Source organism: Mobula hypostoma, chromosome 10, assembly GCF_963921235.1.
Source record: "Mobula hypostoma chromosome 10, sMobHyp1.1, whole genome shotgun sequence".
Lineage (NCBI taxonomy): Eukaryota > Metazoa > Chordata > Chondrichthyes > Myliobatiformes > Myliobatidae > Mobula > Mobula hypostoma.
The window spans coordinates 117,115,530-117,174,581 of NC_086106.1; the positions used below are offsets into that span (position 1 = coordinate 117,115,530).

Genomic DNA, 59,052 nt, shown 5'->3' on the forward strand with positions numbered 1-59,052 from the left:
AAGTACTGATCATGCACAACAGTCTCTTCAGCGTGCAAAGAATGGTGTGAAAAACAAATAAAAACATCCAGTGAGCGGCAGTTCTGTATGCAAAAAAAACCCAGCTTGTTGTTGAGAGAGATTAAAGGAGAATGACCAGACTGGTTCAAACTGACAGGAAGACAACAGTAAGTCAAATAACCATGCGTTTAACAGTGGTATGCAGAAAAGCATCTCTGAATGCACAACACATTGAACCTTGAAGTGGATGGGCTACAGCAGCAGAAGACTGTGAACATTAACTTAGTGGCCTCTTTATTAGGAAGAACATGGGCACTGTGTGTACGTTGCAACCGTTTCAAATCAGATAGAGAATGGAAATAGTTTTTCTTTGATTCCCAATCAAACGAAAGGAACCATGTGCTTTATAATACCACCAATTAGACACAATGGCATCTGTTAACCAATAGAGACTTTACAAAGAGGTGAAACTATATAAAATCAAACAGGAGGCAATATACTGCATATGGAAGAAAGTTAAGACAAAGGTGACAAATTGGTAAAGTTTTATGATATAACCTTTCAGAATAATAAATTTAAAACATGATCAATGACATGCTTATGTTTTTTGCTGTTATTGCATTACGGTACCTTCCTTGAAAGTTGGTCAAAATTTGGCAGTACCTTTAGGTTTAGTGTTGTATAACTGATTAAATACTTGGTGTCAGCGGAAATACTATAACTCCTGATCTTACTGTACACCACTGCCTTTTCCATGCATATTTACCTACCAATCATCTTCCTCCTTCTGCAAAAGAATGGGGATTTATATTGGTGCTCATGGATGGCAGCATCTCTTTAATCCTTCTGCAATGTTTAATCCTAATAAGTTCAAACACTATAGCATTAGATTCTCTGACAAAATAAAGCATTATGGTTGAGGCAAAAACTCTTCTTCCCTGTTGCCTCTGGGACAGTTAGCGTGATGTGACTGACTCGTTGCTGGTCAACTGTGGTTTCCTAGGAGATGAATATAGAGCACATGTATCATTAGTGACCTCACCTTACTAAAACCAAAATAAATTTGGTGCATGTTTTGCTACAGTAGATGCCATCGCATTTTTGCTTGGGCAAAATGATCTATAATTCAGCCTGTACATGAATAAGAACAGTTGAGAGGAAAAGCCCTTTTCACATTCTGCACAGTAAGAACACAAGAAACTGAGGGGGGAGTGGGCCATTTATTGCTCAAGTTGCTCTGCTGTTCAGATAAATAGTAAGCTCTGTAGTGAGGGTTTTGCCTCAATATAGTTGGGCAGCATGGTAGTGTAGTGATATTACGATGCCAGTGACCAGGTTCAATACCGCCAGTGCACAAGGAGTTTGTACAATCTCTCCATGACCGTGTAGGTTCCCTCCCATGTTCCAAAGACATGTGGGTTAATTGGGCTGTGCAGGCGTGGCCAAGTGGTTAAGGCATTCGTCCAGTGATCTGAAGGTCGTGAGTTCGAGCCTTGGCTGAGGCAGTGTGTTGTGTCCTTGAGCGAGGCACTTACCACACATTGCTCTGCGACGACACTGGTGCCAAGCTGTATGGGTCCTAATGCCCTTCCCTTGGACAACATCAGTGGCGTGGAGAGGGGAGACTTGCAGCATGGGCGACTGCCAGTCTTCCATACAACCTTGCCCAGGCCCGCGCCCTGGAAACCTTCCAAGGCACAAATCCATGGTCTCACAAGACTAACAGATGCCTATATAAAAAATAAGGCATATTTGGCTATAAATTAAAAAAAATTCTCTTTCATTGTGAAACTTTATACTGATAGAATATTCCTTGCTGATCTTAATGCCTCAACTTCCTTAATATTTGAGCCTTGGTCATTCCCCAATCTAGAATAAACAAGAAAAATGAAGCATGCACAGCGGTCTGGGTTTAGATTTCCAAAGATTTACAATGCTCAGAATAAACGTGCTTCTTCTCATTTCAGTCTTAGGTGGGCTAACCACCCCCCAACCCCCACCCTTAGATTTTGCTCCTATAGATGGCAATCATTCACAATTGAGTAGCTTGGGTTTGAAACAGAAAATCCTTAAAATAGTAGTGGATACAGCCCAGTCAATCATGGTAAAGTCCTCCCCACCATTGAGCACATCCACGTGGAGCAATGTCACAGGGAAGTAGCATCCATCCTCACCACCCAGGCTATGCTCTCTTTTCTCAGCTGCCATCAGGAAGAAGGTACGGGAGCCTCAGGACACACAGCACTATGTTCAGGATCAGTTATTACCCCCACAGCCATCAGACTCTTGAACCGGAGGGGCTAACTTCACTCAATTCCACTTACCCCATCACTGAACTGTTCCACAACCTATGGACACTTCATCACATGTTCTCAGTATGTATTGCTCACTTATTATTATTTTCTTTCTTAGTTTCGGTTTGTTGTTCTTTGCGCATAGATTGTTTGTCTGTCCTGTTGGGTGCGGTCTTTCATTGATTCTGTTGTGTTTCTTGGATTTATTGTGTATGCCCACAAGAAAACTAATCTCAGGGTTGTATAGAGTGAGGCATATGTACTTTGATAATGAATTTACTTTGAACTTTGAGCTGGCCTTTAGTTTCCCCTCATCAGGCCAGGTAAAGCAATGGAAGGAGGACAAGTCTAGTGGGAATCGATGGCTGCTGATAGTAAAGTGATACATTCTACCTCCCTCTGCAGAGCAACTGGAGAACTATCATGCAAAATCTATTGGTTTAATGTACAATCACCAAAGCTGAGCAACAATGTGAGTTTCAATGTTTTTTTTTAAATAAAGTGTTATTGGAAATATTTGGGACAGAGTGTTTATATTCATTTCTAATAAAGAAATTAAAAATGCATTTTCACCTCAGCCACATGATCATAAGGTCTGGTGTCCAACATATTTGTCATAGTTCCCTTTTTGGAAATAAAAAGAACATTTTGAGGATTATAACACTCTTAACTTGAACTAATTTTGTTCCTAACCTCACTGGTGGAATTAAGACCAACACTCAGTGAGCCAGGATTTCCCTTCCGATGCAAAGATGCACGCCTGCTTCCATCAAATTTTACTACTCTAAGCATCCCTCTTTGGCCATACCCCAGTCTCTGTCTGGAACAAGGCCAAAAACTGAAGGGGCAATGTCGTACCAATCTCTTATTTCTTATTAAAGACCATAGACCTTTTTAGTGTAATATTGTTTCATTCAGTCATAGAGCACTGCTGCATAGAAGTAGACCCCCCCCCCACCCCCCCTTGGCTTATCTAGTCATGCTGACCTGTAGTCCCATCCACCCTTACCCGGACCACAGCCCTTCATATCCCTCTCATACCTGTCCAAGCTTCTCAAGTATTGCAATCAAACCCACATCCACCACTTCTACCGGCAGCTCATTCCACACTCACCACCCTGTGTGAAGAAAAGGAAGGAAATTGCCTTTTAAGCTCACGAGAGAGCATAGGCCATCAACATTTTGCTGTTGATGTTTCTGTAGCAGGCAATTTCTTTTTTACGAGGTCGAGTTGCTCGCTCAACGCTCAACCCAGCACGGATGGAAAGTGTTCCTGGGGAGCCAGCTGGGTTCGAACTCGGGAGCCTTTGCTACCAGCCAGCTACCCTGAGTGAAGAGGTTTCCCTTAAACATTTCACTTCTCACCCTTAACCCATGACCTCTAGTTCTAGTCTCACCTAACCTCGGGCCTGCTTGTATTTACCTTATCTACCGTACACTCTTCATAATTTTGTATACCTCCATAAGAGCTCCCTTTATTCTCCTACGTTACAGGGAATAAAGTCTTAAGCTATTCAATTTTGATTTAAGAGTTAAAAAAATTAAACTACATTTGACAAAACAAGACAGCAGAGACAATTGAGGATGGTGTTCCTTGCATGTTCTCCATTCCTTTCAACTATCTGCCCACTAATGAACACTTCCTGAATTGCACAATGTATATACCTGATGATTCATAAGACATGAGCAGAATTAGTCCATTAGACCATTTCATTATACATCAATCATGATATTCCATTTCATCATGGCAGGTATATTATCCATTAATGGACACAAGATATTTTCTAATCAACTTAATGTATGAAAAATTAATTATTATATAATTCTTGGAATATTGTGTAGTTTTGGTCTCCAAATTTGAAGAAGGACATTCTAGCTATTGAGGGAGTGCAGCGTAGGTTCATGAGGTTAATTCCCAGGATGGAGGGACTGTCATATGTTGAAAGATTGGAGTGACTGGGGTTGTATACACTGGAATTTAGAAGGATGAGAGGGGATCTAATTGAAATATATAAGATTATTAAGGGACTGGACACACTAGAGGCAGGAAACATGCTCCCGATGTTGGGGGAGTCCAGAACCAAAGGCCACAGCTTAAGAATAAGGGGTAGACCATTTAGAACGGAGTTGAGGAAAAACTTTTTCACACAGAGGGTTGTGGTTCTGTGGAATGCTCTGCATCAGAAGGCAGTGGAGGCCAATTCTCAGGATTCTTTCAAAAAAGGGTTAGATAGAACTCTTAAAGATAGTGGAGTGAAGAGATATGGGGAGAAGGCAGGAAAAGGATACTGATTGTGGATGATCAGCCATGATCACAGTGAATGGTGGTGCTGGCTCGAAGGGCTGTATGGCCTACTCCTACACCTATTGTCTATTGTCTTCTCCAGCTCCGGAAATTGTGCTGTGGGGTGGTGTTCACCTATGTAATTAGCATCATCACTGCACTGTTCTAGTTCCTCCCTAATCGCTGTACCCAACATTTAATAATAATATACAGCAAGCAGATAAATGCAACCTGAGGATTCATGAGCACAAGTGCCCTTAACAGGTTACTTCAGATCTGTGAGTTGTCTGAAAAGTGATTGTTTAAGAAATTTATTAAAATGTTTTTAAAAATCCCTTCCTGGCTTGACCTGTATGTTCTTTTTTTCACTTCATGTGCATTTTACTAGTGTACTTTCCTCAAACCATCAAGCTGTGCTGGCTTAAGACTCTGCACATTGTGCTTTAACCATTTTCCTGTGTAACCTGGGCTAAAATTAATCACTTATCTTTGGCATGCTTGATCTTCTTAAAAATCCACACTTGCAGTTGGATGTAGGAATCACAGTTAAAATGCACCTACAGTCAGCAAGTGCATTACTCTGAGGCCCAGGACAAGCTAAGCTGACGCCACCATTATCTGTGGAATTCATTGCCACAGATGGCTGTGGAGGTCAAGTCATTAGATGTATTTGTGGAGGTTAATAGGTTCTTGATTAGTAAGGGCATCAAAGGTTATGAGGAGAAGGCAGGAGAATGGGGTGGAAAGCAAAAATAAATCAGCTAAGATTGAACGGTGGAGCAGACTTGATGGGCCAAACGGCCTGATTCTGCTCCTCTGTCTAATGGTCAAACGGCAAAGCAAGCTTAATGCACAAAATGGCTTAATTCTGATCTAAATAAAAGATGAATGCCTGTGTCTCTCATTGGTAACCCAACCAATTCTGTCCAGTTCATTTCTCTCTGGGCATGTAGAAGTGGGGAAAAAACACAAGATCAAAGGATAGAAGACATCCTGCTTTTAGCTGTACAAGTATAACACTGGAAAAGTCTTGCACCTGATTTTAAGCGGCGCTTCCAGCTTTCCGCTTCGTTCTTAAAAACTAGAGCTTGTGGAGTGGAAATGCTGTACTTGAATCCTGTACTAAGATGCATCATCTCAACCTGCTGCTGTTTGGTAGAAGGTACAAGAACTTCAGGACTCACAACACCAACTTCAAGAACAGTTACTACCCCTCAACGGTCAGGCTCTTGAACGAGAGGGGATAACTACACTCATATGTCAAGGTGTTCCCACAACCAATGATCACACTGTAAGGACTCTATGTTGTTATCCAATGTTCTCATTATCTATTACCATTAATATAGATTTGCATTTGCAGTTTGTTGTCTTCTACACTCTAGTTGAGCTTTCATTGATCCTGTTATAGTCACTATTCTATAGATTTGCTGAGTATGCCTGCAGGAAAGTGAATCTCAGGATTGTATACGGTGGCATATATGTACTTTGATAATAAATTTACATTGAACTTTGAACTGTATTATGAAGTTCCCTCCATCCCTTTTCAAAGGGTCACTTGCTTTCACCGTTTCCTCCAGAATATAGATATATATCAGTATGATAGACACACTGATTTTAACATTTTACTTCTGTATCTAGGTGGCGGGGTGGAGATACATCTCTACCAAAGGAGGTGTAAAGTGCTCCTTCCCTCCGCTAACCTACAGGTCACCCTTGAACAAGGTGTAGCATCTACTTAGACCCCTGATCAGGGTCACGGGAGCATATCACAAGTCCTGGTTATGCAACCACTGACGCCAAGCAGACAATCCCTGAGGATAATGAGAGGGACAATACCCAGAAGGCAATGGCAAACCACTTCTGAGAAAAGTTTGCCAAAAGTAATCATGGTCATGAAAACTATGATCACCCATGTCAAACAACACGGCACACAATGATGATGATGACTGCTTTATCGGGTTCAAAACAAGCATCCATGCAGAATTTCGTCTGCAATGTCTTCAACAGAGCTTTTTTTTTTACATTCTGAAGACATCAATATAGATATTTTCAACAATTTCCATAAGTCTATTAAACCATGATCATTTTACTTTGCCAGTGTGATAGATATAGAAATATAAAATATGGTTTTAAGATGTTTTCTGTAATTTCTGTACTACATAATTATACAAGAGTTCACCATCAGTCCTGATGGGTCTCAGCTTGAAACATCAACTCTTTTATTTCTTTGATACTGTCTGACCTGAATTCCTCCAGTATGTTGTGTTTGTTACTCAAGAGTTCACTATTTTGCCTCAACTCTAATTAAGCTTAATTTTTCTCTTCATGATATGCCAATAGAATTTGCAACTTTTCAGTGTTTCAAATAAAGAATTCAAACTGCAACTATGTAGAAACCTTTGGTATGTTTTTGAACCATCTGTATAAACTGTAGTTTTTTGTGGCGTCCTGAAGGATGCGGCGAACTGTACTCTTGAGAATGCAGCTATGGCCACAATGGTCATTACTGGGTGGACTTGGGACTGGAGTGAAGTGGCAAGGCCCAGGCCGAGAGCAAAAAACAAGCCAATGTTTAGTTGATTGAAGCACCGAGCCAGATTAAAAAGGTTAAAGCATCGAGGGCAAGGGCAAAGAACAAACTGGTGATCAGCTCACTACTCTGTGAGGCTTTACTTGCCTCAGTGCTGGGCTGACTTTGCAGCTGTGGCCAGCAGCAAGTGGGCTCCTGGACCCGCAGCAGCAGTGAACTGGCTCTGTGGTTATGGACTCACTTTCCGGGACTCTGCGGTTCATGTCTGGCTATTTGTTTACTTTAAAAAAATAGTTTGCACAACTTGTTCTTTTCTTACACATTGGTTGTTTGATGATCTTTGTTATATGGAATTTTTTTGTGGACTCTAGTGTGTTCCTTTGTTTTTGGCTGCTTGCAAGAAGACGAATCTCAAAGCTGTATATGGCACATTGATAACAAATGTACTTTGAAAAGCAAGTTCAAACTGACAAAAATGGAGAAACATTTAAAATAGATCAATACCCCATAGCAACATTTTCAATGTTCTAACTCATTCATTTCCATCTCCACACTTGCTACTTTCTACACTTCCCAAAGCTATCTGCAATAGAAAACTCAAACTACATATCCAGTTCATGTTTATACCTTCCATTTTATGGTAAAATATTTAGTTTACATTATGAAACAAAGATTAAAGTTAACACTTCAATAATGCTTCTCCTCCAGATTCACGAGTATGGTGTTCAAGATGAAGACCCCATCAGTCAATGTTTTCTAATCCCTGTTAAAACAGAAGAATTAATTAGGACATTTATTTTACATAAACAAAATCAAAGTAATATATTATTGTTTAGATCTACCATACATATAATTTGCCACTTTTATAACCGGCATTGTAAGATGAACTTTTAAGTGGATTCAATTTGAGGTCAATGCATTTCAGCATTCATATTCCCCGAGAATTTACCTTTGAGTTGAAATGGATCTTGCCACCAGACACTCTTCTGTCCCTTTCTAACAGAATCCATTGATATGGTAACCGGGCAGTTCTTTTTTCCTGAGCATAAAAAAATCATTGAAATGTTAATAGAATTTGATTTTGATTAAAAGGTCATTAATTGTCATTGGATGCTATATTGCAATTTGATTTTAAGGTAACAACTAGCGACTTTTTAGTCATCAGGACTTGAACTTTCACAACACATTCTTCCACTGAGATTGCAAAAAATTCACGTACTCCCCAATTAGATCAGAATGCTGCACATTAGTGGAAACTGCAAGCATATTCAAACTCCTGGGAGTGCACATCAAACACAACCTCTCATGGTCCCAGAACATATCCTACACAGTCAAGAAAGGTCACCAACACCTCTACTTTCTGAGGAGGCTGAAGAGAGCTGGACTTTGCACATCCATACTCACATCATCCTATAGACGTGTATCAGAGAACATCCTGACAAGCTACATCACTGCTTGCAACGGAAGCTCCACCGCGGTAGACAGCAAGACTCTACAATGGGTAGTCAAAACTGCCGGACACATCATCGGCACCACCTACCCACCTTTAAGGACATAAAAACAGAACGATACAGGAAAAGGATCCCACCCACCCTGCTAATGGACTGTTCGTCCCACTCCCATCAGGGAGGAGGCTACATAGCATCTATGCCAGGACCACCAGACTCAAAAACAGTTACCTTCCTCAAGCAGTAAGGCTGATTAACACCGCCACCCACTAACTCTGCCACTACTTTATTATTTCTTATTATTTCCTGTTAGTCATCTTACGTGTTTATATTTATTGTGTTTTTATTATTGTGTTCTTTACCTTTTGTGTTTATTTTGCGCTGCATGGGATCCAGAGCAGCAGCCATTTTGTTCTCCTTTACACTTGTGCATGGGAAATAACATCAGACAATCTTGAATTCATTGAACAAAATTATGTACAGCAATTGAAATAAAGGAACTTTACTGTTTTGGGAGGAGGGAGGGGTTAAGAGGGGAATGGAGAGGACGGGGATCCAGTAAGGGACCAGCCAATTAGAACTTAAACAAGAAGTAATTTTCCCATTGAAGAGCACTGTGTATAATCACAATGAAGACCTGCAGTTTTTCAGTGAAGTATTGGGGATTAAGCAGGAAAGTGCATGAAAGAGAGTTAGAGAAGTCAACCATGGCAACTCTGAATATAAAGCTTAAGGGGTCATGTGACTTAAATCTCAAATTTTATTTTTGAAGATAGAGATTGCATTTCACATACTACTCACTGTAGGGATTCAATCCAAGACTAGCCATGTAGGACATTCTCAATCCCAGTTAATCTAAGGAAATATTATGCTTAAAATCTTTTAGCATAGGGACTGCACTTTACAGTGCCTCTTACCACTGGTTTAACTCTCACCTGTCTGCAAGGACATGTCCCTCTGTGATGGCGCAGTTTTCCTCCCACATTCCAAAAGATGTTTGGTTAGGGTTAGTGTGCTGTGGGACACCATGCTGGTGCCAGAAGCACAGCGACACTTGCAGCCAGCTTCAGCACAACCCTCAGACTATTTTACACTTTGATGCAACGATGCATTTTGCTGTGTTTCAATGTCCCTATGTGTGGTAAATTTGTGGAATTTATTACCACAGGCAGGTCTTTGGGTGCACTTAATGCAAAATTGATAGGTTTTTGATGAGACACGGTATCAAAGTTTATGGGGAGAAGGCTACAGAGTGGGGCTGAGGAGGGGAAAAATGATTCAATGGCAGAGCAGACACAATGGGCCAAATGGCCTAATTCTGCTCCTAAGTCTTACATACATATGACAGATAAAGCTAATCTTTAAAAATTTAAATCATTCCACAGAGAAGAAAGGAATAAGTCTGTTATGTATGGAACTAATGTAAACTAAGTTTCAATGTCATGCTAGTTTAACTGTTTAAGTGTAACAGATGCCAATGTAGAAGAACTCAGCTCTATCAGCAGAAAATAATTAAAGCTCAAAATTCAAAGTAAACTTTAAACTTTAAGTATATTCAGCTGAAAGAGCTGAGTTATACAGCAGCATCTGTTAAATAAATAAATTACTTTGTACTACCATTTTCCTTAAATATTTATGTAATTCTCTTTAGATTCTGCATAAAGAACACCTCCATTTTGACCACCTTCTCCAGACAGGAGGTAAAGAAGAGGTTTGATAAAGGTAGTGAATCTTGAAATACTTTATCAAGAAAAACAAGGTTAAGCTGGCAAGTTGAGAGTGAGAGGGGAGATTTTTAAGATCACCCATTAAAATTCTAACAGATGTTTCGAATGTTCAAATGCAAAGGATGAATAAAGTATCTTGTCATATTTAAGAAAGGAAAACTAATGTCAACTTCAAGGCAGGGGATTGAGCCCAGCTGATGACTCTTTCAGAAAACTAATATGGGATAGATGGATGGCCAGATAAAATACAGTCTCTGCATCCATCAGTGTGCTTTGTGACCTGTCACTCCATTGCCCACTGCAGTTTTATCCTGACTACCCCCTAAATACAATGTATGAAATACACATAGTCTGATTAGACTGGTTTAACCTGGCCCTTTCCAAATTCAAGTCATTATTTTTTGATCCTTTTATTCTTTCTATTTTATTAATTTCTCTTTGCTTTAATGGTACAACTTTGAATATTTTTGTACTTTCATGTCAGTAATGACACACTTTAACAAATACACCATCTCTGAGATGTTGTTCATTCTTGACGGTCTTTTCCTTGTACTCTTTAGGATAGCTACATCAAAGAAATGTGCAACAAATAACTCTAATCCATCAACAGGGAAGTATTATAGAGTCAGATAATATCCCAGCTGTAGCACTGAGGATTCTTCATTGCTGTTTCTGTAACAGTTTTGTTAGCCTTGAACCCGGAGGACCGGTGAATCACTGAGTCTGCCCTCTACCCTCTGAACTGCTTGGCATGGGCGACCCGACCAAGAGCCAAAGGATAAGGCCCTGACTCCAGCCAATGTGGCTCACTGGGGCATTGAGGCACACGAGCCTCCAAACCACCACAAGCTTGTGGTGCTCTTGGACATGATGAAGGAAATCCTGAGCACAACCAGAGATGGAGGACCCTCATTGCTGCCCTAACCGCCAGCAGCATAACAGGCAATAAGCACCGAGGATGCAAGCTCCAGAACTAGCTGTTCCAGCGAGATATTCCAGTCCAGATACAACACTAGCATCCTCCAGACAGCATGACAAATTGCCCAGGTATACTATAACAGGATTCTAAGTTACTCCTAATATTGGTGGGGGGAGGGAGGGAATAGAATCAGAAGGAAGCTAATGGGTCTGTGAGAAAGAATAGCTTTAAGAGCATACTGGGTACTCTGAAAACAAAGGATGGCCTCTAGCGAACTAACGGAGCCAGTGTAGCACAAACAACTTTCAAAAAAACTCAGGATCATCTGCACTATCGCTATTTGATTGGACGACATCAACCATTCAAAAACACCATCTACCACCAACACACAGCAGCTGCAGCGTACACCATCAGCAAAATGTACTGCAGGCTAACCCCATGACCTCTCCACCCACCAAGTTCAAGGGCACCATCACCTGCAGATTCCACTCCCAGTCCCCAACATTATTACTTGTTATTGTGTCCAATCTCTGCGATTTAAGTTTGCTGACAATACCGCTGTCAGAGGCCGAATCGAAGGTGGTGGTAAATCAGCATACAGGAGAGAGATTGAAAATCTGGCTGATAAAACGAGTCCTTAAATGAGTGTATTTTATTCGAGTGCCTGATGGCTGAGGGGTAGTAACAGTTCTTGAACCTGGTGGTGCGAGTCCTTCTACCTTAGCAGCAGGAGAAAAGAACATGGCCTGGTCGGTGAGGATCTTTGATAATAGGTGCTGCTTTCCTATGGCAACGTTTCATGTAGACATGTTTAATAGTTGGGAGGGTTTTACCCATGATGTATTGGGCTGAATCCACTAGCTTTTGAGGGATTTTCTGCTCAAAGGCATTGGTGTTCCCATACCAGGCTGTAATGCAGCCAGTCAGCACACTTTCCACCACACATCTATAGGAATTTGATGACATGCCAAATCTCCAGACTCCCAAGTAAGCAGAGGCACTATCATGTTTTCTTCACAATTATATTTCTATGACAGGTCCTCTGAGATAGTGACACCCAGGAATTTGAAGTTGCTGACCCTCTCCACCTCTAATGATTACTCACTCATGGACCTTTGGTTTCCGTTGCCTGAAATCTACAACCAGTTTTTTGGTCTTATTGACATTGAGTCAGCAATCTAAAATTTGTCAGTGTTATCATTTCAGAGGACCTGTCCTGTGCCCAGCACACAAGTGCAATTATGAAGAAAGCACAGCAGCATCTCTACTTCCTTAGAAGTCTGCAAAGACTCGGCATGATATCTAAACCTTTGACAAACATCTATATGAAGGGTCTCAGCCCGAAACGTTGACCGTTTACTCTTTTCCAGATGCTGCCTGGCCTGCTGAGTTCCTCCAGCATTTTGAGTGTGTTGCTACAAACTTCTATAGATGTGAGGTGGAGAGCTCCATTAACTGGTTACATCACAGCCTGGTATGGAAACTCCAATGCCCTTGAATGGAATTTCTCCAAAAAGTGGAGCCCAATCCATTAAGTGTAAAGGCCTCCCTACCACTGAGCACATCTACATGGAGCACTGTCACAGGAAAGCAGCGTCCATCATCAGCTCTCTTCTCACTGCTGCCATCAGGAATAAGGTACAGGGGCCTCAGGACCTACACCACCAGGTTCAGGAACAGTTATTATCCCTCAACTATTAGGCTCTTGAATCAGTAGGGTTAACTTCATTCAATTCCACTCGCCCTAACACTGAACTGGTCCCACAACCTATGGACTCACTTTCAAAGACCCTTCAGCCCACGTTCTCAATATTTAGTGTTTATTCATTACTTCCTCGGCAGTTGCACATCATGTTGTCTTTTTGCATATTGTTTGCCCGTTATGTTAAGAGCGGCTTTCATTTATTCTTTTATGTTGCTTGGATTTTCTAAGTACACCCTCAAGAAAACGTATCGCATGGTTACATATGGTGACATATACAGTATGTACTTTGATAATAAATTTACTTGGAACTTTGAAACCCAGGGACCCACTACCCGAATCACCATCTGCATACACCTCCCTGTACAGCGACCCTCCAAATCTCTTCACAAGGATGGTTGGATATAGGCAATTAATGTTAAATAAATTAAAGGAGTTATAAATGCCGGAACAGTAACCGTAGGTCAAAAGCTATAGGGTGCCCCGCAGTACTATTTAAATGTACTACGTTATCTTTATCCCTAATGAGTTGACACCGTCTTGCAGTAACGATTACCTTGCCACCGTTGGTAAACCTGTGAATATAGATGGTGGAGAGGCCAGGAATAGTCAAGCAAACAGCCATGAGGCCGAGGCCAGGAAGGATTTCGTACCACATCCCTGCCGACAGCAACCACCGACCTCCAGCGCCTCCGACCTCTACACACACTGAGCATGCGCAGAAGGCGGAATCATGCGCTTCAAGGAAAACCGGATGAGCATGCGCAGAATTGGTTCCTTGTGAGGAGTATTGCGCATGCGTACCAAGGACATTTCCCCTCGGTAAAAATAATGAGCATGCGCATTGATGAGACTTCGCGACGGGCTTTCGATGAGATTATTTAATCCAAACTGACGTTTGCCGTGTGCGCGTTTCCTTACAAACTGGTGCTTTTTCCCCTAACTTCTAACGTCCGTATGGCAAACACAAACCCCTCTCACTAACCAGCGGGGCAGCCCATCGACGCCCCAGTTCAAATCTCGCGGCAATTTGCCGAGACTATTCCCACCTCCCGTCCTCACACCCGCCAATCAGAAAAGGAGGTTGCGTTGAGTGACGTGACGGCGAGCCGGGGCCCCAGTTGAGTTAAGTTGAATTCGGGGTCGAGGCCTGCGTGAGGTGGCGTTCATCGTGATGAAAGAGGATAAGGAGAATACCAAGCCGAGGGACAAGAAAACGGAGGTTAAATATGAAGAGCGGGTGGAGAGAGTTGAGAAGAAGGAGAAGAAAGAGGCGCTGACTAAGGTTTGTGCAACAGTGGGCCTCAATGGGACATAGTTGGGATTAGGCTGCAAGGTCCTCTCAGTGGCTCGGTGTTTGCTGACACACAGTCACAGCGCGCTGCCCGTGATATGACTGGGTACTTTTTCACACCGTGCTGGATTTCAGTGTTCACTTACGCTGTTGTGTGTGGTCTGGCTAGGTGTCTGATCGCAGACACACTCCTTCTGTTGTGAGTTGTGTTTAAACACACACCCCTTTCACAGCCACTGTCTCTACGCACAATCTGTGCTGCGGCTGAGCGGAAAATAGGGGTAGGAGAAGGCTCTTCAGTTGTTTAGGCCTTCGTATACAACACGATAATGATGCTTAATCATCTACTTCAGTATTCTGCTTTCTGCCTGTATTCCTTATTTTTGCATATGTTTGAGAAATGTATTTATCTCCATCTAGATTATATCTAACGACTCGGACTCCACTGCTTTCGGTGGTACTGAATTCTAGAGATTTGCCTACCTCTGGATGAAGACAATTCTCCTAATCTTGGTTCTGTTGGCATACTCTGTATTCTGAAGTTTTGATCCCTTCTCTGGACTCTCCCGGCATTAGGAGCACTCTCCCTGTATCTACTCCAATTAGAGCTTTATACGTTTATAGAGATTTATATTCTATGCTACGGTGAATGTACGCCTAACTTATCCAATTAACTTACCCAGTTTTCTCAATATATGTTATTTTTGCATTGGAGGGATCAATGTAGTATATCTTTTTATCCTAGAAAAGAACAGAGACTCCAGAGGGCATCTCAGAAAAGCAACCCTCTCTCCTCCCCCATCCCAAATCTTATAATGAAGTTCAATATCTATTTGCCTTCCCAATTGTTTGCTGCATATGAATGGATACCCTGGTCTCATTACACTTTTTCTCTTCCCAAACTATTAATACTTGCATCTTTTTAGGAAAATAGATATCCTTCATGTTTTGACAGACTTCTGACATGCATTTGCCTGTCTGCCAGAGTTGTTCCCTCTGCCTATATCCCACCAGAGTTGCTTTCTCTGTCTACATCCCACCTTTGTGTCATTTTTAAACAAGAATCATTGACATATGTTGTGAAAAGCTGGGGGTCAAGCACCGAACACTAGGCATCCACAGCCATTTATTGCCCACAGTAACACTGATTTGTACCACGGGTGTGGCAGGCATTTATCCCACATATTATAATGGAAATGTCCTGTGTTGCTGCTCTGTATTTATCTCTCAGTATTTCAATCACATGTTGACCTTTGTAAATTAAGCCCATGTTGTCAAGACGAAAGCTGTGGAGCTGTTATTGTATAATTTTTTTCTCAGAGGCCTGAATTTCCTGAATATGGGTGGCAGAGTGGGGATACGTCTCTACCGAAGGAGGTGTAAGGCGCTCCTTCCCTCCGCTCACACACAGGCCACCCTTGTGCAAGGTGCAGCACCTGCTTAGCCCCTTGATCAGGGTCACGTGAAGCCGTGGGAGCAGGAGGTGCATGTCTCAAGTCCTGTCCATGTAATCATTGACACCAGGCTGGGCTGGAGTCGGTCACCTGTTTTGTAAGGACACTCTCCAGAAGAAGGCAGAAAAATTTGCCAAGAGCAATCACGGTCGCGGAAAGACAACGGTCGCCCATGTCATACAACACGGCACATCACGAATGACAAGTTTCCTCATTGTTATAAGCATTTAATTCTAAAGATTGTTTTGAGCTCATGACTGATATTTGCCTGCAAAAAGCCTCCTAAAACTGAATTAATCTATACTTCCACAATTGAGAAAATCTGCAGATGCTGGAAATCTGAGCAACACATATGAAAATGCTGGAGGAACTCAGCATGTCAGGCAGCATCTATGGGGGAAAAAATACAATTGAGATTTCAGGCCGAAAACCTCGGGCAGGACTGGCAAAGAGTTTTGGCCTGAAACATCGACTGTTTACTCTTTTCCCTAGATGCTGCCTGGCCTGCTGAGTTCCGCCAGCATTTTGTGTGTGTTGCTTAATCTATACTTGTAGCTGAATCTCCAGCTACTTTAGATTTGCTCTATAATACTGTCACAATGTTGTAAGTATTTGCTGTTTCAACTAAAAAAACATTTTAGGAGAGACTTTGCTATGTTTAACTGAGCATGATGGTAACTTGGTTAACTATTTTATACTACCAAATAGTAACTTTAGTAACTGTGTCACCACAGGTAGCCTGTGATCTACTGATTATCCTGAAGGGGAACAGGGGCTTCAGATCATCTGTTGTAATATGGACTGCGGGATCCTTGGTTTGTTTTTTTTTCCAGCGATACACTTTAACAGGCCCTTCCAGCCTACCAAGCTGCATGCCCGGCAACCCACTGACTTAACTCTAGTCCAATCACAGGGCAGTTTACAATGACAGATTAGCCTACTAACTGGTGCGGCTTTGGACTGTGGGAGGAAACACACATATGGGAAGGATGTACAAACTCTCTTACAGTAGACTCTGGAATTGAACTCCAAACTCCGACGCGCCAGGCTGTGATAGTGTGGTGCCAACTGCTATGCTGCCAGGCACCCGCGTTTTGGCCATTGAAAGAACTAGTTACTCGTAAATTGAAAGGAATGATGGATATCTGATTTGAGTAATCTGTTCCAGAATTGAAAGATATTTCATAAGTTGCAGTAACAAACTGTGTTATGGGCATGTAATTGATTATAATTCTCCTTTCCAATTAGGTGGTGATTCGCCGTTTACCTCCTAGTTTGACAAAAGAACAGTTGGAGGAACAGCTCGCCCCGTTACCTGAACATGATTACTTCGAGTTTTTTTCTACCAACTCGAGGTGAATGTTAATATAACAGAATTGTATGAACTGTTTTTGAAATAGACCAAGCTTTCCTTTCCACGTTAAAAGTTAGAGCTTGTTCTCAAAAGTCTTGTAGATCTGTAGATTTGATGTGCTGTGGTAATGAGGGCTAGGAATGCTGTCAGTCACTTTATGTATAAGCTGTCATGTACCTAGCATCACTTTATGGACATACAGTCAATCTATGTATATAAGCTATCCTATGTATTTATTAGTATTGTGTTCTTTATCTTATGTTTTTTTGAGTTGCATCACATCCAGAGTAGAAAAAATTGTTTCCCTTTACACTTGTGTACTGGAAATGACATTAAACATTCTTGAATCTTGACATGTTCACCTGACGCGTTAACTCTGTTTCCCTTTCTGTAGATGTATTGGTTCACATACTGTTCTTGGAGATCAGTTCACTACAACAGTGCATTGAGGTAGTACAAAATAGAACGATAACAATGCAGAATAAAGTGTTACAGCTACAGAGAAAGTGCAGTGCAAGTAGACAAGGTGCAAGGTAAACTAAGGTCAAGAATACATCTTATTAATCTAGGAAACCGCTCAATAAGCTTATGACAGCGGGACAGAAGTTGTCCTTAACCATAGACATAGAGCAAAATTAGGCCATTCGGCTCATCGAGTCTGCTGTGCCATTCCATCGTGGCTCCTACGCACCCCCCCCCCTTTCTGCCTCCTGCCTTCTCCCCATAACCTTTGGTGCCCTGACTATGAACCTCTGCTTTAAATATACCCAGTGACTTGGTCTCAGCAGCCATCTGTGGTAGTGAATTCCACATATTTGCCACTCTCTACTAAAGAATTCCTCCTCAGCTCTGTTCTGAATGAATGTCCCTCTATTCTGAGGCTGTGACCTCTGGTCATAGACTCTTTCTGCCCCCATTATAGGAAGCATCGTCTCCAGGCCTGTCAATGAGATGCCCCCCTTAGTCTCCAAACCAGTGAGTACAGACCCAAAGCCTTGAAACGCTCCTTGTATGTTAACCCTTTATTTGCAGAGACTGGTAGTACATGCTTTCAGCTCATTTTTCTGCTTATTGGGGAGGAGGACAGAAAGAATATCTGGGTTGGGTGGCCCTTTGATTATACTAGTTGTTGAGACAGTGAAGTGTAGACAGTCTATAAAGGGGAGGCAGGTTTCTGTGATGTGCTGTACTGCGTCCACAACTCTGCAGTATTTTTGTCACCAGCAAGGCAGTTGTCGTATCCCAACATGCTAAGTTTCTCAAGCAGTTTCTGTTTTTATTTTAGATTTTCAGCACCTATGTTTATTCCCTCATGACTACTTGTGATATTGGTCAAGTGGTGCTACATTAATTGTTTGATGACTCAGTTTAATTCTACATCAGTTAGATATAAGCCTGTCAGACTGCAGAGCAATTTTGGGATCCCACTGGTATAATTAACAGCATAATTGAAACAAATTGTGTTTTAAGTATAGAATGAAATCTTCCAGATTACTGTATTCTTGTCAGGCTGATCCCAATGGCAATCTTAAGTGAAGATCTCTGGACAGCAAAGATCTTGCTGATAATTCATCTATTACTGACTGAGAATGATTTTTTTTTGGCCCTCTCATTGTAGCACTTCTCAATTTAAATAGAAATGCAGAACTTTGTGACAATAATCAGCTTGATTTATGATCAGCCATTGAGGCAGTTTTGACTATTTCCATGACTAATTTAGCCAAATGCACTCTTTCATGCAATGTATTATGAGTTGTTTGTTGATCTCATGGGGAAAGTCCAGCAAATTCCATTTTTTTTTAAAGATTGAAACTTGTATCGGTGTGAATAAGTCTCAGCATTTTGTTTCTCAGTTGGAGTTGAATTTATGATTAGTGGATGTATAAAATATGACTGGTGGTGGTGAGAATTTTCTTGCTGTGTAGAACGTTGAAATCAAAAGCACAACAACATGAGCATAACAACATGAGAAGCAGATGTAAGCGTAGGCTGCTTAGCTCTTTTTGTGTTTGTCTTATCATTCAATAACTTTGTGTATCATTTTCCTGTACTGTCTCCATTTCCTCTGATTTACCTTCGAAATCCAAAACTCTGTTTTGTCTTTGACATGTTATTTGGCTAGTTGCCTTAGCTGAACCAATCAATTCCTCAACCTTGATCACTAAGAACAACAACTGTGGCAATAACAACAGTATTGTGGAAGGTTGGCTCTGAGATCCTTAAATTCAATATTCCTTCACTGTTGTTGAGACTGAGTTGCTTAAGTTACAAGGAGAGACTGATAGGGGGAGGCTGTTTTCTCTGGAGCATACAGGGCTGAGGGAATATCTTGTAGAGATAGATAAAATCATGAGAGGCCTAAATAAGGTAAATGGCCATATTGCCCAGGATAGAAGAGTGTAAAACGAGAGGGCATAGGTTTAAGGTGAGAGGTGAAAGATTTAGTGAGGACTCGAGGGACAAATCTTCCCATAGACCAGGATTTCCCAACCTGGGGTCCATGGACCCTTTGGTTAATGATGGGGGTCTATGGCATGAACAAGTTTGAGAACCCTGCCTTAGAGGATGGTTGGTGTATGGTATGAGCTGCTAGAGAAAATGGTAGAAGTGGGTATAATTTCCACAGGTAGATGGATAGAAATGTTTGGGGAATATGGGACTAGCTCAGGTAGGCAACTTGGTCATCAAATTGTTCCCCAAGGGCCTGTTTCATGCTATATAACTTTATATCCTTGGTAACGATTTTCACAATTTGCTACATTATGACTAAAGATGTTTCCTCTCATCAATCACCTTTTTTGTATTGAGGATCTGACCCTGGGTTCTAGACCCCACTGATGTGGGAAGCATCTAGCCTTTTAAGCCCAACTAGAATGTTCTACCTTTTCAATGAGATTACCTCTCACTTCTGAACTTTAATAATACGGATGTAGTCTGCTTAATCTCTTTGTACTTCAGCTCTTCTCCTTGGATATCACTGGTGAACTTGCACTATATATCTTCTATCATTGGTGTATAGTTGGTAGAGGAACCAGAGCTATTGGTAAATTGGTTTATTACTGTCACACGTACCAGGGTACAGTGAAAACTTATTTTGCATGCTGTCCATATGAATCAATTGGATTACAATGTGTTAACATAGTACAAGGGGAAAGCAATAAAAGAGCAAAATAAAATGCAGTGCAGGTAAAAAGATATAATTGTACTGGGGAACCATTTAATAGTTTTAAAGACAGGCTTTCAGGCTTTTGTATCTTCTGCCCAATGGGAGGCAGGAAGAAACGAGGGTGTCCAGGGTGCCTGGGATCTTTAGTCATATTGTCTACTTTACCAAGGCGGTGAGAAATGTAGACAGTCCATAGAGAACAATACTCTGCCCAATATTAGGAGATTTGGTCTCACCAGGCCCTGTATAATGAGAGTAGTGTATATATCTGCTCTATACTCAAATCCCCTACAATAAAGGCCAGCATAAAGAATATATAACATTACAGCACAGTGCCAGTCTTTTGGCCCACAATGTTGTACCAACTTACTACAAGGTCAATCTAACTTCCCTTCCCTCCTAGCCCTCTTTTTCTTTAATTCATGCCTATCTAAGAGTCTCTTAAATGTTCTGAGTGTATCTACCCCTCCCAGCAGCCCTGGTTGCACATTCCACACACCGACTACTCTGTTTTTAAGAAAGGAAAAACAACTATCTCTGACATCCTTCCCCATACTTTCATCCAAACACCTCATCCAAAATGTCTCTGGTTCACCACTCTATCTATGCCTCTTATCAAGTCACCTCTCATCCTTCTTTCCATATCATTTTACTTTCATGTTCAGTGATTTGTGTACAAGAAGTTCCTTCTAAATATTGACACTTTTCAATCTGTTGCAATTTAAAAATAATATTGCACCTAATTTTTTTCCTTCTGGTAAAGTGGATGATTTTGCAATTTTCCACATTATAATTCATCAGGCCTTTCAGTTAAACTGTCTCTAATCCCACGAAGCCTCTGTTCATCTTCCTCAGAACCCACAGTCCTGTAGCTTTGTATTATCAGCAAGGTTGGGTATACTGCAGTTAATCCAAATCTTTGATATTAAATGAAATGCTAGGTCATAAGTGCTGTCCAGTCATTTCTATAAAACAATTGAGCTAAAAAGTACCCTTTTCAAGCTGTTTCTTACACAAAATCTCTTTCTCTCTACAGTTTGTTTCCCCACATATTTTCTAGAGCATACATAAACTTCAAAAACCAAGAAGATATTGTGCTCTTCAGGGATCAATTTGATGGTTATGTTTTTATTGACAGCAAAGGTATGGTACTTTTAACTATTGTTAACAACATTTCAATTGTTTTGCACAATTTGCATCTGTTAAATCACCTCATTTGTATCCTCAAAAGTACAGTGGATTCCAGTTAATTAGAACACATTAGAACCAGTACATTTTGGCCCAATTAAGCAGCTGACCCAGTTAACTTTTATGAAAATAGTTAAAAGGTTATAAAAAAGACAAACTACTGTTTGAGTAGCACATTATGTATTTAAATGAAACACAAAATAAATTAGAACTCTACCAAAACTACTACGTTCCTATAAAACTATTAGTTCCCTATAGTTATCAATGGAGGAATTCATTCAATGTATGCTGTGTTCTTTTGACTGTAAATTAACAATATCAACACAGACACCCCACTAAACTCAGTTCTCCCAAACAGTGCCACCAAACTCATAGTTCCCTTACCCTACACTGCTCGCTTCTACCTCCTCCCAAGATCCACAAACCAGACTGTCCGAGTAGGCCGATTGTCTCTGCCTGCTCCTGCCCCACTGAAATTGTGATACCTTGAGTCCATTCTATCCCCCTCGGTTCAGTCCCTTCCCACCTACATCCTCAACACTTCTCATGCTCTTGATCTCCTCAGTAACTTCCAATTCCCTGGTCCTGACTGCTGCATTTTCACCATAGACGCTCAGTCTCTATACACTTTTATGTGCCATCAAGAAGACTTCAAAGCTCTCCACCCCTTTTTGACAAAAGAACGAACCTGTTCCCCTCTGCCACCATCCTGCTCAGTCTGGCAGAACTGGTTCTCACACTCAACTATTTTTTCCTTCAGCTCCTCCCACTTTCTCCAAACTGGAGTGGTGGTCATGGGTAGCACCCGCATGGGCCATGCTATGCTTGCCTCTTTGTTGGCTACGTAAAACAGTCCATGTTTGAAGCCTTCTCCTCCATCTCTTCCTCCACTTCATTGGTGCTGCTTCATGCACCCATGCTGAGCTAGTCAATGTTACCAACTTTGCCTCTAATTCCCACCCTGCCCTTAAATTCACGTGGTCCATCTCTGACACCTCCCTCCCTTTTCTCCATCTCTGGAGAGAAGCTGTCAACTGACATCTGTAATAAACCTACTGATTCCCAGGGTTATCTTGATTATATCTCTTCCCACCCTATCTCCAGTAAAAATCCTATTCCCTTTTCTCAGTTTCTTCCTCCACTGCATCTATTCCCAGGGTGAGGCTTTCTATTTTAAGACATGTCCTCCTCCTTTAAAGAATGTCCCTCCACCATAGATGCTGCCCTCACCTGTTTCTCCTCCATTTCCTAAACATCTGTGCTCGCCCCATCTTCCCACCACCTTAACAGTGATAGAGTTCCTCTTGTTCTTATCTACCACCCCATCAGCCTCTGCATCCAAAACATCATCCTCCCCATCTTTTGCTATTTCCAAAGGGATCCGATCATTAAACATATCTTTACTTTCCACCCACCCCTGCAGCATTCTACAGGGATTGCTTCCTCTAGGATTCCCTTGTCCATCCATCCCTCCCCACTAATCTCCCTTCTAGCGCTTATAGCTGCAAGCAGCCAAAGTGCTATACTTGGCCATACACCACCGCCCTCACCTCCATTCAGGGCCCCAAACAGTTGCTTCAGGTGAGGCTACACTTCACCTGTGAATCTGCTGGGTTTATCTATTGTGTCGGTGCAGCCTCCTCTACATTGGTGAGACTCATCTTAAATTGAGGGACTGCTTCGTCAAGCACCTCTGCTCTATCCATCACAAGCAAACTTCCTGGTAGCCAAACATGTTAATTCTGATTCCCATTCCTACAGGTAGGTCCATGGCCACTTCTTGTGCCTAGATGAGGCCACTGTCAGGGTGGAAAAGTAACACCTTGTATTCTGTCTGGGTAGTCTCCAACTTGATGGCATGAATATTAAAAAAAAAAATTCCCCCTTGACCTTTTACCTCTTCTCATTTGCCTATCACTTTCCCCTGAGTCCCCTCCCCCCGTGATCCACTGTCCTCTCCTATCAGATTCCTCCTCCACCCCTTGACCTTTCCCACCTAACTGGCTTCACCTTCCAGCTATCCTCCATCTCTTCTTTCCCCCCCCCCCACCCCACACCTTTTCATTCTGCTGTCTTCCTCCTTCCAAGTCCTGAAGAAGGGTGTCGGCCTGAAACATTGATTGCTTATTCATTTCCATAGATGCTGCCTGACTTGTTGAGTTTCTCCAGCATTTTGTGTGTGTTACCTAGTGCAGAGAGTGGACTGCCTTCAAATGGTGCTTTTGACAATTGCATCCTCCAAATCTTTGATTTAATTGTAACATTTAAGATGATTGTCAATACCTCCAAATTCTAACTCGTTGAAGTGGTGAAATTATTTCCTTTTCACTCCTGACTTTCTATCATCTCCAAGCCTGAATACTTGAAACCACAATGTGCAAAATAGTTCTGAGTTATCTTACAATTTATTACTCGCCAGCTATCAGTAACAAAAATCACATTTTAACATAAACATGGCAAGTGATGATATTTAAACACTGTTCGCCCTAAACACAGTGTGGTATCTAACAGCCACATGGTGTGCGGGAGGCTGAAGCTAGGTTACAGTTGCCTGCTCTAATTAAGCAGCATACCATCCCAAATAAATGAAGGGAGTCCTGCTATTTTTCTGGACTTGTTTTTGTTCTTTAAGAGTTGTCCCAAATAAGCGGCTGCCTTGATTAACTGATGGCCGAATTAACTGGAATCCACTGTGTGAATAGTAATTTCTTTTTTTTAACTTATAGTGGTGGTTGTGGCATCCGTTAGTCTCGCGAGACCATGGATCTGCGCCTGGAAGTTTCCAGGGCGCAGGCCTAGGCAAGGTTGTATGGAAGACTGGCAGTTGCCCATGCAGCAAGTCTCCCCTCTCCACAACACCAATGTTGTCCAAGGGAAGGGCAAGAGCTGATACAGCTTGGCACCAGTGTCATCACAGGAGTTGCCAGAACGAGGTTGAAGGCAACGTCGGACTGCCTTAGGGACTCCAGCTCCGGATTTGTCCTCGGGGTTTACTCCTGAAGCCTTTCCCAGGAGTGGGTATGGCCACAAGGCAGCAGAGGTTTGAAATCAGAGTTTTCTCTCTTAGATGGACTACCTTCCCAGGCTGATCAGCTCCATCTACCCGAAGCACTGGTTTTAAGGCACCAGGAGCCGCCTTCGCCCCTTCTCCTGTCAGTAGAAACAGTTCCACCGGGCTTAGAGGCTAAGCCACATGAAAAGGCCAGGAGTTGGACTTGGTTGTCAGAGGCTATTTGAGGCGCATGCCATGAGGAACACTTAGGTAGTGGGAGCTTGTCCCCACAACCACTCAGCTTGACAACCTTGGAATTATAGTGTTGTTTAATAAATACTGGTATTTTTTACTTGCCCGCTCTTGGAATATGATGATATGTAGCATGAGTTAGTCCTGACGAAGGGTCTCGGCCTGAAACGTCGACTGCACCTCTTCCTACAGATGCTGCTTGGCCTGCTGCGTTCACCAGCAACTTTGATATGTAGCATTATTTTGCCTAGGAAGGTTTCTCTTTGCAGTACCACCTGCAAAGGGAAGATGCTTTTCCATGAAAGGTTTGGTACTTTGGGTGTTCCGTTAGCAAAAGAGTGAGGAATATCAAATAAAATTACATTGTTTCTTTTCTATTTTTCTATGTACCTCTGTCTATGAGTGTTGAGACCTTCCTTTGGTCAGGGTCGACCATGGATATTAACATCTTCGCTGCCTTCTTGATACACAAGCCAGAGCAGTACAATAATGAGAGCAGCTGTTGCCCGTGTAGCAGACTCCTCCTCTCTACACAGCTGATGAGTTGAAAGGAACGGCAGAGACCAACCACGTCACGGGAGTTACCAGTCGGCATTGAACTCAACAAGGGACTCCAGCTCTGGATTTTTTGTTGGCGTTTACTCCTAAAGCCTGCCCTATCTGTGGGTTCAGTGGCAAGGCAGCAGACATTTGAGATCAGAGATTTTGTTCTCCTAGATGAGCTGCCAACCACAACTGAAGAGCCCCATCTGCCTGAAGTGACTGGTTTTAAGGCACCAGTGACCTGCCTTTTTTCCCCTTCTGTCAGCAGTGGTTTTGCTGGGCTTAGTAGTTAAGCCACACGTGAAGGCCAGGAGCTCGACTTGATTGTCAGAGGCTATTTGAGACGAATGCCATTGGGAGCATTTAAAAGGTAGTGGGAATTTATCCCCATTACCACCCAGGCTATAACAACCTTAAAGAACTGGCTCTGGCTATGAATGTAGAACACATAGCGAAGCATAACTTCACTCTAAATAGAAGATATCCATCCAGACAGCCACAAAGTTGATTTTTGGATCTCTCCCTCCCCCTCCAACTTTCAAATCCCTTACTCACTCTTCCTTCAGTTAGTCCTGACGAAGGGTCTCGGCCTGAAATGTCGACTGCACCTCTTCCTACAGATGCTGCCTGGCCTGCTGCGTTCACCAGCAACTTTGATGTGTGTTGTGACAAAGTTGATTTAGTTGTTTTGAAAGGTAACCTTTGCTATTGAGCAGATTTGGTTCAAATGCCTGTCATGACTGTTCAAGATCAAATGAAAAATTAATTTTGGACAAATTGTTCCAGCCTCCATACTAATAGTTATGTTTCAGTTACCTTAAGTTCGTATTTGATTAAATTTTTAATCTGATCTCATTTTAATAGTTAAACCTTTTACTTGTATTCTATGTCTTGGCTTTCCATTTCTTCTTTTCCCGATAATAGGTCAGGAATACCCTGCGATTGTAGAATTTGCCCCATTTCAGAAAATTCCAAAAAAGAAAAGCAAGAAAAAGGATGCAAAAGCAGGAACTGTTGAAGATGGTACTGACAGTATACATTTTAGTGATGGTATGGAGTGTTTATCTTATTTATATAATATAAATGCTTGTAAACTGTTTTTATGTGATTGTTTTGTTTGTGTGCTTTGAATTTCAGGTAGATTTTTAAGGTGTAACTTGGGTATCCTGATTGTACCAACTTCAGATACAAGCATGTAAATTTTTGGGCTATGCCTGAAATGTTATCACTGGCAGACATAAAGTATCCTGTGGCTCAATGCAAGCTCTTTCTAGTGTGTTAACCTTTTCTGCTTCATGATCCTCAGTCAATGCATTTTTAAAAATATGTGCATTCTAGGCTGAACAAATTTATTGCAATGACAGATTAAATAGCAACCATATCTGTTGGTCTGGAGTTGCATGTGGTCCAGAACAGATAGGGACATTGATGGACCAGGTGTGTTAGAGTATCACTTAAGATAATTATTTGTTGCAATTACTGATTCAAATTCTAGTTTTTTTTTAATTCCCACCTGCTGTGGTGGGATTGAACTGGTGTTTTATGAATCATGAGCCAACCATCGATTAACTGTTCAGTAGTTAACCATTGCATTTTGACTACTCAGACTACACTGACCCCAGAGAGATAATCAGTTTTAGATTAAGCTCTAAATGCAATTTGATAGTGATGTGTACATGTGGCTGTTGCATTTCTTACATTACCAAAAGTGACAAATAACTGGCTCCTAAGTGCTTTGACACATTCTAAAAAGGATGTGAAAGGCTCTGTGGAAATGCAAGTGTTTCCTTATTTTTGGCTAGAAGATAGACTTTGGATTTATCTCAGAGCATGGGGTTTTATCAAGGAAATGAAGAATTCCAAATTGTGCCTTCAATCCATCATGATACTACTTTTGTGCTGTACTCATTTTTATTCCATTATCTTGGGGGAAATGATTTAAATGAAAGACAAATGTTGAAAAAACAATCCTTCACTGGTTTCAAGTTTGAAAAACGACAGATTTTAGTAGAAAATACTGGAAACACTCAGAAGGCTATGAAAGAGTAAAACGGGATTGACATTTTGGGTTGGTGCTGCTTATTCTGTTGAAATAATTACTAAAGCTTCAACAGCATAGAAGTATAGGCCTGGAATGTTAAATATTTTGCTCTTCAGAGATGTAACCTGTCCTTCCCAGTATTTTAGCAACACACATCAAAATGTTTGGATCTCCCCCTCCCCCTCCCACTTTCAAATCTCTTACTAGCTCTTCCTTCAGATAGTCCTGACGAAGGGTCTCGGCCCGAAACGTCAACTGTACCTCTTCCTACAGATACTGCCTGGTCTGCTGCGTTCACCAGCAACTTTGATGTGTGTTGCTTGAATTTCCAGCATCTGCAGAATTCCTCGTGTTTACCTTCCCAGTATTTTGTTTTTTTTATTTCCAGCACCTGCTGTTTTGATTTTCAAATACTTTAGTGAAATGCTTTACATGGTATGAATTTGGTTAATGAATGCTTTGCTGTTTAACTTTGAGACAAATGACCTAGCATGAACCACCGTAAATAAGTATGATTGTTGCTAGTTCTCATCCTGGGGTTCAATGATGCAGATATTTCTGTGGCTTGTTTTAATTGTCTTTCAGCCAAGCAATTTGTATTATGTATTTTGTTCACAACACTCTTAAGTATACTATAGTTGCTTGTGGACCAGTGTTGTTAGCAGTTGGAGAGGAATCTATTGAGGAAACAATTGCCTTTGATGAAGAAAGTGGCATTAAAATACAGACTTTGTTAGGAGATCAGGGAGTACCAATTCTTAAGACTTGGGTTTTCTAGTGAGGAGATCAGTGCTCCTTGTTGCTATCACCATATTGACTAAGTCTATTGAATAGATACAATTTTAAAGTGCATATATCAATTACGGGGGAAAAGATTTGTAGTGTGTTAGATTCAATTTTTTAAATTCCTGTTTATTTCACTGGCTTGGAGGTTAAAGCTCTTTCCCCTTCTGAAGTTCAGATTACAGGTTTGAATCCAACTCCAGTGTTCACAGGTACAAAGTTCAGGTTAACTCTTTGCTAGAATACTAAGTTTGTGTATTATAGGTCCGGTAAAAAATTAGTTTGAAGCCTCAGTATGTAGTACCTTGTAGTAATTGGCATTATTTTGTCCCTGATCCACTGTGGGAATAAGTGCCAAGTAAACACAATGTGCTGATCTGGAGATGAAAGTTCATATTTCCATGGCAGTTCTGAATGATCCTATCCTCCAAATAGTAAAAGTTTGTCGTGTTTCTGATAAGGGAAATAGAGCAGTTTTTCAAAAATAGAAGACCTTGACTTAATTGCTTCGATTTTGATTGCGTTTGCTTTGAAATTAGCTGAATTTCTGCTCACTCTTTTGTATTTTATCAGATCCTGAATACAAAAAGTTTTTGGAGAGTTATAATAATATGGATGATGAGAAAAATTCAAACAATCCTGAAACACTTCTGGAGGAAATTGAAGCAAAAACAAAAGAACTGGCTGGTAAATAGAACTGCTTCAAAAAAAATCTAAAGCTTCTAAATCTTTATTTACTTGTTTATAAAAGAGTTGCAGAAATGATGATTCTGTAAATTATTGCTTTAAGTAATCTTGTGCTCTTTAATACTGAACGCTTTTCCATAAATGAAACTTTTTGTTTTAATAATTGTTAATGAAGATCTACAATAAAAGCAGTTTGCTCTATTGTCTTCGATCAAAAAGAACCATCAATATAGGCCACCACGGTGGTGTAGCGGTTAACATGATGTTATTACAACTCGGGGCATCAGATTTCAATTCTGGTGTCCTCTGTAAACAAGTCTGTATGTTCCTTCCTGTGTGCCTGTGGGTTTCCTCCCACAGTCCAATGAAGGTTAGTAGGGTCATCATAAATTGTCTTGTGATTTGAAAGGGCCTGTTCCCTGCTGTATCTCTAAATAAAAAAAAATAATGATTTCTGGTATAATTTTGAGCATATAAGGGTAATGGCAGGTTTCATTCTTCTAAGGTGAATTGTAAAAGTTTGCTAATTTAATATCAAGCAATAATGTATTTTGCTAATTTTAATCAATATGTAATTAGGCCTAACATTGAATGCTTGTGTACATGTGATTTGAGTTGCTATTATTTAAAACAATATGTATCTTGTTAATGTTGTATTCCTGAATGATGATTAGGGAGTCCTAGGTTTCTGCTTGCTACCACCTGCCCCCAGTTACATTCATGCACTTCAGAAATGCAGCATTGATGCTAATGGAGCTTTTTGTGTATCTTGGGTCTTTTACAAAGACACTGTGTACTGATAACCATTTGTACTTGTTTCTTGAGCAGTAATTTTCCCTGGGTTGTGCTACATGTCAGTGTATATGGTTTATTCAGCGTTTTCTCTAATTTTACAGGCAATCAGAAGTTTTTGCATTAGTGTAAATGGATAATATTTTTAATTCACAGCCAAGAAAACAACACCTCTTCTGGACTATGTAAAAACTAAGCAGGTAAAGATTCACACCCCCCCCCTCCCTCAATTTGTTATTTTGAAAATTATTATTATTTCCCCCATACATGCTGTTAATTTATGAATGTGTCATTGTTTTCTGTACCAGAGAATAAGAGAGGAAAAAAGAGAAGAAAGGAGGAGACGGGAGCTGGAAAAAAGGAGACTTCGCGAAGAAGAAAGAAGAAAATGGAGAGAGGATGAAAGGCGAAAAAGGAGGGAAGCAGAGAAACAAAAGAAGATGGTAGAGAAAGGGTTTGACAAAGAAAAGGATCGGTCAAAGGATGAACCAAAGATAAAGGTGCACTATAATGTCAGTATATCTACAGAATTGCTATATTAACCAGTAAAATATGTAACGGGAATCTATCTCAATGGATTTGTAGCTTCTGAAGAAGCCAGAAAAAGGGGATGACTCCTGCATGGAAAAGCCAAAGGACAAACTAAAGAAACTGGACAGAGAAAGGGCTAAAGAAGACAGGTCATTCATTGCCCAGGGAAAAAGACTGGAGAGTTCCATCAAGGATGATAAAGGAAAAAAGTACGTGGGACTAAATGGAATTAATTGTATCTGTTGTCTTGCTATTTGTTTCGTTACCTGTGATTATAAATCAGTACTAGAGTACAGTGAACCACAAGTAGTGGTCCTCCCTGTACACTCTTATAAAGGCTGCTCTGGTCAATCTTTGCCAAACATCCGTTAGCCTTTTTCTCGCAATAGACTTTGAAGGCTGCTATAGCATAGCGGTTGCAATACTAGATTCATAATTTCTAAACGGAGTAAATCAGAGGTGCAAAGGAACTTGGAAGTCCTGGTGCAAGATTCCCTGAAGGGAAAATGGAGACACCTCTTTCTCCCTTATTGGGGGGAGAGAGAACCTGCAGTACATCGAATACCAGGTGAAACATGAAGTCTTTGGGGTAGCTGTGTCTTTGCTATTGCTTTGCTCATGCTTCAGTGCTCAGCAGTGTCGATACTTTTTTTTGCCGGTGGGGGGAGGGGGGATTGTTACTCACTGCCACGCGAGCGGGAAGGGGAAGCTGGTGGAGGGGACTTCGGGGTTCTGACATTTAACTGTCATTCATTCTTTGGGGCACTCCTCTGTTTTCGTGGGTGGTTGTGAAGAAAAAGCATTTTGGGATGTATATTGTATATATTTCTCTGATATTAAATTGTGCCTTTGAAGTTGTGTCGGTGATAAGGACGGCAACTGCAATGATAGCATTCATTTCAAGACTACTGCATTAGAAGAGCAAGGATGTGATGCTGAGTCTTTATAAGGCATTGGTCAGACTGTTCTTGGTGTAAGCAGGTTTAGGACCGCATCTAAGAAAGGGTATGATGGCAATGGAGAAGATCAAAAGGGGTGTTCATGAGAATGGTCTCGGGAATGATGGGGTTAAAGTATGAGGAGCGTTTAATGGCTCTAGGCCTGTACTCACTGCAGTTTAGAAGGATGAGGAGGTGGGGGGGGGGGATCTCAATGAAACCTATTGAATATTGGAAGACCTGTATAGAGAGGATGCCCACTATGGGAAATGAGTCTAATACTAAAGGGCACAGCCTCAGAATAGAGGAGCGTCCTTTAGAACAGAGATGGGGAAGAATTTCTTAGAGAGTGGTGAATCTGTGTAGTTCATTGACACGGATGGTGTGGAGGCCAAGTCATTGTGTATACATAGACCATAAGACATTAGGAGCAAAATTACTCCATTTGGCCATTGAGTCTGCTCGATATAAAGTGGAGGTTGATAGGCTCTTGATCGGTAAGGTCATCAAATGTTACAGGGAAAAGACCAGGAGAATGGGGTTGAGAGGGATAATAAATCGGCCATTATGGAATGGTGGAGCAGATTCAATGAGCCGAATAGCTTAATTCTGCTCCTATGTCTTATGGTCTTCTAATCATTTATGCTGGAACCTGTCCCACCACAGCAGGTTGGAAATTAGAAATGAAAAGCGATCTATTTGTTTCTGGGCCGGCCTTTATCTTCTACAGCATTGTGGTTGACTTAGCTGCCCTGTGAACGGGCCTCTTCATTCTGAGTCATGTAGAAACCCATAATGAATACTAGCATTTCAGATACGCCAATTTTCCTGGCAAATACACCCAACGACCTGGCCTCCACAGCTGCCTGTGGTAACAAATTCCACAAATTCACTACCCTCTGGCTAAAGAAGTTTCTCCACATCTTAATTTTAAATGGATGCCCCTCTGTCCTGATGTTTTGCTCTCTTCTCTTCTCCTAGACTCCCCCACCATAGGAAACATCCTTTCCACTTTCTACTCTGTCTAGGCCTTTCAACATTTAAAAAGTTTCAAAGAGATTTCTCCCCCCCCCCCCAATCTTTCTACATTCCAGTGAACATAGATCCAGAGCCATCAAACGTTCCTAGAATATTTTCTAAATGGGGAGAAAATCCAAAAAATCTGAGATGCAAAGGGACTTAGGAGCCCTTGTGCAGAACACCCTAAAGGTTAACTTGCAGATTCATTCGGTGAGGAAGGCAAATACAAGGTTAGCGTTCATTTCAAGAGATCTACATCTACCCTGCACCTTCCTCATTTTTCCCAGAAACTCATGCCATTGCTGCTCTGCTGTCATCCCTGCCAGCTTCTCCTTCCAATTTACTTTGGCCAACTCCTCTCTCATGCGACTGTAATTTCCTTTACTCCACTGAAATACTGCTGAGTCAGACCACCTTCTCCCCATCAAATTTCAAGTTGAACTCAATCATATTGTGATCACTGCCTCCTGAGGGTTCTTTTATCTTAAGCTCCCTAATCACCTCCCATTTATTATATATCACCCAATCGAGTATAGCTAATCCCCTAGTAAGCTTAGTGACAAACTGCTCTTAAAAAGCCATCTCGTAGGCATTCAGCAAGCTCACTCTCGTGAGATCCATTACCAACCTGAGTTTTCCCAATCGACCCTCATGTTATCTCCATGACTTTCGCTCCTGACTCCCAACCTACGACCTCCAGTTAGTCTTGCCCAACCTAGGTGGGGAAAAGCCTGCTTGCATGTACCTTATCTATACCCCTCATAATTTTGTATACTTCTATCAAATTTCCCTCATTCTTCTACACTCCCAGAAATAAAATCCGAATCTATTTTTATTTATTTAGCTGTATAGTGTGGATTAGGCCCTTCTGGCCCTTTAAGTTGTGCCGACAACAACTCCTGATTTAGCCCTAGCCTGATCATGGGAAAATTTACAATGAAATATTAACCTACTAACCAGAACACATGGCGCGTGGCCAACTGGTTAGGGCGTTGAGCTCACGATCTGAAGGTCATGGGTTCGAGTCTCGGCCAAGGCAGTGTGTTGTGTCTTTGAGCAAGGCACTTAACCACACACTGCTCCAGTCCACCCAGCTGGAAATGGATAACGGCAAACGCTGGGGGTTAACCTCGCGATAGACTGGCTTCCTATCCCGGGGGGAGTCTTGTACTCTCAGTCGTTTCACGCCATGGAAACCGACATAAGCACCGGCCTGATGGGCCACAAGGCTCGGGACAGACTGAGTTTTAACTTTTTAACCAGAACACATTTGGACTGTGGGAGGAAACCCATGCATTTGATGGGGAGGCCTTCTTGTACAGATGATATCAGAATTGAACTTCAAACTTCTCCACCCCAAACCATAGTAGCATCACGCTAACCACTACACAACCATGGTGCCTCTTCAATCTTTCCTTATGACTTCTCAATTATTCGAATCTCTGCACCGACCTTCAGGGTAGCAAGTAATAGTCAACAAGTACACCCTTAGCAGCTTCCACCATATCATGTAATGTTGTTGTTGGCATCCGTCTGTCTGGAAGCACAATGGGTGATGATCATGATCACAAGCCTGGGCAGAAGGTATGGAGATCCTGACACGCCCAGTTGTCAAGATTCCCTCCTCTGCCTCACTAGTATAGTCCAAAGGAAAGCTTATGAAGCAATACATTTGGCACCAGCTTGGCTGCAAGAGCTGCCGGAAGGATGTTCAATGATGCCCAGCCATCTTAGGGGCTCCACTCTGGATTTGTTGGCTAGGTTTACTCCCATAGTCTTCATCTGTCCCTAGGCAGTGGGGCTATTTCCCCATAGCTGAGGATCTGGTTCATGAGTACCAGGGTGTGTCCACACACTGGTGGGCCTGTGTACTAAGTGTACGGGGCCAGACCTCCTCCCCACCCTCTGTAGTTGGCCTGAGCCTGAAAGCAGTTCAGTTTCCATGCCTTATCAGCGATGACGCTTACTGTTGCAGAGGCTGTGTACCAGCAGGGAGAGATTTACACATTCGTCTCACCTTTTTATGAGACTTAGCCATCGGTGGAGCTGGAAGTGAGAGTGACCAGCGCTACCCACTATGCTACCACACCAGTCGTGACACAGCAACCATTCTGACACCATCACATAATAACTGTTTTCTTAATTAGAAGTTTTTGTTTTGGAGACTTGAATGAGTTTTGCTTTGTTCGGACCCAATAGGTTTGAGGACGATGGCGGAAGAGAGTACCGAGAGAAAGAGGAAAGGGAACGCGAGAGGAGGCTGAAGGAGAAAGAACGTCAGAGACGCCAAGAGGACGACCGCAGGAAGCTGAGGGAACGGTGTGAGACTGACAAGCCTTTCAGGAAAAAAGACGAAGATATAAAGAAGGAGAAGGATCAGTCAAATGAAAAAGCCAGGAAAAGGGAAAGCTTGGAGATTACAGCAAGTTACGACAAATTAGAGAAGGGAAAAGAGGATAAGAAGGAGGAAACTACAATAAAAAAAGAACGAATCAGAAATAAGGTACAGCATAATTTCTTTTACTGACAGGTAAAACATGTACCTCCTGGTACTCTAAAGGTTGGAAATTCTTGACCTAGTATGAATTTCTGGTATTTTGACCTGTGCTATTATTGGCTGAAAATGAGCCAGTGAGGTTCATTCCATTTTCCAGCTCTGGTGATACTAAATGCTCATCCAGATGTGTTTTAAATGAAATGAGTGGGCCAGATAAATAGAAACAATCATTTGTGTGAATTTTGTTACTTCTAGGGTGTTCTTACCATTTTTCCTAAGTAAGTTTCATAGTTTTGTACCCTTGACTAAATCACATTGGACCTTCTGTTGTCGACAAACCCTTCCCAGTGTAGGCAAAGCTGACCTTCAACACTCCTTGTAAAATTCTTAAACACTCTTTGAGCCTTCTGCACTGAGATAGCATCATTCTTGTAAGTCCTTGCTGTTGTTACTTTAGCTATAGTCAACTTGGGGCAGCAGGATAGTGTAACAGTTAGTGAAATGTTTTACAATGTTGGTGATCATCGATCAGTTTGATTCCTGCTGCTATCTGTAAGGAGTTTGTACATTCTCCCCATTGCCATATGGGTTTTTCTTGTATCTTATAAACTGGACACAATGTGCTCCTCCAGGCATTGGTTTTTGGGAGTTCTAACTTGTTTTGTGTAAAAGTATAACAGATTTTACTCTTCACCTTGAATGTTTTCGACCATTGATTTGCCGCAAAGCTGTTCACTCTTACTTAATCTTACATGCAATATGGGTAAAGTTTTAGCTTTGTCCAAACAGAGCTTTTATACCTCGCCCTCAACCACCATAATAACTTCTCATTGATGCCCCTTTCACCTACAAGGGTGTCCACCTTGTACTGATACAAGACTTGCCAGTTTATTTTCCCTTCTCCCAACCCCTGTTGACCAAAACGAGTCCAGGAATCTGATGCCCTCCTCCCTGCAAGCTTCATCTGTGCTATCCTTGGCCGGCATGAAAGGGTAGCGGTTAGCATAATGTTTTACAGCTAGCAGTAACATCGGGGTTCAATTCTAGCCACTGTTTGTGAGGTGTTTGCTTTCCCCATGACTGCATGAGTTCCCTCTGGGTGCTCAGGTTTCCTTCCACATTCCAAAGATGTGTGAGGTTGTGGGCAGACTATGTCGGCAACATTTGCAGGCTGCTCCCAGCACATCGCTGGTGCAAATGATGCAGTTCACTATGTTTTGATCCTCACAACATTCTCTCCTGTTGCCCCACTAATACACACGTGATACTCATGGATATTTGAATTTTATTGAAGTTGTCCTTTTGAATCTCTTTTCCAGCAAACTAATTTGATTCTCTTTTGTGGTTAAGTCATTGGTGCAGTGCCTATAAAAAGTATTCAGCCCCCCTGGAAGTTTTCATGGTTTATTGTTTTACAACACAGTGGATTTAGAAGCATAGAAAACCTACAGCGCAATACAGGCCCTTCGGCTCACAAAGTTGTGCCGAACATGTCCTTACCTTAGAAATTACTAGGCTTACCTATAGCCCTCTATTTTTTTTAAGCTCCACGTACCTATCCAAAAGTCTCTTAAAAGACCCTATCATATCCACCTCCACCACTGTTGCCGGCAGCCCATTCCACGCACTCACCACTCTCTGAGTAAAAAAACTTACCCCTGACATCTCCTCTGTACCTACTGCACAGCACCTTAAACCTGTGTCCTCTTGTGACAACCCTGGGAAAAAGCCTCTGACTATCCACACGATCAATGCCTCTCATCATCTTATACACCTCTATCAGGTTACCTCTCATCCTCTGTCGCTCCATGGAGAAAAGGCCACATTCACTCAACCTATTCTCATAAGGCATGCTCCCCAATCCAGGCAACATCCTTGTAAATCTCCTCTGTACCCTTTCTATGGCTTCCACATCCTTCCTGTAGTGAGGCAACCAGAACTGAGCATAGTACTCCAAGTGGGGTCTGACCAGGGTCCAATATAGCTGCAACGTTACCTCTCGGCTCCTAAATTCAATTCCACAATTGATGAAGGCCAATACACTGTACGCCTTCTTAACCACAGAGTCAACCTCTGCAGCTGCTTTGAGCGTCCTATGGACTTGGACCCCAAGATCCCGCTGATCCTCCACACTGCCAAGAGTCTTACCATTAATACTATATTCTGCCATCATACTTGACCTACCAAAATGAACCAGCTCACACTTATCTGGGTTGAACTCCATCTGCCACTTCACAGCCCAGTTTTGCATCCTATCAATGTCCCGCTGTAACCTCTGACAGCCCTCCACACTATCCACAACACCTCCAACCTTTGTGTCATCAGCAAACTTACTGACCCATCCCTCCACTTCCTCATCCAAATCATTTATAAAAATCACGAAGAGTAAGGGTCCCAAAACAGATCCCTGAGGCACACCACTGGTCACCGACCTCCATGCAGAATATGACCCGTCTACAACTACTCTGCCTTCTGTGGGCAAGCCAGTTCTGGATCCACAAAGCAATATCCCCTTGGATCCCATGCCTCCTTACTTAATAAGCCTTGCATGGGGTACCTTATCAAATGCCTTGCTGAAATCCGTATCTACATCCATTGCTCTTCCTTCATCAATGTGTTTAGTCACATCCTCAAAAAAATTCCATCAGGCTCATAAGGCACGACCTGCCCTTGACAAAGCCATGCTGACTATTCCTAATCATATTATGCCTCTCCAAATGTTCATAAATCCTGCCTCTCAGGATCTTCTCCATCAACTTACCAACCACTGAAGTAAGACCCACTGGTCTATAATTTCCTGGGCTACCTCTACTCCCTTTCTTGAAAAAAGGAACAACATCCGCAACCCTCCAATCCTCCAGAACCTCTCCCGCCCCCATTGATGATGCAAAGATCATCGCCAGAGGCTCAGCAATCTCCTCCCTTGCCTCCCACAATATCCTGGGGTAGATTTCATCCGGTCCCGGCAACTTATCCAACTTGATGCTTTCCAAAAGCTCCAGCACATCCTCTCTCTTAATATCTACATGCTCAAGCTTTTCAGTCTGCTGCAAGTCATCACTGCAATCACCAAGATCCTTTTCCATAGTGAATACTGAAGTAAAGTATTCATTAAGTACCTCTGCTATTTCCTCCGGTTCCATACACACTTTCCCACTGTCATACTTGATAGGTCCTATTCTTTTACGTCTTATCCTCTTGCTCTTCACATACTTGTAGAATGCCTTGGGGTTTTCCTTAATCCTGCCCACCAAGGCCTTCTCATGGCCCCTTCTGGCTCTCCTAATTTCCTTCTTAAGCTCCTTCCTATTAGCCTTATAATCTTCTAGATCTCTAACATTACCTAGCTCTCTGAACCTTTTGTAAGCTTTTCTTTTCTTCTTGACTAGATTTATTACAGCCTTTGTACACCACTGTTCCTGTACCCTACCATAACTTCCCTGTCTCATTGGAATATACCTATGCAGAACTCCACACAAGTATCCCCTGAACATTTAATTTGGACTTTTGATACTGATCAACAAAAAAGACTCGTGTCAAAGTGAAAACAAATTTCTACAAGTTGGTCTAAATTTATTACAATTATTAAACACAAAATAGATTGCATAGTTACTCATCCCCTTCAAGTACATATTTAGTGGATGCACCTTTGGCAGCAATTACAGCCTTGAGTTGGTGTGGATAGGTCTCTATCAGATTGCATGGAGATCATGAGTGAACAGCCCTTTTCAGGTCACATTCTCAATTGGATTGAGGTCTGGACTCTGACTTGGCCACTCTAGGACATTAACTTAGTTGTTTGTAAGCCATTCCTGTGTAGCTTTGGCTTTATGCTTGGAGTCATCGACTTGCTGGAAAACGTATCTCCTCCCAAGTTGCAGTTCTTTTGCAGACTGCCTCAGTTCTTCCTCCAGGATTTCCCTGTGTTTTGCCGCATTCATTGTACCCTCTACCTTCACAAGCTTTCTAGGGCCTGCTGCAGTGAAGCATCCCCACAGCATGAGGCAGCCATCACCATGCTTCACAGTAGGGATGGTGTGCTATTGATGACGTGCAGTGTTTGGCTTATGGCAAACATAACATTTAGTCTGATGGCCAAAAAGCATTATTTTGGTTTAATCAGACCATAGAAGTGTCTTCCAGCTGACTTTAAAGTCTCCCACATGCCTTCTGGCAAATTCTAGCCAAGATTTTGAGTCTTTTTCAGCAGTGGCCTTCTCTTTGCCATTCTCAATTAAAGCTGTAACTAGTGAAGCACCCGGGCAACAATTGTTTTATGTACAGCCTCTCCCATTTCAGCCACTGAAGATTGCAACTCTTCCAGAGTTGTCATAGGTCTTTTGGTGGCCTCCCTCACTAGTCCCCTTCTTGCATGGTTACTCAGTTTGAGGGTGGCTTGCTTTAGGCAGGTTTATAGCTGTCTCATATTCTTTCCATTTCTTGATGATTGACTTGACTGTATTCCAGGGGATGTTCAGTGACTCAGAAATTTCCTTGTGTCCATCTCCTGATTTGTGCTTTTCAATAACCTTTTCGCAGAGTTGCTGGGAGTGTTCTTTTGTCTTCATGGTGTAGTTTTTGCCAGGATACTGACTCACCAGCAGTTGGACCTTCCAGATACAGGTTTTATTTAATACAGTCAATTGAAACACCTTGACTGTACACGGGTCTCCAAAAACAGATGGCCATATAACTAATTATGTGACTTCCAAAACCATTTGGCTGCACCAGTGATTATTTGGTGTGTCATATTAAAGGGGTAGATTCTTCTGCAATTTTGTGTTTTATATTTGTAATCAATTTAGATCACTTTGTAGAGATCTGTTTTCACTTTGACATGGAAGATTTTTTTTTGTTGATCAGTGTTAAAAAAGCCAAATTAAATCCACTATGATTCAATGTTGTAAAATAATAAAATATGAAAACTTCCAAAGGAACTGAAATACTTTTTGTAGGCACTGTGCCTCTGGCTGATTCCCGTCTGCAATCAGAATGTTGTGCAACTGTTCAATGACACAGCTCACGCCCCAGCACCAGAAAAGCAACATGCCAGCTTGGCACGTCTGTGACTGCAGATAATTCAGTCTGATTTCAATTGGTTTTGATGAATGCAGCTGACCCACCTATTTGGATCTGAACTGGACTTTGGCTGCACCTCCCAGAGAAGCTGTCGCCCTCGCGAGTAAAGAATACCAATTTGAATGTAAAATTCATTGGGAACTCATTCCTCCTGCACAAACCAGGTCCCATTATTTCTACCTATACTTGGTTGCTGTTGTGACATCCATGTTATTCTCTGCCATCAGATTTCTAAATGGATAATGGACCAACCTGTTACACCTCTTCACTGTTTTTGTTCTTCTTGCACTGCTTATTTTTTGTGTATATTTCTTTAGTATTTATTGCACTGTAATACTGTCACATAAATTTTATAACTTGTGTCAGTGATATTAAACATAATTCTGATATACTTCAGTGAGGTTAGATGCTGTTTCAGTTCCTTCAGCTAATAACACTCACTGTGCTTATTATTGTCTATGAAAGGCAAGCATGAATTCCCCTGGAAAACCAAGGGTTTGCACTCAAGTTTTTATTGTATTGTATAGACAGGGTATAAACAGCATGAAAATCAGCTTTCTGCAGCAGCACGGTGCATTACACAAGTTAATGACCTTAAATTGACATCAATTATCCATACATGACAAAATAAACATGCACATTGTGGGAGAGAGCAGGAATATAGTTCTAAGTAGAATTGGACTTTTTCAGGTCAGTTCACTTCAAGAACCTGATGGCAGTGGGGAAGAAGTTGTTGAACTTTGACGTGTGGGTTTTCAGGCTCCCATATCTCCTGTCTGATGGCAACATCAAGAAAAGGGTTTCACCTGGATGATGGGGTCCCTGCTGATGGATGTCATCTTCCTGAGACATTTGCCTTTTGGATATGTCCTTGTGGGGAGAGCTACACCTGTGAAGAAACTGTGCATTGGAGTTTCCATACCAGGCCATGATACAACCAGTCAGAATGCTTTTAATGGGCCATAGCTCTACTTGCAATACTGAGTGACATTTATCAACTTTCTTTTGAATATTTCTCTTGAATAAGCTCTCTGAATATTTTCTGATGTAACTCAGTCTTTACATAATGGATTTTTAATCTAGGTATTGAACATCAAACCACTGAAATATTGCTATAATTTTACAGATCAGTCAACTGAGTTAATTGGAACTCACGTGGTCCTTTTACTGCTTCTCCGTTACTAAAGCTCTGCCATAACTTTTGTAGGAAATGTATCTAAATCGTTTTTATCCATTACAATGAACAAAACAGTTGGACTTGTATTATTTTGCGGGATGGTGTACAGAGTAAACACTTTATAAAACGTGCAAATAGTTCTTACAATATTGGGCTAAAGACTGTAAAATCTCAGCAGATCAAGTGGCATCTACAAAGGGAGAAATGGTTAATGATTCAAGTTCTGTGCTTTCTGTCTTTTGTTTCTTTCCAGGACCGCCCTACCATGCAGCTGTACCAGCCAGGGGCGCGGAGCCGCAGCCGCTTAGTGGCGTTTTCAAAGTCTAGCGAAAGCAGCGTAAGGCCAGCAGAAGAAAGCGAGGAGAAAAAAGAGCCTGAGGCTTCTGGAAACATTGCTGAAAAGGCGAGCGAGGAATGAAAAGGCTGCTGCCCATTCAGTGATTGAGAAATCACAGTATGCCAGCCGTATGGGGAAATTCAAAAGTGCCCTTATTGGAGATGAGCTTGGAGAGTGAGAATGGTGCGTTTTGCTTGTCAGATTAAAACGTTTGAAACTGGTAATTTCCCAACATTAAGAATGGAGGTTTCTTTTGCCATCACAGTTGTGACAGGTTACTGATGTGCAAGATTGCTACAGTTGGAGATAACTGGGATGTAAATTAGATGTGCTTACGAGACTGATGCTAGTAACTCTGAAAATGTACTAGCCAACAGCTTTGATAATGAGCTAATGATATCCCATTATTTACTTCAGGGGAGGCAAGTAGAAAGGATGTGTTCTGGTGGCTACAGCAGAATTACACCAGAAAATGCTAATAACTTACCTGAGCCGTAAGTTGATATAAATTTTAGTTCCACATTGCAGGTTAGAATATGAGAGACCAAATTCCTTGTGGCCTTATAGATTCCATCTGTGGTGGGAAGATCAATGAAAAGGCCCAAGGGAGTAAAATAAAATTGTTCTTTCATACTTGTCATAGGTGCTGTATCATTAGCTTTCTACCTGTCTAAGGTATATCAGTTGCAATTTGTATTGGAGATCATGTAATACTTCAGTTTTAAATCTAATCAACTGGTTCCAGTGATTTGTGCTTAAAATCTAAGTGTACTTTAGTATTGCTGTGCCAGTCCAGTGCTCATGATCCAAATTGTGTTCGATCATGAACGTGAGGGTAGTTGAAAACGATGATTCATTAAGGGACAAGTATGAATCGATCTGCTCTCTGTGCAACTTCCTCTTTCTTTCCTGTGCCTTGGGAAGTCCCCTACGGTGTTGTTCCCTAGTCAGCCGATAGAGGGTGCCAGTAAGCTTGGTAACCAGGAGTCTGTTGTATTAGGAAATCTGAGGGGTGTGTGTGTGTGTGTGTGCTTTTTAAACAGTTGCTAGAATGGTAATCAGATCCTTGAGTTGGGAAAATGTTGATTTGCGTTTTTGTTTTGAGAGAGCGGTATGGCTGACAGAACAAGAACAAACCTGTTTGGTGACTAATCCTTTAAGATTGTTAGTGATTTACCAAGTAAATGGATTTGGATCATGTGTAGTAAAATGAGAAAGAAAATTTTGGAGCCTGTTTCTTGATCCTGATTTGTAACATTGCCAGTTCCATCATTTCATGTTTAGTATCTCATAGATATTGTTCTTCAGGATCTGAGGTATTGGTGAAATCAAAAACAAATGCTAAGCCTGTATCAAACTTTTTTGGCTTTACTTTTAAAACAAATGTTGCAAATCTGTTTGTACATTCCAAGAACAGAGCTGTTGTAATAATTCCATCTATAGAAAGCTGAAACTTTTACTACATTCTCAAGGCAATATATTCTTTCCTATTCTGTTTCTTGTGTGTTTGTTTATATTTTTCAATAGTGTTGAACACTTGCGATCAATAAATACCCATGCCTCGGTGTTGAGTCTTAATTTATCCAATCCTCAGTAGTTTAATGGCATTTTAGACTACTATAGAATCTTGCAAAAGGAGGCAGCATATATACCTTAATCTTAAAGAGCTGTTTTCATTTATAGACTTTATTCCTATGGCCTTTGAAAGTAGTCCTCCTTCAAGTAATACTGTAAAATTGCTGTGAAATCTGTTTCTGTAGTATTCCAGTCCTGAGTGTAAAGGAATTTGAGCATTTTGTCCACTTGTTTAAAACTGTTACTCTGGTTCCCATCCATTTACTGGTGAAAATGGTTTCTCCATATTTGTTCTATCAAAATCCTTTGAAGCCAAAGGTTATTGGGTTATCAGCAATAGAAGTTTGCAGTGCAATAATCCTAGCACCTGGTGATCCATGTAATACCCAGCACATAATACAGTCTTTATCTCTATAGTAACTTGCAAAACACTTCCTGAAAGACTCCAGAAGGATCTTTTAACGAAGCCAATGAACTTTGTTTTGAAAACTATCGTACAGATACTATTAACTGTCCCCTACACAAAAGAACAGTGTAGCACATGAATGGCCCTTCAGGCCACATTGTCTGTGCTAACCATAATGCGAAGCTAGTTCCGTCTGCAATGATCCATATCCCTCAAGTCCCTGTCTTTTATTATACCTGTCTAAATACTATCATAACTGCTTCTATCACTTCACCTGCTGCTGGTTTGAGGGACCTGCCATTCCATTTTTTAAAAACTTGGCTGGCAAATCTTGAAGCTTCTCCCTCATTCTAAACCTATACCCTCTGATATTTGACATTTCTTCCCTGGGGAAAAGACTGATCATCCACACTACTATGCCTTGCTTCACTCATATCATGAAACATATAAACCTGTATGAATATCATACCTAGATCTCATTAGGCAGAGAAGTTTGGTGACACAGTAATTCTTATGGGATTAGCATCCGGGAGTCTTGACTATTGATCCAGAAAACTTGAAATTGAATCCCACCATGGTAGTTTTGAAGTCATCATTAAATAAATATGGAATTTAAAGATAAAATAGTGTCAGTCATACCAACTGTGAAACACCTAAATGTTGTTTGACATTGAATTAGATATTATAGTCTGCAGTTCCTGTTTATACAATGAATCTCATCAATGTATTCTTAATATACCACCTGCTGCAAAGTTATTTGTCCTTTTCACTCCTGATATTCTGTGGAGGGAACTGTAAATTTTATGCCCCAGATTTACTCCAGATAACTGTTGGTGGTTACCATGGGTTCTAGTTGGAAAGTGCTGATTGGTTTGCTAGCTCCTGAACTGACTGCCTAAGCCAACCCAATCACCTTGTTGTGCTGACGGAAGCCCAAATCTCTAGTTGCATGCATCATTAAGCCACCTCTGCCTCTTAAATGGTCTGATTTTACCCAGAGTTACAACACAGAACAGTGCAGCACAATACAGGCCCTTTGGCTGACGATGCTACGCCAACCTTTTAACCTACTCTTAAGATTAATCTAGCCTTTCCTTCCCACATAACAACATCTAATGTCCTTTTCCTAAAGGAAATCCACATCGTTGTTGTCTCCAGCCTGTCTGTCACACTAGACCAGCCAATGTGGTTGACTCTCCCTTTTTAAACTCTCAGTAATCTCCAACTCCTGTGACTGGATTCTTTCAGAGAGACGCAAGCCACAACACAATTCAGTTGCTGCTATGTTTAGCATGTTGCAGATATTGTGGTTCTGAAAATCGAAAACATACTTCCCCAAAAAGCAAGTAATGTTTCTTTTCCTTTGCATTAAGAGACAATGGGAAGAAAATATTAAAACTAAAATCATTGATGTCATCTGTAAAATTGACTGATTTAAGGTTTGTTTGAAACTAGCTGTAGTAGGAGGGGAATGATATTCCTTGCAGACTGTTGACTGGTGCAACCACAGTTCTCAGAATGTAGAGTAACTTAGTGGATTGACTGATAGACCACAAAGGAAAAGCTATCAGTTATCTTAATGATGAGTTTCTCTTGCTGATGATCAATAGTGTCGATGTGGTTTCACTTGCTGCTGCATTTCGCAGTTGGTGTTTGAAAAAACTATTATTGTTGTTTATTGTTCCTTAACCATAACAAATCTCTAATTAAGACTCAGATTTACTGGGATTACATCAGGGATGAGGGAGCTGAGCCTGGTGGAGAGAGTGATGAGATGATAGACGAGATCATAAAGCAAATATTATTCAAAGTGGTAAAAGTATTTGATAAGCAAATATGATGAAGCAAGTTTCTGTAGTAGAAGTCATTAATTTAAAACATTTGAGGAAAGAACTAAAGGTGAAAATGAAGAAACGTCTCCTCGTAAAGTAAATTCTTATGGGAAGTGCTTTCCTCTTGAATAAACTCCTCGAGCTTAGAAAAATAGAGGGCAATGGGTAAAGCCTAGCTAGTTCTAAGGTAGGGACATGTTCGGCACAGCTTTGTGGGCCAAAGGGCCTGTATTGTGCTGTATGTTTTCTGTGTTTCTGAACATCAAAGCAGGTGCAGAGTTAAACCAGCTAGCCCATTGAGTCTGCTAATCATTGAAAGATCAAAGCTGGTTTCAAAGTTCAAAGTAAATGTATCATCAAAATACACATATGTCACCATATACTACCTTGAGATTCAATTTTTTGTGGGCATTCACAGTAGAACAAAGAAATACGATATCAAAGAGGAAAAAATAGACCAACAAACCAATATGCCAAAATAAGACATTGTGCAAATATAAATAAATAATACTGAGATTGTAATTTACAGAATCCTTGTATCTGTAGGCTGTGGAATCAGTTCAGAGTTGAGGTAAGTGGAGTTATCCACGCTGGTTCAGGAACCTAGGAGCCTGAACGGGAGCGTGAGCAGCAGAAGTCATGTCACATAGGTCCACGATTGAAGGTTTAAAAAGCAGCGCTTCATGGCAGTTTTCGGAGTTTGAACTGCGGCTAATCAGTGGGATTTATTAGCAAGGGCAAATAAAAGTAAGGCAGGGGCTTTAGCTCATCAGGCTCGGGCAAGGTAAGTATCTGGTAAGTTTCTTTATTCTTCAATCCTCATCTGTTGGGCATGGAGGAGTGAGAGATACTCCAATGGCATTGTTAGTTCTTTGTGTAAGATGTGGGAATTCGGGGAGACCTACAGCTTCCTAGATAACCACATCTGCGTCTCAGCGAATGTGTTAAGGAACTGGAACTGCAGCTCATATGGGAGAATGAGGAGGAAGTGATAGACAGGGAGGTAGTCACCCCTCGTTGCAGGAGCAAGGTAACTAAATAACTGTCAGGTGAAGGAAGGGAAACGGGCAACCAGTATGGAGTACCCCTGTGCCATTTTCCTCAATAAGTACAGTTTTAGATACTGTTGGGGGGACAACCTAATGGGGAGGAGCTGGGTCTCTGGTCTGAGTCTACCACTGTGGCTCACGAGAAGAGAGGTAAAGAGGACTGAAATAGTGATAGGAGATTCCATAGTTAGAGGAACAGAGACACCCAGATGCTATGTTGCCTGCCAGGTGCCTGGGTCAGGAATGTCTCAGGTCCACTGCATTCTAAAGGGGAAGGGTAAGCAAGCAGAAGCCTTGCTACATATTGGCACCAATGTCATCAGTAGGAAAGGGAAGGAGGTCCTGAGGAGAAATTTTAGGAGCTAGGTAGAAAGGGAAAAGTAGGGCTGCCTGGGTAGTAATCTCTGGATTGCTGCCTGTGTCATGTGCCAGTGAGGGTAAGAATGGGAGCAGTTGGCAGATAAATGTGTGGTTGAGGAGCTGGTACAGGGAGCAGGGGTTCAGATTCTGGATCACTGGGATCTCTTCTGGGAAGGTACGGCCTGTACAAAAGGAACCTGCAGGGGACCAATATCCTAGCAGGCAGGATTTAAACTAATTTGGAAGGGGGATGGGACAGTTGGTATACAAATGGGCAGCGTATAGTGATACTGCTAGCAAGAACAGGCTGATGATGGGGCAAAATTGCAGTCAGTGGGATGAGTTGCAATGTAAAAGGCTGGGGGACAAAATTGAAAAGGGTGATGAATACAGGACTGAAGATGTTATATTTGAGTGGATTCTACTACTACTATGTCGACTCAGGCCTAGGGCATGTCAGGGCCTTGCCTTGCTATGGGTACCACATAGCCCAGTACTACCTGTCTCAGGTCGGGTTGTCAGCGACTCAACTGGCACACCCCCTGGTGCACTCCGGTTAACCAGGGAGGAGGGTGTGTAGGCACCCAGCAGGACTAAAAACAAAACCTGTCAAAGGGCGGATGAACTCTTTGTGAGTCAACGGCCACCTACTGTCTGTGTGAGCAGTGGCGCGCCACACAGTCTTCCATTTCGTGCCTTGTAAGGCATGAGTGGATTCAGTATATGGAATTAGGTAGATGAACAGTTACAGACTGGCAAGTATGTGGGCATCACTGGTCATGGCTGAAGGAAGATTATAGCTAGGAGCTTAATGTCAAAGAATATGCATTTTATCAAAAGCATAGACGGGTAGGCAGAGATTGACGTGGCTCTGTTGGTTTAAAAAAAAATGAAATCAAATTCTTAGAGGTCTCAAAGGACTGGAAGGTGTAGAATCCTTGTGGGTAGAGCTAAGAAACTGATGAGAGTTGTATACTAGTCTCCGAACAGTAGCTAGGATGTGGGCAACAAATTTTACAACAGGAGATAGAAAATGTGTTTCAAAAGGGAAATGTTACGATAGTCATGGGGGTGTTTCATTATACAGGTAGATTTGGAAAATCAGGTTGGTGCTGCATCCCAAGAGGGGGAGTTTATAGAATGCCTACAAGATGGCTTTTAAGAGCAGCTTGTGTTTGAACCCACTAGGAGATCAGCTATTCTGGATTTGCCGTTGTGCAATGAACTGGAATTGATTAGAGAGCTTAAGGTAAAATGCAGTGATCATAATATTGAAGAATTCATCCTGCAGTTTGAGAGGGATAAGCTCAAGTCAGATGTATCAGTATTACAGTGGAGTACAAGGAATTACTGAGGCATGAGAGAGAAGCTGGCCAAAGTTAATTGGAAGAGAACCCCAGCAGGGATGACAGCAGAGCAGCAATAACTGGAATTACTGGGAGCAATTTGGAAAGCGCAGGGAAGATGGATCCCAAAGAAGTGTTCTAAAGGGAGGATGGCATGGCCGTGAATATAAAGAGTAAAAGAGAGGCAAGAATATATATCAGACTACTGGAAAATTATGCTGGAGATGAGAGTAGTGAGATAGTGTTCATGGGTTCATTTTGAGATTGTAGTTAGTCTTGGAATTGGTTTATTATTGTCAAATGTACCAAGATACCGTGAAAGATTTATCTTGCTTACTGTTTATACACAGCAAATCATTCTGCAGTGCATTAAGGTAAAACATCAAACAAGGCAGAATAAAGTGTAAAAGCAATTCAAAGTGCAGTGCAAATAAACAATAAAGTGGAAGATCATAAGATAAATTGCGAGGCCTATTCAAGAGTCTGATAACAGTGTCCTTGATCCTAGCGGTACATGCTTTCAGCCTTCTGTATCTTCTGCCCGGTGGGAGAGGGGAGAAGAGAGAATGTCTCAGGTGGGTGGGGTCTTCGATTACACTGGCTGCTTTACTAAGGCTTTTCTATTTAATTAGATCGTTACATTAGGCATGATGGCATAGAGAGCACAATGCCATTACCGTGCCAGTGACCCGGGATCAATTCTGACACGGTCAGTAAGGAGTTCGTATGTTCTCCCCAAAGTACGTGGTTAATTGGTCACATGAGTGTAATTGGGTAGCATAGGCTCATTGGGACAGAAGAGCTTGTACTTCTAACTATAATAACCCACTCTAACCCCAATCCTTCATTTCTATTTACTCACAGTAACCTCCATGCCCCTTAATTATGAATATACTGTCATCTACCTAAAAATTAGACTGTTTCCAGCTCTCTGAGGGGAAGAGTGTTAAAGACTCAAGACCACATGAATGAAACTTAACTTCTGAACTTTAGTGCGGGCAACACTGACCAACCTTTGTTTGTTAGACATGTTCAAATTTAATGTGTTATTCAACTATACACATGGATACAGTGAAACAAAACATTGTTCCTCCAGGGACAAGGTACAAAACACAACACAGACTGTTGTGCACAGCACGTGTATTTACAATCCAGCACATACAGTCACAGAATAATATTAGCACAAGCTGCTGAGTGGCCTGAAGACAGTTGGTGCATGGGATGTCCTGGAGCCATGTTTCCGCAAGAACAATATGCAGCAGTTCCTCAACTCACACTGGGTCACCCCAGATGAAGGCTATCCAGGGAGCAAACACTGGAGAGCAGCACTGACCTCAGAGACCATTCTACAAATTAAGGTTGTAACTTTTCTCCAAAGTGCTTCCAACAAATTAATATTGTTCCTTACTCCAGACGTGATTTCCTGTCTAAAGTAACCCAAGTACTTACTTTTGTATTCATTTCCCTAGCAAAAAGTAATAGAATCCTGTTAACTTATCCACATTTGATAAACATGAGCTTGGACACCCTGATCCCTCTACAACACAGAGCTCTACAGTTCAGGATTCAAGATTGTTTAATGTCATTTCTATAAACAAGTGTGAAGGAGTGTGAAATAATTGTTACTTGGCTCTGATGCAGCGCAGAAAAAAACACAATAAGATAGCTTATATACATTGATTGTACGTCCATAAAGTGACGCTAGGCCCAGGAGTGTCTGTACGTAAGGTGACTGATAGAAATGATAAAATAGATGGTGGTTGTGGATTTGTGGGCTACTGGGTGGAGGGGCCCTATTGGTCGTAGAAAGTAACTGTTTTTGGGTCTGGTTGTCCTCATGGAGGTGTGCGCTCAACAGATAATAGGCTTTTTTATCCTACCAAAATGGACATGTTTTCCCACAGTATACTTCACTTGCCAGATCTCTGCCAACAAATGTAGACAGAGCAAAGAGTTAGACTCTACCACACAGGCAAAATTCAAATGGGCAATGAATGCAGGATCGAAGGTGCTGTATTTAAATGCACTTAGCAGTTGGAATAAGGTGGACGGACTCATGGTGCAATTAGAGATTGGTCAGCATGATGTTGTGGGCATCACTGAGTCATAGCTGAAAGAAGGCCATAGTTGGGAGCTTAACATCAAAGGATATACTTTGTATCGAAAGGACAGGCAGGAAGGCATAGGCGGTGGTGTGGTTCTGTTGGCAAGACATGGAATTACATCTTTAGAAATAGGTGGCATAAGGAATGTTGAATCTTTGTGGATGGAGTTAAGAAACTGCAAGGGTAAAAAAAAACATGATGGGAATCATATATGGGCTTCCAAGATGTAAGGGTTGCAAAGGGATCTGGAAAAGGCATGTGATAAGGATAATGACACGATTATAATGGGGGACTTCAATATGCAAGGAGATTGGGAAAATCGGGTTGGTGTCAGATCGCAAGACAGGGAATTTGTTGAATACCTACAAGGTGGGTTTTTAGAGCAGCTTGTGTTTGAGCCTACTCGGGAAAGGCTATCTTAGACTGGGTATTGTATAATAACCCAGATCTTATTAGGGAGCTTGATGTAAAGGAAGCCTTAGGAGGTAGTGATCAATTTTAAGGCATCCGTTAGTCTCGTGAGACCATGGATTTGTGCCTTGGAAGGTTGTATGGAAGACCTGCAGTTGCCCATGCTGCAAGTCTCCCCTCTCCACGCCACCGATGTTGTCCAAGGGAAGGGCAAGGGCCGATACAGCTTGGCACTGGTGTCATTGTAGAGCAATGTGTGGTTAAGTGCCTTGCTCAAGGACACAACACGCTGCCTCAGCTGAGGCTCGAACTCATGACCTTCAGATCACTAGACCGACTCCTTAACCACTTGGCCACGTGCCAACACTTAGTGATCAATAATAAGATTGAATTCATACTGCAATTTGAGAGGGAGAAGCATAAGTCACATGTAACAGTATCATAATGAAATAAAGGGAATTACAGAGGAATGACAGAAGGTGGATTGGAGGAAGATACTGGCAGGGATGACAACAGAACAGAGGTGGCTGAAGGTTCTGGGAATAATTCACAAGGCACATGATAGATATGTCCCTCAGAAGAGGATGTTCTCAAATGGCAGAGATAGGCAACCGTGGCTGACAAGAGAAGTTAAGGACTGCGTAAAAGCCAAGGAAAAGGCATGTAAGTAGCAGAAGTGAATGGGAATTTGAATGATTGGAAAGCATGTAAAATCCAACAAAAGGCAACTAAAATAGCTATAAAAAGGGAAAAGATGAAATATGAGGGCAAATTAGCCAATAATATAAAGCAAAATACTAAACATTTTTCAGTTATATCAAGAATAAAAGGGGGGTGAGAGTTGATATTGGACCACTGGAAAATGGTGCTGGTGAGGTAGTAATGGGGGATAAAGAAATGGCAGATGAACTTAATGGGTACTTTGGATCTGTCTCACTGTGGAAGACACTAGCAGTGTGCCAGAGGTCCGTGAGTGTCAGAGAGCAGGAGTGAGTGCAATTGCTATTGCAAAGGAAAAAAGTGCTAGGCAAACTGAAAAGTCTTAAGGTGGATGTCACCTGGACCAGATGGACTACATCCCAGAGTCCTGAGAGAGGTTGCTGAAGAGATAATGGATGCATTGGTCATGATCTTTCAAGAATCACTTGATTCTGGCATGGTTCCAGAGGACTGGAAGATCGCAGATGTCACTTCACTCTTTAAGAAGGGAGGAAGGCAAAAGAAAGGAAATTATAGGCCAGTTAGCCTAACCTCAGTGATTGGGAAATTGTTGGAGTCTATAATTAAGGACGAGGTTTCAGAGTGCTTGGAGACTAATGATAAAATAAGTCAAAGTCAGTATGGTTTCTGTAAAGGGAAATCTTGCCTGACAAATATGTTAGAGTTCTTCGAAGAAATATAAACAGAGTGGATAAAAGGAGAAGCAGTGGATGTCATTTACTTGAATTTCCAGAAGGCATTTGATAAAGTGTCACACATGAGGCTGTTTAACAAGTTAAAATCCTGTGGCATTACAGGAAAGATTCTGGCGTGGATAGAGGAATGGCTGACAAGCAGGAAGCAGTGAGTTGGAAAAAAGGGCCTTTTCTGGTTGGCTGCCAGTCATTAATGGTGTTCCTCAGGGGTCAGTATTGGGACAGCTACTTTTCACATTGTTTGTCAATGATATAGATAGTGGAATTGATGGCTTTGTGGCAAAGTTTGCACATACGATACGAAGATAGGTGGAGGAGTAGGTAGTGCTGAGGAAGCAATGCAATTGCAGCAGGACTTGGCCAAACTGGAAGAATGGGCAAAAAAGTGACAGATGGAATACAGTGTTGGGAAATGTATGATAATGCATTTTGGTAAAAGGAACAATAATGCAAACTACTGTATTATCTAAATGGAGAGAAGGTTCAAATATCAGAGGTGCAGAGGGACCTAGGAGTCCTTGTGCAAGACTCCCAGAAGGTTAATTTACAGGTGGAGTCTATGGTAAAGAAGGCAAATGCAATGTTGGCATTTCTTTCAAGGGGAATAGAATATAAAAGCAAGGAAATAATGCTAAGCTTTTGTAAGAAACTAGTCAGGCAGCACAGTATTGTCAGCAGTTTTAGGGCCCGTATCTCAGAAAGGATGTGCTGTTGTTGGAGAGGGTCCAGAGGAGGTTCACGAGAATGATTCCAGGAGAGAAGGGGTTAACATATGAGGAGTGTTTGGCAGCTTTGGGTCTGTACTCAGTGGAATTTGGAAGAATGTAGGGGAGATCTCATTGAAACGTATGGAATGTTGAAAAGACCAGATAAGCTGGATATGGAGAGGATGTTTCCTCTGGTGGGGGGTATCCAGAACTAGAGGGCACAGCCTCACAATTGAGGGGTGACCTTTTAAAACAGAGGTAAGGAGGATTTTTTTAGCCAAAGAGTGGTGAATCTGTGGAATGCTCTGTCACAGACTGCAGTGGGGGCCATGCGGAAGTTGATCGTTTCCTGATCGGTCAGGACATCAAAGGATATGGCGAGAAGACATGAGTATGGTGTTGAGTGGGATCCAGGATCAGCCACGATGGAATGCCAGAGCAGACTCAATGGGCTGAATGGCCTAATTCTGCTCCTATATCTTATGGTTTTATGGACTCACTTAACTCATCTTTGTTTTCACTCCTCAGAGGGTGGTGAACCTCTGAAATTCTGTGTCCCAGCAGGTGATAGAAGCTAGGTCACTGCAAGTATTTAGAGTGGAGCTGAATAAATATTTGACAGAGCAGGATGCTTCTTTGGTCAGTTTGGTAATAAGGCATAGTGGTTAGCACAGCACCAGCAACCCAGGTTCAGTTCCCCCTGTCTGTAAGAAGTTCGTAGCTTCTCTCCATGACCACATGGGTTTCCCTGTGTACTACGGTTTTCTCCCACATTCCAAAGACGTCAGGGTTGGTAGGTTAACCGGGTGATGTGGGCTTAGTGGGCTGGAAGGACCTGTTATTGTGTGTGTCTCTAAATAAATATTAACTAAATTAATTTCATAATGTATTTGCATAAAAGCATTCTTGAAACTATCCATTGAATACCAATAATATTTAGTCACAAGACAGGAAGTCCAAAATATCTGAAATGTTAGCAGTGGCTAAATGGTCCTGTCAGTTCAATCCATAAATGTCAGTTGGTATTTGCAACTAATGCAGAATCTTATCGCAATGGCTGGAGTGATCGAAGTTATTGATGTTCCAAATCTGGCACCAATGCAAAACACTTTCCATTCCACGGAGTAGGTTCTTCCGCACTCCACAACCCCGATGAAACCCTGACCTAATCACGGGACAAAGACCCTTCGTCGCTCTGACCGCGACGCTACCATGGCGCCATGTTTACGATCACTTGTATGAAGTAGCTATTTGTGATTAGACGGATCTAGTTTGAAACAGCAGTGTGTTTATCGAAGATAGTGCTTATCCTTATTTAACACCAGTCTTTATATAATAACTATTCTGAAGAGGCAAGAATCATTAAATGTTTTAACTATTGGCCAGGGGTACTGCATGAAAGTGCACACAGCTCACCTAAGAAACCTAGCTAAAGTGAAACGAACTTAAGATAGAATTGTTGTGCAGCTTGCACCTCAGTGCAGAAGTTGTAATGTAAATACACAGGGGTTGTATTTATTTCATTCTTCAACTGCAGTTCCCACAACCTACATCACTAGAAGGATAAGCACATGGTAATGTCACCAAGTCATAAGATCCTGAAATGTAAATAGGAATCTTTTCCTGCCTCACTGCATCTGAAGTAAAAACAAGATTCCCATTCAACAGCACTGCGAACCTTCCAGGATTTGTGTGGCGCACGACCACTTTCACAAGTGCAACAAGGGATTTACAGTGAATGCCCACATCCTGCGTTTGAATGAAATGCTTGTGTCGCAAATCATCGAGTATGTTTGGCAACTGGCCTCTTCAAAATTAACCCGTTGCATTTTTTAATGCAACAAGTACACTTGTGATTTAAACACATGTTCCCTGTTATTCAGCATGTAGGACAGAGGGTGATACGCAGCGTTCCAGGTGGCTCAGTAGCGTGGTGGTCAGCATAACACTTTACGGAGACAGTGATCGTGATCGGGTTTCAATTCCCGCCGCTGTCTGTAAGGAGTGTGTATGTTCTTCCCCGTGACTGTGTGGGTTTCCTCCGGGTGCTCCAGTTTCCTCCCACCTTCCGAAAATGTACAGGTTAGGGTTAATAGTTATGGGCATGTTATGTTGGCGCTGGAAGCGTGTTGACACTTGTGGACTGCCCCCAGCACAATGTTCCGACTGTCATTGGCACAAACAACAAATTGCACAGTATGTTTCAATGCACAGGTGTCAGATAAAGCTAATCTTTCATCTTTAATGTGATACATGGATAGCTATCAAAAATGTTGCACCCTGGTTGGGAATTTTGTAAAAAGTTTAAGACGCAGGGAAAATTGGGCCAGTCCTGAGCTGAATCTCTAAATTTAAAAAAAATGAAATTAAAAATCAGAAAATGCAATACAATTGAGACTTTTCAGCATACAATGGATGAAAAAAAACTGATCAAATTTAATTAACATATCCTTTATCAAACTGAAAAAAAGTTAAACCAGCTGTTTATTAAATCGCAAACACAAGAGATTCCACAAGTGCTGGAAATCCAAAGCCCCACACACAAAATGGCAGCAGATCAGGCAGCATCTTTGGAGAGGAATCAACAGTCGACATTTTGGGGTGAATAGTCTTGGCCATGGATTCATTTCCATAGATGTTGCCTGACCTGCTGAGTTCCTCCAGCAGGTTGTGTGTTTTGCTCTGTTTATTAGATCACTTGCATCCCATATCTTCAAGCTGCTTAACACCACACTCGATGCAAAATTAAACAGACTGAAGCACGACGAATCAGAAATTACTGGCCAAAATTCAGGACAGAGGGCTGTGGAGTGGAGCAGAAATAGTAAACCATTGGTTGTGATGGTATTTTTTAAAACCTGTTTTTCAGTATGTTTGTATCCAATATGAAAGTGAAACTACAATTTTCCCACAATATTTTGAAAATTTAGTATTGTATTATTTCAGATCTAGTATATAATGTCTCTACCAGCACTTTGCAACTAGCTTAAACAAAATATTTCACAATAAATCTCATTTTCCAGTTGCTTTTATTGTCTCCATTATTAATCCTAGTCTTTATAATTGATACTCAATCACACAATCAAATTACACATAGTAATAAGCCACCTTGAAAAAGATTGTCAGCTACACACTTATGGTACAAAATAGAGATTTCTAGTACAAAAGTTCCTGAATGAAGTAAAATTTAAACCGATTTTTTGGAAAACATACTGAAAATAAATATAAAGAGAAGAGATTCTGCAGATGCTGAAAACCCTGAGTAACACACACAAAATGCTGGAGGAACTCAGCAGACCAGGCAGAATCTGTAGAAAGGATGAACAGTTGACCCTCATCAGGACGGGAGGGGAAGGGGGAAGAAGTCAGAATAAGCAGCTGGAAGGAGGGGAACGAGTACAGGCTGGAAGGTGATAGGCGAAACCAGGCAAGGGGCAAGGTAGGTGAGTGGGGAAAATAAATATAGTCTAAGATCTAGTATTAAATCTTATCAATTCAGTAGCATCATCACACAATTACCATCGTCACCAGGTACCAAATCTATTATTTTCCTTATTTATAAATTGCACATAAAAATAACGACTAAGAAATTCCAGTACTACTCCCAGAACACATACTGTAGTTACTTGTGGGAAGTATAGATGTGACATCTCATCGTGCAAGGACTCTTAAAGTGAAAAGCTTTTTTTGATTAAATTTACCATTTGAAAATGGAAACCATTATGTTATAAAATGTCAGGAAAATATGTCATTATTTCGAGAGCAAATAATTGTGCTTTTGAACGCAATTCAAACGCACTGTCACATTAAATTTTAGACATTAATGTTCGTTGGCTCATTTGCTGTCTGGCAGCGATTCCTTCGCAGAGGTAAAGTGCTTTGGGGTGCCCCGTCAATAGGAACATGGCTGGTGCTATAGAAAATTTAGTAGTGCCGGGTTCTCAGTCTACACCGCGTCTATAGTGTACGCAGTCTAAAACGAGGTGCGTTTCCACCAACGCCGATAATTTGCTTGTAAGATTCTCTGCAATGAGGCGATTACAGGGAATTGGGGCTTTTTCAACTGACCGTCCACCTGAGTTTCCTCCGCCTCCTGCGACCGGGCGCACTTCTTGGAGTGGTCTGCCGTCCCGTGCGGGCGCTCCCGGTTCTCCGCCCCGACCAGCTCCCGGAATTTGCCGGGGACCCCGCTGGCCAGGTAATGGCAGGCTTTCCTACCGCCGAAGTCACGGGCATCCACGTCGACGTTGTAGGCGCCGATCAGTAGCTTGATGACCATCTGGTGTCCCTGCATGGCCGCCAGGTGCAAGGGTGTGTGACCCCCTCCCCCGGCCCGACAGTTCAGGTCCAGGCGCAAGCCGCGATCTTCCGCCAGGCGCACCAGTTCCCGCAGCGCGCCGTCGTTTCCCTGCTTGGCGAGCCAGTGCGCCGCCGTCAGCCCCGTCACCGGATCCTTCCTGTTCAACAGACTGGGCACCGAGTCCAGCAGAGCGGTCAGCTTCTCCAGATCGCCTCCGGCCGCTGCCATCATCCACTCGTGCTCGGCCAGACCCTCGTCCATCGGGTCCTCTCCATCCAGCCGCTGATCTGCCGCTACTTTCCTGCTCTGCGCCCGAGCCCCCGCGCTCACGCCGGAGTCGCACCGCTCCAGCCGCAAACTTCGGCGGGAGATCCGGCGAGCTGCGAGCGACCCCGTCAGCGGCTGCGTCCGCGCCGCATTTGCGCCGACCAGTTCGTCCGTCGCTTGCAAGAAGCGACCCAGGAGGCTGGACAGGCGGTTGACGTCCTCCAAGACCCGGTCGTAGGTCGGACAGTGGCGGTCGCTGCCCTTGGTGGGCAGCGTGTCCCAGTCGTGGTCCGCAGCCACCAGCCGATCTCCCTCGGGGGTCTGAGCCAGGGGTACTCCCTTGGTGGCTGGAAGGAACCGACCGCGGCTCGCCTCGATCTTCTCAAACATCCTGAGCCCGCTGGAGTCCTACCCCGTAAGGATCGTGCTCGGAGAGTCCAAAGTCCAAAATGAATTAGCGAACAAATGAGCCTTGAGTCACAGCTCGCTGCACCCCGCCCTACGGCACGCCTCCCGCGGAATTTCCATCACGCGGAAGGCCAAACAGGCGTAGGCACCCGCTGGTCTCCTCAAATCGGCTCTCGCTTCTACTTTCTGCTTCTCATAAACTAAAGGACATGCATCTAAATTAAAAGGGGGAAAGTTTAAAGGAGATCTTTTTTTTCTTTACGCAGAGTGGCAACGTACTGTGTTACTGTTGTAGACAGCTAACTTATATTTCTGACTGAGCAACCTTGCGACAATTTACTTTGGGATAAATGAAGTTTTATCTTATTTTATATCTGGGTCTATTGCCCGTGACCATAAAACATAGAAGCAGAATAAGGCAATTCGGCCCATCTAATCTGCCTTGCCATTCTATCACGGTTGATTGTTTAATCCCTCTTAAACCTATTCTCCTGCCTTCTCCCCGCACCTTTTGTCGCCCTTACTGATCAAATACAGTACGTGTCAACCTCCACGTTAAATATACCCAAAGACTTGGCCTCCACAACAGTCCTTAGCAATGAATTCCAAAGATAAATTCCGCCTGATCTCTTTTCTGAGCGACACCCTTCTATACTGAGGCTGTGCCCTCTGGTCGTTGACTCACCCACGATTGAAAACATCCACCCCACTTTCACTCTGTCTCGGCGTTTTCAATATTCGATATTGAATATATTGATACCGACCCTTATTGAACCTATAAGACACTGTTGATAAATCTGTTTTGCAGGAAGTTTACTGTAAACTGAGTACTGTTACTTGAGTGAACAGTGCAATAGAATGGAACGGTGAGGTAGGGTTGTAGTGTTTATGATCAGAAGATATAGGAGCATATTAGGCCATTTGGCCCATCGAGTCTGCTCTGTCATTTTATCATGGTTAATCCCATTTTCCTCTCAGCCCCAATCCTGTCACCTTTTCATTTATTCCTTTCCCAGATACATTACCTCCTTCAGAATCCATCACCACCATTTATACCCTTCAGGAAACGTTCAGAAATATGAGAGAGAGAGAGAGAGGGAGAGGGAGAGGGAGAGAGAATGAGAATAGAAACATAGAAACATAGAAAATAGGTGCAGGAGTAGGCCATTCGGCCCTTCGAGCCTGCACCGCCATTTATTATGATCATGGCTGATCATCCAACTCAGAACCCAGCCTTCCCTCCATACCCCCTGACCCCTGTAGCCACAAGGGCCATATCTAACTTCCTTTTAAACATAGCTAATGAACTGGCCTCAACAGTTTGCTGTGGCAGAGAATTCCACAGATTCACCACTCTCTGTGTGAAGAAGTTTTTCCTAACCTCGGTCCTAAAAGGCTTCCCCTCTATCCTCAAACTGTGACCCCTCGTTCTAGACCTCCCCAACATCGGGAACAATCTTCCTGCATCTAGCCTGTCCAATCCCTTTAGGATCTTATACGTTTCAATCAGATCCCCCCTCAATCTTCTAAATTCCAACGAGTACAAGCCCAGTTCATCCAGTCTTTCTTCATATGAAAGACCTGCCATCCCAGGAATCAATCTGGTGAACCTTCTTTGTACTCCCTCTATGGCAAGGATGTCTTTCCTCAGATTAGGGGACCAAAACTGCACACAATACTCCAGGTGTGGTCTCACCAAGGCCTTGTACAACTGCAGTAGTACCTCCCTGCTCCTGTACTCGAATCCTCTCGCTATAAATGCCAGCATACCGTTCGCCTTTTTCACCGCCTGCTGTACCTGCATGCCCACTTTCAATGACTGGTGTATAATGACACCCAGGT

General features: G+C 42.1%; 3 protein-coding genes across 3 annotated transcripts; 1 reads left to right on the forward strand and 2 right to left on the reverse strand.

Annotated features, from left to right (window-relative positions):
* Window positions 1-7,722: 7,722 nt before the first annotated feature.
* Window positions 7,723-13,623, reverse strand: ndufa1 (NADH:ubiquinone oxidoreductase subunit A1). The gene is made up of 3 exons (XM_063061452.1): window positions 13,461-13,623; window positions 8,058-8,147; window positions 7,723-7,871 (listed from the first exon to the last, which is right to left on the reverse strand). Exons 1-3 carry the CDS (start codon window positions 13,560-13,562, stop codon window positions 7,851-7,853), a joined length of 213 nt encoding a protein of 70 aa, XP_062917522.1. The 5' UTR covers window positions 13,563-13,623; the 3' UTR covers window positions 7,723-7,850.
* A 356-nt stretch (window positions 13,624-13,979) lies between these two features.
* On the forward strand, window positions 13,980-42,614 carry upf3b (UPF3B regulator of nonsense mediated mRNA decay). The gene is made up of 10 exons (XM_063061085.1): window positions 13,980-14,189; window positions 16,901-17,007; window positions 21,209-21,315; window positions 26,072-26,197; window positions 28,545-28,658; window positions 29,607-29,650; window positions 29,759-29,950; window positions 30,036-30,190; window positions 34,139-34,442; window positions 40,946-42,614. Exons 1-10 carry the CDS (start codon window positions 14,079-14,081, stop codon window positions 41,108-41,110), a joined length of 1,425 nt encoding a protein of 474 aa, XP_062917155.1. The 5' UTR covers window positions 13,980-14,078; the 3' UTR covers window positions 41,111-42,614.
* A 12,633-nt stretch (window positions 42,615-55,247) lies between these two features.
* Window positions 55,248-57,251, reverse strand: sowahd (sosondowah ankyrin repeat domain family d). The gene has a single exon (XM_063061453.1). It carries the CDS (start codon window positions 57,190-57,192, stop codon window positions 56,209-56,211), a length of 984 nt encoding a protein of 327 aa, XP_062917523.1. The 5' UTR covers window positions 57,193-57,251; the 3' UTR covers window positions 55,248-56,208.
* Between the last annotated feature and the right edge of the window lie 1,801 nt (window positions 57,252-59,052).

Excerpts from the sequence above, each read along its gene's own strand:
- ndufa1 (XM_063061452.1), bottom strand. The coding sequence starts at position 13,562 with ATGTGGTACGAAATCCTTCCTGGCCTCGGCCTCATGGCTGTTTGCTTG. Across the intron at positions 8,148-13,460 it reads GGTTTACCAACGGTGGCAAG|GAAAAAAGAACTGCCCGGTT; the intron begins GTAATCGTTACT and ends TTTTATGCTCAG. Across the intron at positions 7,872-8,057 it reads AGATCCATTTCAACTCAAAG|GGATTAGAAAACATTGACTG; the intron begins GTAAATTCTCGG and ends CTGTTTTAACAG.
- upf3b (XM_063061085.1), top strand. The coding sequence starts at position 14,079 with ATGAAAGAGGATAAGGAGAATACCAAGCCGAGGGACAAGAAAACGGAG. Across the intron at positions 21,316-26,071 it reads TGTTTTTATTGACAGCAAAG|GTCAGGAATACCCTGCGATT; the intron begins GTATGGTACTTT and ends TCCCGATAATAG. Across the intron at positions 26,198-28,544 it reads CAGTATACATTTTAGTGATG|ATCCTGAATACAAAAAGTTT; the intron begins GTATGGAGTGTT and ends GTATTTTATCAG.
- sowahd (XM_063061453.1), bottom strand. The coding sequence starts at position 57,192 with ATGTTTGAGAAGATCGAGGCGAGCCGCGGTCGGTTCCTTCCAGCCACC.